The sequence below is a fragment of the Phragmites australis genome, chromosome 6 (assembly GCF_958298935.1).
Source record: "Phragmites australis chromosome 6, lpPhrAust1.1, whole genome shotgun sequence".
In the NCBI taxonomy this organism is placed as follows: Eukaryota; Viridiplantae; Streptophyta; class Magnoliopsida; order Poales; family Poaceae; genus Phragmites; species Phragmites australis.
Genome location: NC_084926.1, coordinates 2,347,889 through 2,418,769, shown reverse-complemented (window position 1 = coordinate 2,418,769; position 70,881 = coordinate 2,347,889). Strand labels below are relative to the sequence as shown.

The 70,881-nt window shown below is 45.0% G+C and overlaps 6 protein-coding genes across 9 annotated transcripts in view; 2 read left to right on the top strand and 4 right to left on the bottom strand.

The window, feature by feature from the left end:
* The first annotated feature begins 7,642 nt into the window (after window positions 1-7,642).
* On the top strand, window positions 7,643-13,083 carry LOC133921051 (glutamate receptor 2.9-like). Its single transcript, XM_062365762.1, has 4 exons — window positions 7,643-8,041; window positions 10,092-11,401; window positions 11,494-11,806; window positions 11,895-13,083. Exons 1-4 carry the CDS (start codon window positions 7,744-7,746, stop codon window positions 12,926-12,928), a joined length of 2,955 nt encoding a protein of 984 aa, XP_062221746.1. The 5' UTR covers window positions 7,643-7,743; the 3' UTR covers window positions 12,929-13,083.
* A 6,728-nt stretch (window positions 13,084-19,811) lies between these two features.
* LOC133921050 (diacylglycerol kinase 7-like) lies at window positions 19,812-34,320 on the bottom strand. The gene is made up of 13 exons (XM_062365761.1): window positions 33,800-34,320; window positions 25,018-25,140; window positions 24,669-24,806; window positions 24,504-24,589; window positions 23,986-24,082; window positions 23,605-23,674; window positions 23,197-23,279; window positions 22,623-22,693; window positions 21,986-22,063; window positions 21,104-21,191; window positions 20,717-20,833; window positions 20,210-20,391; window positions 19,812-20,066 (listed from the first exon to the last, which is right to left on the bottom strand). The coding sequence occupies exons 1-12, from the start codon at window positions 34,190-34,192 to the stop codon at window positions 20,230-20,232; spliced, it is 1,506 nt and encodes a 501-aa protein (XP_062221745.1). The 5' UTR covers window positions 34,193-34,320; the 3' UTR covers window positions 19,812-20,066; window positions 20,210-20,229.
* Window positions 34,321-44,011: 9,691 nt separating this feature from the next.
* On the bottom strand, window positions 44,012-47,438 carry LOC133921049 (protein SMAX1-like). The gene is given in 4 exon segments (XM_062365760.1): window positions 44,012-44,505; window positions 44,507-45,639; window positions 45,720-45,951; window positions 46,059-47,438. Coding segments are annotated over 4 exon segments (2,727 nt in total). The 5' UTR covers window positions 47,237-47,438; the 3' UTR covers window positions 44,012-44,321.
* A 9,427-nt stretch (window positions 47,439-56,865) lies between these two features.
* Window positions 56,866-62,225, bottom strand: LOC133921048 (cyclic nucleotide-gated ion channel 17-like). The gene is made up of 6 exons (XM_062365759.1): window positions 61,021-62,225; window positions 59,821-60,033; window positions 59,421-59,707; window positions 58,973-59,084; window positions 58,590-58,826; window positions 56,866-58,089 (listed from the first exon to the last, which is right to left on the bottom strand). Exons 1-6 carry the CDS (start codon window positions 61,588-61,590, stop codon window positions 57,418-57,420), a joined length of 2,091 nt encoding a protein of 696 aa, XP_062221743.1. The 5' UTR covers window positions 61,591-62,225; the 3' UTR covers window positions 56,866-57,417.
* A 3,212-nt stretch (window positions 62,226-65,437) lies between these two features.
* On the bottom strand, window positions 65,438-69,287 carry LOC133921047 (serine/arginine-rich splicing factor RSZ21). 4 transcript variants are annotated; one of them, XR_009910204.1, is made up of 8 exons: window positions 69,129-69,287; window positions 68,221-68,322; window positions 67,640-67,728; window positions 67,061-67,292; window positions 66,636-66,755; window positions 66,393-66,543; window positions 66,081-66,280; window positions 65,438-65,994 (listed from the first exon to the last, which is right to left on the bottom strand). XR_009910204.1 is itself a non-coding variant. In XM_062365758.1 (6 exons), exons 2-5 carry the CDS (start codon window positions 68,307-68,309, stop codon window positions 66,674-66,676), a joined length of 492 nt encoding a protein of 163 aa, XP_062221742.1. In that variant the 5' UTR covers window positions 68,310-68,322; window positions 69,129-69,287; the 3' UTR covers window positions 66,295-66,543; window positions 66,636-66,673. The 4 variants fall into 4 exon arrangements, 1 of the variants encoding a protein (XP_062221742.1); XR_009910202.1 differs by having other exon boundaries at window positions 65,438-66,280; XR_009910203.1 differs by having other exon boundaries at window positions 65,438-66,277.
* Window positions 69,288-70,297: 1,010 nt separating this feature from the next.
* The window catches only part of LOC133921046 (protein CYPRO4-like), a 3,855-nt gene continuing 3,271 nt past the window's right edge, over window positions 70,298-70,881 (top strand). Inside the window, exon 1 of the mRNA XM_062365757.1 lies at window positions 70,298-70,881. This exon is cut by the window's right edge and continues 1,120 nt beyond it. Coding sequence (XP_062221741.1) covers window positions 70,415-70,881 — 467 coding nt within the window. The 5' untranslated portion in view covers window positions 70,298-70,414.

Genomic DNA, 70,881 nt, shown 5'->3' with positions numbered 1-70,881 from the left:
TATGATACTCTAGATGTCCTCTCGATTATGTATATCACTTCACATTAGTTTGCATTTGGTGGAGTCCCTGGATCCCTAGCGCTTCTTCGCTGAGAGTGACAGGGCAGAAAAGACCTTGTAGGTTGAAATGGGTGTCTCAGTTGATTGATCATGAACGTCGGACTTGGGAGGAGGACCTAATTCACAGTTTCTTCCATGCTCATGACGTTGATGAAATCCTGAGTTTAAAGCTTTCAAGACAGATTTATGAAGATTTTATCGCTTGGTATTTTGAAAAGTCAGGTCTGTTCCACCAGCTCCTGGTCTCCTGGAAGACCGCGCAGATGGGGCCGCGCCGTTAAAAAAAAAAGTCAGGTCTGTTCTCGGTGAGGAGTGCCTACAAACTGGCGCTGAATTTACAAGACACAAAAAAGGGTCTCGCCTCTAGTAGTAGCATAACGGACGGCACAAAGACATCATTGCTCAATCTTTGGAAATCTCCAGTTCCTCAAAAAGTTAAGACTTTTGCATGGCGACTTTCACAGGAGGGATTAGCAACACGAAATAACAGGAAAAGACGCACAATGAATCAATTTGACACTAGTGAAATTTGTGGACCGGAAGTAGAAACAGGTTACTCCATTCGATTGCAAATATAGGTCGTTTTAAATTTATGCACAGAGATTAAAAAAGTAGATCAAATGACCTTATTACTCTTTATTTATTCTGTATTGGAAAAGATAACGTATTCATTTTTTAAGTAATAGTATTTATTAAATAAAGGTAAGAAGGGAATAAAAGAGAAAAAAAATGTATAGAAGTTCAATAATTTATATTTAGAGAATAGTTAATGAGGCTAAAACAACATACATTTACAATTAAAGGGACTAAGGAATGCTATGCGTGAGGCATGGTCACTACCGCAAAACAGAGAGCTACAAAATTCAGGACCGGATTGGCTTATTTTGACTTTGTTCAAGCTAAAGGAGGAGGAGGGAGCAAAACTCCTTTTGCTACTTTGGCGTACTTAGCATGTACGGAACAGACTCATACACAAAGCTAGAAGAACACCAATACAGGCATCAGTTAAGTTCTTGGAAAGCTACTGGGATGAATTGCTCAACATCAGACATGGTGACGATGTGCAAGATGCATAAGGTAAAAAACCAATGTATTCTGAAGTGTTTGTAGATCGAAGAATACATACACAGAAAGATGTGATAAAGACTTGGATAGCACCAGCACAGGGATGGCTGAAGATAAATATAGACGGGGCTTTTGATGTGCAATCACATGAAGCCAGAATTGGAATTATCATCAGGGACAATAAAGCCAGGTTGTTCTATCAGCCTGGTGAACAATTTTTTCGGCTACAGATGCAGAAGAAGTACATTAACATGGCTAACTACTAGCAACAGATTTTTTTAAAACAGTATTCATATCTTGTTCAGCAAAAAAAAAAAAAAAAAATCTCTGCTCTTCTTTTAGATAAAGGTAGATTTTTCACCCGAGGTGCATTAGACACCCATGCCGATGCCTGGGTTCGAACACAGGATCACCGGCTTGGGAGTTCAGGTGACTAGCCATCCGGAGTTCTGGACTAGCAACTCATCCCATATCTCTGCTCTTTTGACTTCATCCAATCTGCGAACAGACATGTCCTTCCTCTTGAGGGAAGTAATTAAGTCCAAGTGTTGTTCGTTAATCCATGTTTGGTGGTGCACCTGCTCCATACTTCAGAGAAACCCACAATAGATGGTTGCTCATATTAAGAGCAGTAGAGATTGTAGAGAGTTAGAGACAGAGATAAAATCGATATTGAATTCCTTATGTTTCATTTCATTGAATCATGTATTTATATATGATGAACAAACATGTTCATGTCCGAAGGTATCTCTTCCGAACGGACGTCTCCTCTGAAGGGACTATTAGCACTACTTCATCATTACCAGGAGCAGATGGTGACACGATGGATGCTGCTGAAGCTGGTGAGAAGGAATGGCAGAGTTTGCGCACACGATGACCCAATAATCATATCGCTGGGCTGGAATGGGTATAGGCCGGTTGTATCCATAGGCTTGGCCTATGTAAGAGATAGGCTAGTATAAGTAGTCAAGTTTTATTGGAGAAGGGGGCATGGATGAACAGATAGACAACTATTCTCTAAACCTTCTTCCTCTCGCTCGAAATACAATTCCTCCTCCGTTCCTACCCAATTCTGCTCCTCCTCTGATCCTCCTCATTCTCTACCCAATCTGGTTGCTAACAATTGGTATCAGAACATCGAGCATTCGTCGTCCGCTCCAGGCATGCTTGAGAATCCGATTGCGCCCCCACCTCACTGGTGAAATTCAGAGGCACGATTCAACAATTGGAAATTTCTATCCTTCTGGACTTTGGAAGCTCACACACATTCATCAATGAGTAGCTCTCTCACCAATTGGAAGGTATCACTCTACTTCTTAATTCTATTAAGGTCCAAATTGCCAATGGTAGGATCATAGAATGCTCTTCAGAACTGCATCAAGGAGAATGGAGTATTGGTGCCTGCACTTCCATTCTAATTTGAAAGTTTTACCATTAAAGTGTTATGACATGATAGTGGGCATGGACTGGTTGGAATTCTTCAGTCCTATGCGAGTTGATTGGGCAAACAAATGGGTGTTAATACATACAAGGGGGATGCAACTTTCCTTAAGGTACATTGCCATCTTTACCAGAGTGTACCATTATTCAAGTTTTTGCTGTGCAAGAGGTTAGTGCTACAATTACACCACCTCCACAAAACTTTATTCAGTTGATTTTGGATGAATTTGCCCATATTTTCTCTGAACCAACTGATCTGCCACCTAGTAGACAATGTGACCATGCCATACCTTTACTTCCTAGTGCCATACCTGCCAATGTAAGGCCATATAGGTATCCACCTTCCTTAAAAGACAAAATTGAGAAACAAGTTTTAGATATGTTATCCCAGAGTGTGATTTAACACAGCAATAACCATTTTTATTCTATTGTCCTTCTAGTCAAAAAGAAAGACCAAACCTGGCGTCTATGTGTTGATTATCGATATCCGAATGCCCTTACAGTCAAGTGCAAGTACCCACTGCCAATCTTTGACGAATTAATAGATGAATTGACTAATGAAAAATGGTTTAGCAAGTTAGACCTTAGGACTGGCTTCCATCAAATCTTGTTGCAGCCAGGTGAGGAATACGAAACTGCATTTCAAACCCATCAAGGCCATTTGAATTCAACGTTATGGGATTTGGTTTAACTAGTGCTCCAGCCACCTTCCAATGAGCAATGAATGCCACCTTAGCGCCCCTATTAAGGAAATGTGCATTGGTATTTTTTGATGACATTATAGTTTATAGTACTACACTTGCAGAACATCTATCTCACTTAAGTTAGGTACTCCAATTACTGAGCCAAGATCAATGGAAAATCAAATTGTCCAAATGTGTCTTTGCCCATAACCAGATTTCATATCTTGGAAATGTTATCACACCAGATGGTGTTTCTACAGACACTGCCAAGATTCAAGCTATCCAAACATGGCCAACTCTAGCTAATGTTAAAGAGTTGAGAGCCTTTTAGGCCTTGCTGATTATTATAGGCGCTTTGTTTAGCATTTTGGAATTATCAGTCATCTTTTAACTGATCATCAGTCGTCCTTTAACCCGAATGCTTATTTCAGCATTTTACGCAATAATAGATTGTTTGTTTGGACTTCTGATCGTGATCATGCCTTTAAAACTTTACAAGCTGCACTTGTTTCTGTCCATAAAACTTGGAGAGTTCATTATCTCTACTGACCATAGGTTTGTCCCAATTAACCAAGCATCGTCTTCACACTCCTTGGAAACAGAAGGTCTTCTCCAAGTTGATTGGATTGCAATATCTCATTGTCTACGGAAAAGGTTTTGAGAATCACGTTGGTGATGCCCTTTCTTGGAGAATACACATGGAACTTAATTCTGTGGCTCTTTCATCAACTAAAGCAAACTGGTTGGAAGATGTTGTCCTCAGTTACCAATCTAAAGAAAAGCTTTGTCCATGATTGCCCAGCTGGCTATATCCCCAACTTCCTTACCACATTTCAACTTAAAGGATGGCTTGCTCTGATATAATGGTACAATCTGGTTGGGTTCTAATGCATAATTACATCATCATGTCATTGCAGCTTTGCACAATAGTGCAGTGGGTGGGTACTCTAGTGTTCCAGTTATCTACAGACGATTGAAGAAATTATTCAGTTGTCCTGGGATGAAAAACTTTGTCCGACAATACGTCCAACAGTGTGCAATTTGTCAGCAAGGTAAGCCCGACCACGTTGCTTCTCCAGGTCTCCTCTAACCCCTTCCAATTCCTACACAATCTTGGCAAATTGTTTCTCTGGATTTTGTGGAAGGACTTCCTGCATCAGAATCTTATAACTGCATATTGGTTGTCGTCAACAAATTTAGTCGTTATGCCCATTTCCTTCCATTGCGGCATCCATTTTCTGAAGCACATGTGGCTATGATATTCTTGGACAACATCTACCGTCTCCACGATATGCCTCAGTCTGTTATATCCGACCGTGACAAAATCTTTACTAGCTGCATTCCAACGGGCAAACGAAATGTGTGAACCAGTGTCTCGAGACATTTCTTTGTTGTTTCATTCATGTCTGTCCTAAACAATGGAAACATTGGTTGTCTTATGTGGAATTCTGGTATAACACCAGTGACCATTCTGCACTTGGTCGTTCCCTATTTAAAGTTCTCTACGACCACCGGCCCAAGGTTCTCGGACTTATTCCCTCTTTCTCCAGCACTGCCAGTGATCTAGAATCATGGTTAAAGGAACATGAACTCATGAACAAACTAATCTACCAGAACCTCCTTAGAGCTTAACAACAGATGAGCTTCAAGCAGACAAAAAACACTCTGAACGCGTTTTTTACGTGAATGATTGGGTCTATTTGAAGCTTCAGCCGTATGTGCAATTGTCAGTTGCAACTCGTGCCAGCCACAAGTTGTCTTTCAAGTATTTTTTGGCTTTTTTGAGTGTTGGCTCGTATTGGCTTAGTGGCTTACTGAAAGTGCATCTAACTCCCCTATGTGAGTTTTGGATAATTGATGACAAGCGATTAAAGGACTAATAAAGTTTAATGAGTTTATGAACATGTATTAGTCCCATGGAGAACTTTATAACGCTAGGCACCCTCAAAAGGGGAAAAGAGAAGCGATGTGTGGCTACTCCTTGGATTTAAATTCCTTTACTTTTGAATTTGAGTATAAATATGCCGTACTATCAAGAAGGATGCGTATAGATAGTCTTGATGATGTCTCAGTGCTTAAAGTACTTATTTGACCTAAAAATGAGAGACATAAAACACCCTACGAACACTGGGAAGTTTCATGTTGTTTTTTGTATCCAGATATTCCGGGCTGACCCGAAAGTTCTGGGTAGACAGAACTTCCGGATGGGAGTCCGGGCAGGGGTGCTCAGTTATGGGTTGAAGCCTCAACCCGGAAGTTCTGGATGGGTTCAGAACTTTCAGATTATGTGATCTATTAGTCGGACCTTATGGATGAAGTTTGAGTTGGAGTCCTCGGTTATCTTGGTCTCTTGCCAAACCGAAAGTTCTAGGTTAAGCCAGAAAGTTGTATAATGGCTAGTTTTTGGGAGTTAGGTATAAATACTTCCTTTCTTCTGGGGTTGCTGACGTACCATGAGATAAAAGTTTTCAAAGCTTTTCAATAGCTCTCCCCACTCCCTTTGGCTTCATCTCTCACAAGGATTTGAGAGTTGAGTTGAGAGATTGAGATTGAGTGCTAGTGAGCTTCATTCTAATCTTTAAGCACTTGAGTTCGTCGTGAAGCCGATCGATTCCACATTCGTTACTCTTGAAGCTCGGAGTTCCTAGACGGCTAGGCATCGCTTGTGAGCACCTAAGGTTGTGGTGTGATGCAAGAACGTCTGTGAAGGTTCATCCTCGTCTTCTCAAGGAAAGAGGACGTTGAGTAAGTCCAAGCTCGATCTTTGTGGTCATTTGGTGAGAAAAAGGGTTGAAAGAGACTCGGCTCTTTGCGAGCACCTCAACGGAGACGTAAGATCTTTGGATTCGAATTTCGGAAAACAAATCACTTGTCTCCTTTGCTTATGTGTGTTCATTCTTATTCTAGTTGACTTTTGGGCAATTTGCCTCGATCTACGTAATTGTAAGTTTGTGGTTGAAGGTGAACGGTTAAAAGGTCTCTAGATATCATTTGAAACATGTGGTAACACTTAGAATTACTAGATTTGCTTAGGCATACTTGTATTTCGATTTCATGATCTGTATCCGGAAAGTCCGGGTTGAACTCGGATCTTCCGGTACCTGAAAGTTCCAGATTCGGTTAATCTGCTGCAAACTTTTAATTTTTAGGAACACTTATTCACCCCTTTCTATGTGATATCTCGAACATTCACTTACCGTTTGGCGCTACCGTCTTCTAGCTCCATCCATCCAATGTTCCACGTTTCACAGTTGAAGCATGTCGTTGGGTACAAGCATCAGATAATCACATCATTACCAACTGACGATTCTACTATCTAGATCCCTCTACAGGTTTTGCATCGTCGGCTCATCATTTGCGGTGTGCATCTGCTCCCCAAGTCAAGGTTCGTTGGTCGGGGCTGGACGACACAGTCGCAACCTGGGAAGACACAGAGTCACTCAAGCAGAGATTTCCCTTCGCTCCTGCTTAGGAACAAGCAGGTCCTCAAGGGAAGGGGGCTGTTAGCATTACTTTATCATCATCAGGAGCAGATGCTGCCACGACGAACGCTGCTGAAGCTGGCGGGAAGGAACGATAGAGTTTGCGCACACGATGACCCAATACTTGTATCGCTGGGCCAGAATGGGTATAGGCCGGTTGTATCCGTGGGCTTAGCCCGTGCAAGAGAGAGGCTAATATAAGTAGTCAAGTTGTATTGAAGAAGGGGGCATAGATAAACAGATAGACAACTGTCCTTTGAACCTTTTTTCTGTCGCTCGAAATACAATTCTTTCTCCGTTCTTGCCCAATTCTGCTCCTCCTCCGATCCTCCTCCTTCTCTATCCAATCCGATTGCTAACAGGGACATGAGCAATTACGAAAAGCAATTACCGGTGTTGATGATTGATTGGCAACAGATCAGAAGCCTTTGTCAAAGACTGGCATACTGCACACTTAATAGCTGATCATGGCGTTTTCAAAACATTATGGATACAGATTTTCAAACACAAAATAGTATTTATTAAGCTAGTAGCAGGTAAGCTGAGATAAGTTCGTCTTTGTAAAAGTCTGGTAAGGCCAAATTTACTAGTACATCACTTACAGTGTCAGTAAGTAACTTGATTACTTTTCTTCACCCCCTCTCGCGAACCAGTACATAAGCAGAGCCAACTGATGAATACGAAGTAACCGTGGCTTTGGTCGTCGAGTTTTCGCCGTCCCCGTTTGATCCTGCGACTCCACCGCTCCTGGACCGGTTCTTTCGGTGTCAATTCATGCACGCAGCGAAGTCAAGTCAAGAGAAAGTGAAAAATATAATTTTCCAAGAGCGAAGTCGCAATACGACACACCAAATCATATGGACTCTCCTCGGCGCAATATTCCGCAGTCTGTTCTTGCGACTCGCGGATATAAAGCGCGTTCGGTCGCGGCGCTAGAAGCTCACAAGGAAGAAAGCGCGAGAGAGGCAGTACCAGAGAGCGCCTGCTGCTTGTGATCGATGCAGTGATAGAAGATGGGGAGGCGCCCGGTGCACTCTTCCTCCTCTTCGTTCGTCTCCGGTCTCGTCTCTGTTGCGCTGGTTTGGAGCCAGGCGAGCCTGCAGGTGGTCACCGCGCAGCAGAATGCGCCGGCGCCTGCGCAGGTGCGCGTGGGCGTCATCCTGAAGATGGCGTCGCCGGTCGGACCGCGGCGGCGGGTCGGCATTGAGATGGCGGTGGAGGACTACTACGCGGCGCGCCCCGGCTCCGCGGCCAGGGTCTCGCTGCGCTTCCGGGACTCGGGCGGGGACGTTCTTGGCGCCGCTTCCGCCGGTAAGCTCGCAACACACTTCTCCATTCCAGAATTCAGTTGCACGCATGTTCAAGCTCGTAGATATAGCAAGTAATAACTTGTGCAATCTCTTCGGTTGCCTAGCTAGTTTTGCCTGATCGAGTGGTCCAATTACTAGCTTAATCACCATTGACCAATCTCTAGAATTAACGGAATCGATTGTTGATTTGCTTTGAAATGGTGCAAAGATCGTAGAAAATTAAGAGGCTGCACATCCTTGTGGCGGCGTTGGTTCGCGTCGTCTGTGATACGATGGAGCCATGAGCCACTAGTTGTTGTGGCTGTGCCTGCTCTATCTCACGGTTGCCTTTGTCTCGTTGCGCTGCGGCTCTTTTGATCGTTTCGTCTGCTGCTTTCAACATGTCCATGAAGTTCCTTCCAAGTTTATGCACCTGTAGTAACGTAAGGGTCGAGTCTGCCATCCTCGGTACCGACCCAACTGAAGCTGATGCAGGTTCGTTTCAGACTTTCAACAGCCCCGTACTTAGAAACACCATGTTGTCCGTCCGTCCAACACGATATGAAAGACACATGAGAGATTTTGGGATATGTCGCCTTCACCGAGGCACGTGCCTACGAGTTGCTCCAGCTCACGGTGTCGAAAACTTCAAATCAGGCTACGACTTCAGTCCAAGCACGAAAGTAGCTGAGCAAGATACGCGCGATCTTGGATCCGTCGTGCCCAGTTTTTGTCATAGAATTTTCAAATGTTGGGTAGTCAGTAATAAATTCAGCTCAACATAATTCTTTACTAGTACTAGCGTTGAAATAATCACCTTTTTACAACAGGATCATTCTCATCTTTTAGTTATAAAAAGTACAAAGTGTTGGTTGCTTAGTTGGTACTAAATTCTTGTAAGAAACAGTTTTAGGGTCTGTTTGTTTCCCCTGTGGACTGTGAGAATTCGGATTCTGAATTGTGAAGTGTAGAAGCTATTCTGAGGTGAATTATAGATTATACCATAATATAGATCTGGATTGCTGCAATCTGTTTACAGAATCCATCCATTTATTTACATAATCCGATTGTGAAGCATAATCTAGAATCTAAAATAAACAGGGGCTTACATCGGGTACATAATACAGTGCGTGTGAAGTGGAGGTCTCGATGTCCCAGGCACGCCCCCTTCTCTTTCGCTGCTCACCTAAGCCTGACCTGAATGGCCGCAAGCAGTTGCGATCCAAGTTTTCCATCGGCGACAACTGAAAGCGAATTGAAGTACTGCGTCGCGGTAGGGAAATTCTTGCTCCTTCCGCGTGGAAACCTAGGCGACGGATTTGGAGCTCATCTGCCTGCGCATTAATTCCGGGTGCGTGTGGGGGCACACCATTGGTGCATAGACTTTCGTCACCTGCAAGTCTGCAACCGTGGAACTTGCTTCTGAAAATGGTGAACTAGCAGGTCACTGTCGGTTATCAGTTGTCGATTTGTTACAGTCGATGTTCTCCATCCGGAGGAGTCGTCGGTCAATTCTGATCTCAATACAGAGGGAATACGCCCCCAGTAATCAAGTCAACCAGAGAAACCATGTTGCTTTGCAGCCAAGCTATAGCATCTCTCTAGTCTATGGTGTATTGGTGTGAGAGGATCAGAGAAGTTTATTTTGAGGTCTGGTCAATGAAATGGGAGTAGAAGAATCCAGCTTTCTAGAGTTCTCTCAGGAAGAGATTCAGCCACCCAGATGATCTTTTCTTGAGAATTTGATGCTGTGTGTCTGTATGGAACTGATATCACCTCGGTTTGTTCTTTGTTGTGCCATACAAGCAAACATCAAATGACTCTAGCAAGTGAAATTAAAATATTTCGCACTAATAACATCTGAAAGTGAGTTCTAACCTGGTAGATTAGGCAAATCAGAGTGTCAACATCTGTCGCTATTTTTTTTTTTCAAGTGTAATCTGTCACTATTTTCAGGTCAACCTTTGTTTGCATTGCCGTGTATGGCCCAAAGGCCAAAATCTCGTGTGGGCTGAGATGTTTACGGGCTTGTCTTCCATCATTTCTGAGAAGTGCCTTCGGCTTTGTTGCAGCGGTGGACCTGATCAAGAACGAGCAGGTGCAGGCCATCATCGGGCCGGAGACGTCGGTGGAGGCCGAGTTCGTAGCCTACCTCGGCAACCGCACGCACGTCCCCGTCCTCTCCTACTCCGCCACCTCCCCGGCGCTGTCCCCGTCGCAGACGCCCTACTTCGTGCGCACTGCGGTCAACGACTCCTTACAGGCCGCGCCCATCGCCGCGGTCCTCGCCGCGTTCAGGTGGCACGCGGCGGTGGTCGTGTACGAGGACACGCCCTACGGGTCCGGCATCCTCCCGGCGCTCGCCGACGCGCTCCAGGGCGTCGGCGCCAAGATCACGGACCGCGCGGCCGTTCCGAGCGACGCGACCGACGACCGCATCGACGCGGTGCTCTACCGCTTCATGGCGATGCCGACGCGCGTCTTTGTCGTGCACATGAACCCCTTTCTTGCCGCGCGGTTCTTCCGACGGGCAAGGAACGCCGGCATGATGTCGGTGGGCTACGTCTGGATCGCCACGGACGGAATCGGCAGCGTTGTGGACGCGATAAGCCCTGACGACGTCGACGCGATGCAGGGGGTTGTCAGCCTCCGGCCGTACGCGCGGGTGACGGACCAGGTCAAGAACTTCTCGGCGCGGTTCAGGGCGAGGCTCCGGCGGGAGAACCCAAGTGCCGACGACTACGTCCATGACCCGAACGTGGTGACGCTCTGGGCGTACGACACGGCATGGGCGATCGCGGCGGCGGCCGAGGCGGTCAGTGTCTCCAGCCCAGCGTTCCAGACACCGCAGCGGAGCACGGCACCGACAGATCTGGACCGGCTCGGTGTGTTGGCCACCGGAGCAAAACTTCTCAATGCTGTGCACGGCACGACCTTCCACGGCCTCGCCGGTAACTTCACGCTCGTCGACGGGCAGCTACAGCCGCCTGCCTACGAGGTCATCAACATCTTCGGGAAAGGCGCGAGGACAGTGGGGTTCTGGACGCCGGAGTCCGGAGTGACGCAAGCTCTCAACGCCAACGGCGCCAAAGGGCTGAAGCAAATTCTTTGGCCAGGTGATTCACCGTTGTCACCCAAAGGCTGGGTCATGTCGCCGAACGGGCAGCAGCTTCGCGTCGCCGTGCCGGTAAAGAGAGGGTTCACACAATTTGTGGACGTCACCAAGGATTCGACAACCGGAAGGCGAAACGTGACAGGCTACTGCATCGAGGTGTTCGACGCGGTCATGCGCAATATGCCATATCCGGTGACCTACCAGTACGTGCCTTACGATGGCAGCTCGGAGTCCTACGAGAATCTCGTGTCACAGGTGTCCGAACAGGTAAGTACACACCGGCCAATGACGCCATGCACGTTTCAGAATTATTGAGACGATCTGTGTGCTGATCGAGAAGCTTGTGCTGATGGTCGCAGAAAGCAGACGTCGTCGTCGGCGACGTGACGATCACGGCGAGTAGGATGGACGAGGTGGACTTCACTATGCCGTTCACCGAGTCGGGATGGTCGATGGTGGTGGCGGTGCGCACGGACACGAGCACGAGCATGTGGATCTTCATGCAGCCGCTCACCACCAGCCTCTGGGTCGCTAGCGTCGCCTTCTTCTGCTTCACCGGCTTCGTCGTCTGGGTGATCGAGCACCGGATCAACCCCGAGTTCCGCGGCACGCCGTGGCAGCAGTTCGGCCTCATCTTCTACTTCGCCTTCTCCACGCTCGTATTCTCGCACAGTATGCGCGCATCTTAATTTTCTAGTTTTTAAACGTCTTCAAATTGGCGCCATGTAAGACGATGGCTTAAAGAACTTGTGATTTGCAGGGGAGAAGCTGGAGAGCAACCTGTCGAGGTTCGTGGTGATCATATGGGTGTTCTTCGTGCTGATCCTGACGTCGAGCTACACGGCGAGCCTGACGTCGATGCTGACCGTCCAGAAGCTCCAGCCGACGGTGACAGACGTGCGAGAGCTCCAGCGGCGCGGCGACTACATCGGGTACCAGGAGGGCTCCTTCACCGAGGACTCGCTCCAAAAGGTCGGCTTCGACAAGGCCAAGATGCGGAGCTACAGCACGGCGGAGCAGTACGCCGACGCGCTGTCCAAAGGGTCAGCGAACGGCGGGGTCGCCGCCGTGTTCGATGAGATCCCGTACCTGAAGCTCTTGCTCTCGCAGTACTGCGACGGCTACACCATGGTCGGCCCGGTCTTCAAGACAGACGGATTTGGGTTCGTGTTCCCGAGGGGCAGCCCGATGACGCCGGACGTGTCGCGTGCGGTCCTCGCACTGGCGGAAGGGAAGGAGATGGCGCAGATAGAGAAGAAGTGGTTCGGCGAGCCCGGCGTGTGCCCGAGCCAGGGTGGCAGTGCCGCCGTCGGCTCGTCCAACCTCAGCTTCTCGAGCTTCGGCGGGCTGTTCCTCATCACCGGCGTGGTCTCTGTCCTCGTGCTCCTCGTCTACCTCGCCACTTTCGTCTACCGGGAGCGCGGTGAGCTCCGGCCGGCGGAGGAGGCCGGCTCCGGGAGCTCGTCGCTGGCTTTGCTGCGCGCGTGGCTGCGGCACTACGATCAGAAGGACTTGAGGTCCCCCACCTTCAAGACAAGGAACGACGAGTCCATCAGGAGCGGGAACCAGACGCCGAGGTGGATCGATGAGACCGTAAGGGGTGGCCGCGGCGCGAATGGCCCGGTGCAGGCTGCGAGCGAGGAGGAAGCCATCGGCATGAGCCCGTTCAGCATCTCCACAGGCTCGGAGATGATCGCCGGTTCGTCGCCAGCGTCAGAGCTCGGGACCTCGTTCGAGCAGAGGATGCAGGAGGCGGCAACCTCTGTGGAGATTCGAAGCTCGATGGCCTCGTAACTGTAGATTCCAACCTCTGGGTACAGGGCAAATGCTCCAGACACGTGTTTAGGAAGCTCGGGCAATTCCATAATCATTATATATTTTGAAAATCCGTCCTCTATAATACTATTCTAATATCTTATAATATTATTATAATATTTTTATTTTTTTCATCTTCAATAGCTATCATATTTGTTATGTCTTTTTATTATTTTTTATCTTTCCTCAGACTCACAATTATCCCTAATTATAATGATATGGTCTGCTTTTTCTGTCCACAAATTTGCTGCCGCTCCTCTCCATCCGCTGGAGTGCTTGTTGCAGCCTCTCAATCATCCAAGCTCGGCACAGTGTTTTTTGGACATCGTAGCACCGGAAAAAGCTTTATTAGAGTTGGCCAATATGCCTGTATATGGTCAATTATCTGTCCTGCTTGCATTCATCAGGAGAATGTTTCTGTCAGAATACAAAGCGACCAAATTTCTGCTCAGTTAGATCAAGGATAATTGCATGATCACAGCAACGTTTGTGGCATATTGCCCGGTGTACATCTACGTGACACTGACACGTGCACTCATCCTCACATTGGACATTATTTTCCAATTTGTACACGTTTGTAACTGACCATCTCTTCGCATACGGTAACCAACCAACACCATGGCAACAATAATAAACCTGAACGAAAAATAAACATCCCTATTTTAATTTGATGTAGTAGTGATGCGAGGAATATTTAGAGTGTTTTTAAATGAACCGTTAGAAGAGCTGTCAATTATATTAAAAAGAAGAAGAGTCTGATGGACTAACAAACCACACGATGGTTATTTTTTAAAGGAAAACCCAACTCAAAACTACAACAATGCGGTGAACTACCTAGCTAAATTAAACCAACAACACCGCATCCACTTCTGTCTAGCTACACTAGGCATATGATGATCAACATTGTTGTAGAGCAAGCAAAAGGTAGGACCTAAACCAACCACCACTTGAAAACACGGGGAAAGAACATCCATACAACGACACTGTTGCCCATCCGAAAGAACTGGAATTGGATTTTCACCCAAAGAACCTCATAGAGAGACAGGAAACACCACAACACCGCCTTCAAGGAGGAAACGGCATCCAAGGGTGTCATCGGCACTAGCATCGACAGGATGTCTAAATAGGGCTTTCGCTCGGTGTTCCTGCTCCCAACCGTGTAGAAGGGGGCCAGCGCTGACGCGAACAAACCACCAGCACATCGCAACCCCTGGAATCACACCGCCAGCAACGTAGTCGATGGCTCTGCAGCCACAAGCTATTGCCAAGCTGTAGAGCTCTCCGTGGGCTAGATCTGAGGGAAGAGGGCAGATCTCACAAGGAGAGGAGCATGCATGACACCGGCGAGGCTATGACAAGGGTGAGTATAGCAGGACCAGAGCGCCAAACCCAAAGAGAACCAACATCTCGCACACGTGCCGCCAACGAAGCCAACATCGGATCGGCAAGCTCCTCGTGGGCCATATTAGAGGGAATAGACCGATCTAGCAAGGGGAGGAGCCAAACAACCTAGATAGGCTGAAACGGCACCGGGCACTGTGGAGGATGTTGGGCATAGCCAGCCCATGGCGACCGACACCAACAAGGAGACCGCCAATCGGAGCTTCGACGCGACCTAATAGACTGGAGCATCATGGAGAGTTATGTGGAGTTGCTAAAGCTATTGTGTGGCGTGTCTCCGCCTTTGCGCATCGACACCGTACACAGGCAGTTGCCGAGGCGCGACCACATACAACGCGCACCGCCAAAGCGAGTGCCACCACCCCGCTAGGCCACTGTCTGTGTAGCACCTCCGCACGTAGACCAAAATGGATGCCACCACATCACAGCCCGACCCGCATGACGACGCCCTCATGGTGGCCTTCAACGATGCCATCTACAACAAGAAGCTCCTCACGGAGCACGCGCTGCTCCCGGGGGTGGCCTACCCACCTGCTGGGCGTGAACCCGACCACCCACCCACACCGAATCACGGATCCCGACAGCCCCACACTGATGAAGCCGTCAGCCCGTTGGACTTCGCACGCCGCCACGCTAATCCGGATGGCAAAGCACATATCCCACCCACCCATAGAACTCGACTGTAGGTGCTAAAGCAAGTAGATCCGACCACAAAATGCACGCCCACACATGGATCTCGCCAAAGGTGCAAGGATGTAGCAAGGTTGTAGTCACCCAAACAGCGAGCTAGCCACTGGAACCACCGAAGGGAAGAAAGATGGAGGGATGGAAAGGGATGAAGGGACCACGACGGAAGCCGCTTGGTTCCATCGCTAGCCGCCACCGCCGACCGGCAATGTAACACCCTACTTTACAACTATGCCTAATTATTTAAAAATTGGAAATTTTGGCAGCATTTCCTCTATAGGACGGTATAACTGACCAAAAAGATCACATGCAGACAGTATATAATATAACCAGCATATATATAGAAATTTTCACGACGCTACCAGCGTCGTACCACGACATAAACCAAGCAAACGACAGACCATCAGACACACAATCTCTAAGCACCGGGCGAGCTATCGACATTGTGAGGAGGTAGTGTGTGCAACTACCCAGATCCATCCCCAAAATGCATATCAGCATCTAAACATACCTGTAAAGATTTAACAGAGGGTGAGACGAGCTCAGCAAGTAACAGCTATGAATATAAACATATCTCACTTCGTTCAAAAGTATTTGGGAAATAAACATTCTTCTCACATCAACAAGAAAAACACATGGTTTTAAAGAGATCATCATTTCAAAATATTTGTCGAGAAAATAACGACAAACTTCAACCCAGTCTTCCACAAAATATGGCATTCAACTCCCAGAATTCTGTATTATCCAAATATCATAAAAAAATGTATGAATGCCATGATGCAACTCCATTTGAGAGCTGGACGATGCCAACATCTCATGCAACTCCATGTACCGGTACGAATCACGCGCGATGGCAGTGATCGGCCTTTATCACCATATGAAGTGCATAAATGCATATGTATGTATGTGAATTGACGTCAATTCTTTATTCCTTTTTGCAAAAAATTCGATCAAGAACGCCCAGAAGTAGTACCACCTGTACAGGTATGCTATTAGAACTAAAACACATTTAAAACACATAAAATATGAAGCGTCAACTCTACGTCTGAAAACGTTACGTATACGCCTATATTCCGGACAACTGAACAGAGAACTGTATCACATGAAATGATACACTATTTCCAATTCAGAGTCGAACTAAAACTCTCATTAATTAGACTTTGCTCCGATGAATGAAAAGAATACTTCGACTCGGATGTCGTATCTTCGAATCAATAATGATTATCGAAACGAATCAGACTATTGATTACATGAAATGACACGACAGGAATTGATTGATTTGATTTAATCAAACCACAATCGTCCAGGAATTACTGAGAAATCGCCTTCGAAAGATTGACGACAAATCCGACGAAATTCTGAAATTTCCAACTTTTTCCTTTTTCTTCCCTTTTTTTTCCTTTTCTCTTTCTTCCCTTTTCTTTTCTTTTTCTTTCCTTCTCTTCCTTCCTGGCTTTCTTCCGCGTGCTTGCTTCTTTCTTTCTTTGCTTGCTTCGGTTAGCTTCTTCTTTCTCACAGCAGCCAGCACAGAGCCGCACGGAGCACGCAGCAGCAGCGCGCAGGCGCACGACGGCGTGCAGGACGGCGATGGCGTGCGCTGCAACGCAGCGGCGCAGGCGTGCGGTGGCCGGAGCAAGAGCGGTGCAGCGACGGCCCGGCGCAGGAGCGGTGCAACGGCGGCCCGGCGCAGGGCGCTCGGTGCAGCGCGCTCGACATCGAGCAGGCGGCGGACGGCAGCGCACGGCGGCGCGACGCTCTGGCGGCGACGGCCGGCGCGGGGACAGCAGCGCACAACAGCGATGGAGAGAGAGAGAGAGAGCGAGCGCGGTAGAGACGTCTGGATGGATCGGGTTGAGGGCCGATCCATCCAGTACTTATCTCTTTTTTTTTTTAAACAATGAACGATTTAGGTTTATTAGACTTTTTACGGGTCACAAAGTATCCGGAACGGACATATGAATAGAAAAATGGGTTCGTCTCGACTAGATGAACGCAACCGCGGTTTCCGATCGTCCATACAAGCAACGGATCAAAAAGTCAACTTTTTGTCAAATATCTCTTTTTTTTTCTCAAAAATTTAGTATTACATTCCCCCCCTAAAGGAATTCGTCCCCGAATTCTGCCGTTTCCATGGCAACTATGGAACAGAGGTAAAATATTTCAAAACTTAGGACTCACCAATCTCAAAGAGCTCAGGATACTCCTTGCGTATTTGTTCTTCAAGTTCCCAAGTTGCTTCTCGTTCTGTTTGATTTGTCCAAAGGACTCTCACAAACTTGATAGTTCTCCTTCTCATGACTCGCTCTGAGGAATCCAGAATACGTACTGGGTGGCACTTTACGGTTAGATCTTTCTCTGTCGTGATTGATTCAACATCAATTTTATGCTCATGGTCTCTCAGATATTTTCTTAGCATAGAAACATGGAAGATATTATGTACTCCACTCATTGAGTCTGATAAATCAAGACGGTACGCCAAATTGTCTACTCGGGCTGTGATTAGAAATGGGCCAATGTACCTCGGGTTAAGCTTTCCAGAGATACCAAAATGTACAACACCTTTGGTTGGCGACACTCTGAGCAGAACATAGTCACCAACTGTAAATTCTAGATCTCGTCTTCGGATATCTGCATAGCTCTTCTGTCGACTTTGAGCAGCCAACAGGTTCTGACGTATTTGGGGCACCTTTTCTGATGTTTGCTGAACCAAATCCGGACCAAGTAGTGATCTCTCTCCAACAGAATCCCAACACAAAGGAGAAACACACCTTCGGCCATACAAAACCTCAAAAGGAGCCATCCGAATACTAGCTTGATAGCTATTATTATAAGAAAACTCTGCTAAAACTGGGATACAAATTTGGAATCCTGATCTGAAATGATCGATTTTGGCACACCATGCAACCTCACTATTTCCCTGATATACAAGGGAGCCAAATCATGTGCTGAACTGGTGGTCTTCATTGGGATAAAATGTGCGGATTTTGTAAGCCTATCCACGACAAACTTCAACCCAGTCTTCCACAAAATATGGCATTCAACTCCCAGAATTCTGTATTCTCCAAATATCATAAAAAGAAATGTATGAATGCTATGATGCAACTCCATTTGAGAGCTGGACGATGCCAACATCTCATGCAACTTCATGTACCGGTACGAATCACGCGCGATGGTAGTGATCGGCCTTTATCACCATATGAAGTGCATAAATGCATATGTATGCATGTGAATTGACGTCAATTCTTTATTCCTTTTTGAATGGCTCATGATAAAAACCACAACTGATTCATGAAGACAAAGGTACAATCCAAATCAATAAGAAAAGTATTGATTTAAATAATCGAATGCAACGTCATCCATGATTTAAATGGATTAGAAAAGAAAACCATACACTTCAATTTTATTTGCAAAAGAAGTAAGACATGAATATAAACATAGCACGGAACCACACCCCCACGTTACTTGCCTTTTACCAAAAGCGACGAAAAAAATTCGATCAAGAACGCCCAGAAGTAGTACCACTTATACGGGTATGCTATTAGAACTAAAACATATTTAAAACACATAAAATATGAAGCGTCAGCTCTACGTCTGAAAACGTCGCGTATACGCCTATATTCCGGACAACTGAACAGAGAACTGTATCACATGAAATGATACACTATTTTTTCAATTCAGAGTCGAACTAAAACTCTCATTAATTAGACTTTACTCCGATGAATAAAAAGAATACTTCGACTCGGATGTCGTATCTTCGAATAATAATGATTATCGAAACGAATCAGACTATTGATTACATGAAATAACACTATTGATTGATTTGATTTAATCAAACCACAATCGTCCAGAAATTACCGAGAAATCGCCTTCGAAAGATTGACGACGAATCCGACGAAATTCCGAAATTTCCAACTTTTCCCTTTTTCTTTTTTTTTCTTCCCTTTTTTTTCCTTTTCTCTTTCTTCCCTTTTTTTTTTCCTTTTCTCTTTCTTCCCTTTTCTTTTCTTTTTCTTTCCTTCCTGGCTTTCTTCCGCGTGCTTGCTTCTTTCTTTCTTTGCTTGCTTCCGTTAGCTTCTTCTTTCTCACAGCAGCCAGCACAGAGCCGCACGGAGCAAGCAGCAGCAGCGCGCAGGCGCACGACGGCATGCAGGACGGTGATGGCGTGCGCTGCAGCGCAGCGGCGCAGGCGCGCGGCGGCCGGAGCAGGAGCGGTGCGGCGGCGGCCCGGCGCAGGGCGCTCGGCGCAGCGCGCTCGACAGCGAGCAAGCGGCGGACGGCAGCGCACGGCGGCTCCACGCTCTGGCGGCAACGGCCGGCGCGGGGACAGCAGCGCGCAGCAGCGATGGAGAGAGAGAGAGAGCGAGCGCAGTAGAGCGCAACTTATCCTTTTTTTTTTAAAAAAAACAACGAACGGTGTAGATTTATTGGACTTGCTACGGGTCACAAAGTACCCAGAACGGACATATGAATAACAAAATAGGTTCGTCTCGACTAGATGAACGCAACCGCAGTCTCCGATCGTCCATACAAGCAAAAGATCAAAAAGTCAACTTTTTGTCAAATCTCGCTCTTTTTTCTCTCAAAAATTTAGTATTACAGGCAATGACAACGGTGGTCACACCACACGCGCAGACGAGGCGACGGTGGCAAAGCTCGAATCACCCCCGAGTCTCCCAAGAGGAGCGACGCTAGGGCCTAGAGTCCGGACGTGCTTCCTGAATATTTAGAGTGTGAATAAAGTTGTATGCAAATCAACATGCCCTAGGACAGTGCAAACGGCAAACCGTCAAATTTTACAGTTTGGATGGTGTGTTTCACAAGGTCATTCTTTTGCATTGACACACAAAGTTACACTGCAAATAACTTAAGCTTGTTTTTTTCCTTCAAAAGAACTTGGTGCCATATCATGCTCCGGCCATGACTTGACCAATACATGAACATGCATGCTCGCTGCAGTCGACCCAGGTCTAAGAATCTAATACTTGCTGCTCCTCAACTGTACACAATCTAACGGTCTAAGAATACAACCCTGGTACAAAATGGTTAGAGGATGATCAGAGGTGATATCAGAAAATGATAAGCTGTATGGAGCAGAAAGTGATGCCAGCAAACATTAAGGAAGTGGTGCCACCTAAAGAAAACATTAAGGAAATGGACTTTCCAGAATGTTACCTGGTTAACATAAGAGAATATTATTGCTCTCCATTTATCATTAGAGAATGATAAGGAACTTTGTTTATTTCCAGAATGGTTGACTGGTCCTGAACAAGTGATTGTTTCCATGGCTCTCCATCCATTTGAACATATGCTCGATTCCACTGGCCACCCCTCATTTCGAACTTGATAGCTGCAGCCTGATAACAGGAAATGGATTTGGATCATAGTCCATTAGGAGTATATATGGGAAAAGAGACATAAGAAAACACATAAGAACGTCGACCACGACCGGTCTACCACTGCTCAAATAGTTTAATTAAACTAAGTCTTACAAGCTACTAAAACCTTAGTATACCAAACAATTTTGTGGCTAGCAAAAGATCCCAACATCAAGAAAGTCCCGTAGAAAAAATATTGATCACGTCAAAGCTTGTTGCTTATCACCCAGATTATCCCAACAGATCAATCTTTTGCTGACACAGATAATGCAAAAATAAGAAGGGGGGGGGGGGGAGTAAGTACCTGGGCAATGTGCTTTGCTTTTATAAGCTCAGCCATAACAAATGAGGCATGCCAACCTTCTTTCAGACCAAATATTTCTAGCAAACCATCATCTGAATGAGCTTCAAGAAAACCTCTCTGCAAATCAGTATAGAATGCCAACATCATGTACTCATGTGCATAAACGAAACAAGACCCTTGTGCAAACCCACTATGTGCCGCTGAATTCTAGCTACCTCATATTCTCGAAAGCTACATACAGCTATGATCCTATAATATACATCTAAATAATGCTAAGTTGATCCATTTTATACCACTTTTGCAACATCAAATCTAACCCAATCCTCAAAAGGTCTCAAAAGTCCGTACTCAGGAACAGAAAAGTAGAGAGCAAGCTCAACTACTAACCTTTTCAAGATATCCAGGTTTAAGATCACCCCATGGATGTCTTCCACTGCCATAGTTGTACAGATTTAAAACAACTAGGGATCTAACACTGCAGTATCAGGGAAAAATATGTGAGCACAATTGTGGGACATACAGCCCAAGGATCGGTATGACAAGTTCTAAGGAAAAACAACAAAAGTAAATAATCTAGACAATAATTCTCGATGTGGCATGTTGATCTAGCATCTGTCATGTGCAGATATGCTTTTCAGGCTTCAAAATAGTATCCTAATACACATTAGGAACAGACCCATTGAAAATGGTATGCATCTAACAGTCACTAAACAATATGTACAGGATAAGTACCACATGTTTTTATGATTTTTTAGAAATGAAGTTCTTGTTTCTTACATATTTTGTGCCTGGTCCAACATGGACATTCAATACACCTTTTAATACTTTTACGGTTGACGGTTTTAAAAGGTGTGTTCAGATAACAGGATGAGCTGCTAAGACATTCAAATATATGTCTTAGTTCAAAAATGATATGCACTTTACGTTAAATCAATCATCTTTGAATGATATAGTGTGACAACTCAGATGAAAAACTGACATATAGAAACCCCAAGTACAACTCTCATACCTATTGAATCAATGCCAATTGGACATTTGCAGCTAAAAAATTGTGAGCCATATGGATGCAGGTGTTTGTCACACCAAGTATCGTATATCAGCACATCATAAGAGTCATTGCCGCGCATAAGCATATGTGCAAGTGTCAAAAACTAATTCCTAAACTAGACAGAAATTCGTGTATACAGTGTCAGCATCTCACAGGAATCTCAATGGTCCTTAAGGCTCTTAGCTGTAGCCTGTTTAAAGTAAAAGAAATCAACAACTTGCCTTGAAGGCATTTGAACTTGCTCCCACTCAGAACAATTGACCTTTTTAATGTAAAGCCGTAAAATGTTCTTAAGCCCCCTGCAGCAACAAAGCATTATGTCAGCTTTGGATAAATGGCAAGACAATTTTTTGCAGCTCAGAAAAGGAAGAAGAGCGTCATCACAACCTGATTCACAACTTAACTTACGAACCATCAAATATGGAGACAAAATGCAAATATAAGGTTCACTGTCATTGCATCATATTTGTTATGAATAGCACTTGTATTCATTATGGGGGGAAAGGGGACTACGGACTAGACCAATATATATGGCAATTATGTACTAAACCCCTTATACAATGGGGAAATGCATGAAGACTAATATACATCTAACAATATTTAGTATACCATGGACATCAACCTTGTACCAAATACTCAGAGGTCAACTAACAAGTACTCTATTCTAGGCCCATCACATATCTTAGAAATTAATTTTTAAAAGCACAATAAATCTTATAAGTTCAGTAGGTCAAATCTCAAAAATTAACTTCAAATCAAATCATGATAGCGTCTGGAATGGATTGAAGTAAAATAAATACATGATACTTCTAAACGTTTGAAGCCATAATATAGTCCATGTAAAAGCAGATCATTTACCTTAGCTGAGGACTTGATGTACAAGGTGTACAGAACCACCCCTGAGTACAGCTATATCCAGAATAAATAAACTGCATAGGGTAAGAAAACAAAGATCATCAGCATAATCACTTATAAGTCACATAACAACATGACATGTGATTCTGTGATACCAAATGACTATGCTACATAAAATGGAATAGAGAAAAACTGCCCATATATATAAATAAACCATTGGAGCCTATTTCCTTCTTTTTCAAATTTATAGTCTCGAAGAACTTGCAGTACCACATCCAGCTCATTCAACAGATTAGCAGGATAAGCAGAATGGTAGTATGCCCAGAACATACTATGAAGTGGGGATCAATAAGTTCTTTTTTGTGACATCACGTGATATATTAATCATCATAATTATCAGCTTCTGATGAAACAGGAAACCAATAAAGATATTACTAATCGGTACAGTCTGAATGGAAGGATATATGTTGCCCGGCGTTTATTAAAAGAATTAGCCAATAGAAACATCTCCAGTGTAATTTTGTAATGTTGACTAATGATGTATGAAGTGTGTACACTGGAGAATTTCTATTGGCACCTTATTTGCAACTGGTCCCTGCGCAAGATATGGCTTTTCATCACGAAGATGGTGGAAGCCATATGCAACCTGAGCATCCATCCCTGTTCAAAGTAAATCACAAACTTAACAATGACAGTAAACTATAATAGTTAAAAAAACACTAATCAAATTGTATAGAAATCTAAGCATATACATATGTTCTAATTCCACTTATAGCCACACAAGTTTCATGTTGTTAAACCACCTAAGTTTATCAACTGCACTAACTTCAAACCACTGAAGCTTCGCAAAAAAATTAAAAAAAAAACTGAAGGATGCATATTTGAGCATTATCATCTCTATTGAATTGCAATCATCATGTTTAAAGAATGATAAATAACAGCATTAACAAAATAAAGATTTTTGATTAAGTAATCAATGAAATACCGATGCTAAGGTAGTTGTAGAATACTCCTTTATAGCAAGAAGCCTTTTCAGGTAACTCAGTTCTGTTCTCCTGCACCATATTAGATTAGCCTTTTAATAAGTCCAAACGATCAAATATACTGTAGCATACTCTACAAAATACAATCTCCAGTGCCTTTGCAACAAGCAGCTAGATTGTTTTTCTGTTACCATCTTGTCCTAACATTACTTTTCAGCGTTTCTGTTATGTCATCTGCAATCTTAAATTCTTAGCAGTTAGCAGTGCTTTCTGTTATCATTTGCAAACTTAGCAGGCGTGTTAGATAAAATGAAATAGTAATGCATATAGACGGCTTATGTTTAAGTCGAACATATAAATCCAAGTGAATTCATAGTCAAAACCTGGCTGATCTCCAACCGATCTGCAGGTTCCACTTTCTTAAGTGCATATGGCAACTCTTGTATTTCTCCTTCTGGCATCTGAATTACAGTTTGCCAACTGCATGGACAATAGTAGAGGTTATCAGTGCAGAAACAGATAAATTTCCTACATAGAATTTTTAAAAGAACGGAAATATCTAGAGTAGATACCAGAATTTGATGCTACAAAATAGATGTTTAAAAATAGCCATTAATATCTTGATACAACATTCTGCCAATCTAGAGTATGTAGTCATCTCATGTATCAAGGGATAAAAAATGACAAGGATGTGCACGAGTTACATGGAGTGATAATTTGTTTCGCACTATTGGCAAATTGATAGCAGATATGTAGACGAGAAGTTTTATTAGGGAGGATAGAGACTAAAACCACTCCACGAAATTAATTTTTTTCCTCTAGGTAAGCAACTAATCAACAAAACAAACTTGAATGCATATAGATGAACAAAGATGCCAACAGCGATTAACAATGATCTCACCTGTCAAGGCGGCAGGTGGGAGCAGTGGCAGCCTTGCGGAGATAACGCTTTACAGCTGAGCGCCAACCAAAGGGAAAAGAGCCTCCCTGCGCATGTGCTAATTAGTTGTTTGGACTGAAAACAAAGAACTTACATGGAACAAATGGCACACATATAGGTCATTACCCATCCAAATGATCTCGCAAGGTCATTTCCTGTACCAAGTGGAATGATTCCTGTGGGTGGAACTGGTTCCCTTTTCATCTTATAAAGATCTGAGAGACATCCAAGCACCCAACCAACTGTGCCATCACCCCCAGCAACCTGTCAGGAAAAACTAGTGCACGGATGTTACACAAAGTAGTTGGAAGACCACGAGTAACCAACATCACAAAAATTTAGTTCATAATGAGGAAAACACAGGAACCCCCTAAGTAGTAGAGAAAGCCACGACCTTCCATAAGTTAACAGATAGGGAAAGAAAATCGGATGTACAGATAACTCTTAATACTAAAAAAAATGCAATATCGCATACCACAATCCTCATTTTTTCACGAGCGGCTTTCGCACAGTTATCACCTTGGTCAGCTAACCTCTCCAAACAACTTAAACCATAGTGAACAAAATCAGAAGGCTTCACACCAGAAAGATCGAAGACCTGAAAAAATGGTTGGGTCAGTCTGTACTAAACAGTATAAAGTCTAGAGTTCTCTCAAACAAGCAAAAGCAAGATAAATAGAAAGATCTAAAAAAGATGTTGCAAGTGCATAACATGATCACATAATTAATAGTTACAAAAAGGGAAAACACAGGGTGAAATTGTATCCCATTTTCTCAACCACAATAACATGTTACATAAGTTGTCCAACAGAGAAACGCACACCGGCACAAGACTTTCAAATTTAATAGAATTGTGTAGATTTTTTACCACCTTAATTTTCCTCGGTTCTAGCCCTCTTATGCTGCATAGTTACATCAGCAACCAAGCCTCACAAGTCAACATCAAGTTCCACAGAATTTGATACACAAGGAACTCAGATAAAATCCAGTAGTATCAACATCAATATCACGGGTCCAGGTTTTGTCACAAGGAAATGTCAAACTAAAAATTACAGGAAATTCAAACACTATGGCTTATGTTACCTCAGAAGGATGATGTTTTTTTCTTACTTGAAAGACCTCGGTGGTTCATGATCTCTATTTAGATCCTCCCTCCTTGACTCCCTCGCCTACCAGCTACCTACCAATTTGAATATTTTCATCTCTTCTGGGGCCATGTGAGAAAGTGAGACACAAATTGCTAGATCCTTCGCAACGGCCAGTGGTACAGGCATTTATTATGAAGTTAACATCCAACATAAAATGTTCCGTCTACACAAGCTTGTTTTCCACTGAAAACAAGCTTTTCCTCGAGACATCCAAAATCCAGTACTCATTGATCTTAGTGCATAATGACTCAGCTTCATGATTCTACCTTCGTAATATTAATGGGAAATCCGTGTTGTTTATAGTGCGATAATAAGAGCAGGACACAATTCCACATATAAATATAAAACAGCATAGCAGCACATATTCATTAAACATGATATTGCATGAATGTGACAGCAGTTCATTAGCAAAAACATCATACATCATGTCTAAACCATGGACTGAATAGCCAGAAATTATAACTAATGAAAGAGCTCTTAGATTGTCTACAACAATTGGCCCCAGGACAGATAAAGTCCTGCCTCCTAACTATTACCAGCTACACATCATAAATTGGGCTGGATCTAAGCCTTCACCTAGTTTCAGAACCTGTATAAAACTCTAGAAGAAAGGTTTATGTGGACAATGCTGCTGTTCTTTTTCAGAGTACAGAAATTCAGAGAACAAATTCAGATTATAGCTAGAATCAGAACACCAACTGAGCAGCAGCTCTCCAATACATTCATTGACCAAAACTGAACAATGAAATCCTGTTTTTCATCGATCACAACCAAACAATCTGAACTAACAGCAGCAACTAGTCAGTCCAGTGAATGAATCAAGTATAATCAGACAACTAGAGAACTGCACGGGTCTGAAACTAATGTACTCAGATAACAGCCCCAATTTCAGTGTATATAATCATCACAGAGCAATGAAATCAGGCCACTGTTCAGATCAGAGGAGAGTTTGAATACTCACAGAGAAACATGCTGAAATGCGCTGATGACCGAGGCTAGGCACGACTCAAAAGCCACAGACCCAGAAATCCTATCATCCGCCGTTGTCGCCGGCGAGAAGGAGTACGGAGATACAGAGCCTCAACCGCACTGCGACGGCACATGCGAGCGAGCCTCAGTGACCACAGCTCCGACCAAAACCAACACAGGGCTTCTCCATTCAATCACTCCTAGCACCGAAGCACCAAGGCCAAGAACCGAGCTTCCCTCAACTCCAGCTCAGAGATGTCAAACAAAAGCAAAGAGGTATGAGTGGGGATCCAAAGGGGAAGAGAGTTTTTCTCTCTTTTTTTCAGGGAGGAGTTGGCCTTCAAATAGATGCGACGACACCTTCCAGCACTCCACGACCCCCGAGGGAATCAAAGGTGCGGTTGCGCCACCGCCGCCGACAACTCTCTCTCTCTCTCTCTCTCTCTCTCTCTCTCTCTCTCTCTCTCTCTCATTTTTCCAGCTCTCTTTAGCCCTAGCAGGACCGACACCCCATTTTGTTCTTCACCGCATGAGCTTAGGCCACGCTGAGACAAATGGACTATCAAAACCAACCAAGGAAGAGCCCAGGAAAACATTAAAATTCATGTATTTCTCAACAATCCCCATCAAATTTTAATGTTGGAATTATTCGGTTTGATATCCAGGATTTGAGTAATTTGTACATTTCGGGTTTGAACAAGTTACCTAGTTGCATAGAATTTGGCTTACACAAGATGAGAAGGACTAAACCTTGATCCTCAGCTTTAGTGCGAGAGTCTCATCATATACAACGCCCTGTACTAGGCTATTTTTGCCTTAATTCTCGAGTTGAACGTTACGGTTATATCCATGTACCTTAATTTATAAGTGCCACCTAGAGAAATACTCAGCTTCTTTATGATCGTGACACCACAATAACACTCACATAGGTGAATTCTCCTAAATATCCTGTAGTACGACATCTATTGTCATATGGCACTAAATTCATTAAGAGCTAACAACTCATCCTCTCCTATAGAAGAGCAATACAACAAATGGGATTGAATTACTCTTGTGTCCACACAGCTTATTTTTCTAGAGCCTAGTTCACGGGATCTCCAATCTCCTAGGATAGGTTACTGCAGGTGTGAACCTTATGAGTGGTTAGTAATCACATTCCTCTTGATGCTGCCTAAATGACTTTTCTAACCATTCCTTTTTGTGAAAGTATCTGTCAGGTTCCTTCAGACTGAATATAATCCACAACGATTATACCCGTCTCTACTGCATTTCTTAGCGATTTGAGTCGTCGTTTTATATACTTCGAAGTCTTCATATTGTCATTCCTACTCTTCACCTTAATTAGAACGATTTGGTTATCGCAGTAAGTGAGAACAACTGGAATCGGCTTATCCAATATAGGCAGGTCAGAAAAAGAGCTCTCGGATCCATTATGCCTCTGCAGCTGCTGAGTCTAGCGCCACTAGCTTAGCCTCTATCGTGGAGCGAGTAAGGACGGTTTGTTTAGATGACCTCCAAGATACAGCTCCGCCCTCTAGAGTAAAAATATATTCACTCGTAGCCTTCATATCCTTCGAGTCACTGATCCAGTTGAAATCATTGAATCCTTCTATGACTACAGGATGAACAAAATAGTAAAATCTCTAGGTTCTTTGTCCCCTTCAGTTACTTAAGTACCCTTTCCAGTGCTATCCAATGATTATCTGCTGGGTTAGACATATAACGACTCAATCTACATACTACATACGAATGTCAGGTCTAGTTGCACTGGCTAAGTACATAAGGGAATTTATCACTTATGAATATTTTAACTGGTATTTCCCATAATCTACATGTTTCTTCAGCTTAGCATTTGGATCATAAGGCGTGTCTACAGTCTTACAGTCTATCATACCAAAACGTGTAAGCACCTTGTCCACATAATGGGATTAACTTAAAGCTATCTCATTCTCATCCTTTAGCAGCTTAATGTTTAAATTACATCAGCCTCTCCCAGATCCTTCATATCGAAGTTCTGATATAGGAAAGACTTGGTCTGGTTAATCATTTATAAATCTGTCCCAAACAGTAATATGTCATCCACATATAAATATAGAATGACACATCGCCCCCACCAGAATGATAATACACGCACTTATCGGCTTCATTAACACAGAAGCCAATCGATGTCAGTATAGTATCGAACTTTTCATGTCACTGTTTAGGAGCCTGTTTGAGACCATACAGGGATTTGATTAGCCTGCATACTTTACCCTCCTGTCCTATTACGATGAATACATCTGGTTGTTGCATATAAATCTCCTCATCCAACTCTCCATTAAGGAAAACGGTCTTTACATCTATCTGGTGCACAAGGAGATTATGCGAAGCTGCCAGTACTAAGAGCACGTGGATAGTAGGCAATTTGACAACAAGAGAATATGTGTCAAAAAAGTTCTCACATTTCTTTTGCGTAAAACCCTTAGTCACCAATCGGACCTTGTACTTTTCTATAGTACCATCAGGTTTGCATTTTCTCTTGAAGATCCATTAGTAGTCGACCGGTTTGTAGCCAACTGGAAGGTCTGCTAACTCCCAAGTTTCATTAGTGATGATCGAATCCATCTCACTACGGATTGTTTTCTTCCAATACTCTGTTTCTAGAGAAGCGTATGCCTCTGAAAGGTTTCGTGGTTCATCATCCACAACAAAAGTGACAGTCATCTCCCGTTATTTTTCAGTTCTTTGCCTCTTGCTCCTCCTGAGTTCCAGTTCAGGAACCGTGTCACTGACATAACAGAGTTATCAACTAAAAGATCATGGATATCAGCCTCATTCGCTCGCATGGGAAGATGTGTTCAAAGAATGTCGCATCCTGAGACTCCATTATTGAGTTGATAGCAATGTTTGAGACCTCAGAACGGACCACTAGGAATCTATAGGCCATACTCTGTTGTGCGTACCTCAGAAAGACACAATCGACAGTCTTTGGTCCTAATTTCCTTTTCTTCGGCTAGGGAACGTGAACTTTTAGCTAAGCAACCCCAGTTACGAAGAAAGTACAGATTCGGTTTCCTCCCCTTCCATCCTTCATAAGGGGTTGCCTCACTATTTCGAGGAGTGAACATGTTCAGAACAAAGTTAACTGTGAGAATAACCTCACCCCACCATGAGTTAGCCATACCAGAACTTTGTAATAAGGCGTTAACCAAGTAACAAATCGTTCGATTGTTTCACTCAGATACTCTGTTGTCTTGTGGTCAGTATAGTGGCGTAAACTCATGGATTATGCCACTTTCTTCACAGAACTCGGAGAAATACCGGAGAATATATTCCCCACCTCTATCAGACCTCAATCTCTTTATTATCTTCCCCAGTTGATTTTCTACCTCAGCCTTATAGATCTTAAAATATTCTAATGCTTCATCTTTTGTTCTAAGCAAATAGACATAGCAGAACCTAGTAGCATCTATAAGAGTAAAGAAGTATTTTTTTGTCACTCTTAGTTAATATTCCATTCATTTCACAAAGATCAGGATGGATCACCTCTAGCGGTGTCATGCTTCTCCCCTCAACCGAGTGAAACAGTTTGCGGGGCTGCTTTGCTTGCGCACACACCTCGCACTCATAGCTCTTGTCATAATTATATGAGGGAATAAGATCCATCTTGCTCAAACGTGCAATTGCTTCATTATTAACATGAAAAGACGAGAATGACATAGATCAATATTCTTATTAGAATATGAAGAATAGAAAATATTTACGGAACTATCAAGAATAGAAATACGGAGCATGGCTCTGCAATCATAGCCTTTTTTCTACAAACGACCCACACATGATCAACACTACTTTATTTGACTCGAAGATTAACTTTATTCCTTGCCGACACAGTATTAACCTGCTGAGTAGATTACGGATCATTGCAGGCACAAACAGCATATCCTTCAAGACAAGAATCCTGCCTGAAGTCAACATCAAGCTCACTTGTCCTACTCCACATACTGTTGTCATGTCCTCGTTCTCCATCAATACGGATCCACCATCTGCACCCTGTAGAGAAGTAAAACACGTCTGATCAGCACAAATATGTCTTGTAGCACCTATTTCAACCCACTAACTTACTGATGAATTTGCCATAAAGGTCTCAGATACATACCCACTAGTGGAGTCGCCTTTGCCAGTTTCACCGGTCGTTGCAACCACCACGTGCACTTGGGCCTTGGCTGACTTCTGCTGCTCAAGCGCCAGCCCCTTGTCCTTTGGCTTTGTGATCTAACCCGCCGTAGACGTAGTAAACAATCTCAGGCTGCTTCTTCTTTTTCATAGCATTAGTCTTCGATCCTGAAGAATCCAGGCTTGATCTTCTCTTTCTTCACATTCCTCACAAGATGGTTCTTATGCTTAACAAGGTTAGCTTGAGCGGGCGACTTCACCTCACCATAGCATGTCTTAGACTTTTTCTCTACATTTATAGCAGCGATGAGCTCATTAAGAGTCAACCACTACTTTAAGTGCCGACACGCAGTGACAAAGTCACACTAAGAAGTGGGCAACTTGGCTAGGATGGCATTAACCTGAAAACTGTCGGGGAGGACACAGCCATATTGGCTTAAGTTTCGCACAATCAGCTACAACTCGTGGATCTATTCTATGACTGATTTGTCATCTTCCATACGAAAATTCAGTTAACTAGTCACCATGAAGGACTCATTGCCATTGTCACTTTCAGCATACTTGTCATTCAACTCTGACCATATCTTTCGTGCTTCCTTGAACCCCGCGTAGACATTGAAGAGTCTGTTTGATAGAACAGCCAAGAGGCGTGCTAGGGCTGAAGCATTAGCCTTCTCCCAATGGGTCCTTAACACGTTGAGGCACGTTCTTTCGACCTCGTCTTGCATGTCTTCCCCCGGTGAAGCGAGCGGCTCTTCAGTGGGGACCTAGAATAATCCGAGCTCTATCAACCATAGCCTCGTCCGGGCCTACCAACGCTTAAAGTCGGTCTCATCGAAGTTCTCAGGCTTAATCGTGTCCGAGGACGACGGTGATAGGGCAGAGGAGCTAGAAATAACTATCGCAGAAGCGATAGGATTTCTAGATTGTTGTTTATAGTACGATAATAAGAGCATGGACACAATTCCACATATAAATATAAAATAGCATAGCAGCACATATTCATTACACATGATATTGCATGAATGTGACAGCTATTCATTAGCAAAACATCATACATCATGTCTAAACCATGGACTAAATAGCTAGAAATTATAAATAATGAAAGAGCTCTCAGATTGTCTGTAACAATTGGCCTCAAGACACATAAGGTCATGCCCCCTAACTATTGCTAGCTACATATCATAAATTGGACTGGATCTAAGCCTTCACCTAGTTTCAGAACCTGTATAAAACTCTAGAAACAAGGTTTATGTGGACAGTGATGATGTTCTTTTTCAAAGAACAAATTCAGATTATAACTAGATCAGAACACCAACTGAGCAGCAGTTCTCCAATACATTCATTGACCAAAACTGAACAATGAAATCCTGTTTTTCATCGATCACAACCAAACAATCTGAACTAACAGCAATAACTAGTCCAATGAATGAATCAAGTATAATTAGACAACTAGAGAACTGCACGGGTCTGAAACTAATGTACTCAGATAACAACCCCAATTTCAGTGTATAAAATCATCACAGAGCAATGAAATCAGGCCGCCATTCAGATCAGAGGAGAGTTTTAATACTCATAAGGAAACACGCTGAAATGCGCTGATGACCGAGGCTAGGCACGGCTCAAAAGCCGCAGACCTAGAAATCCTATCGCCCACCGTTACCGCCGACGAGGAGAACAGAGATACAGAGCCTCAACCGCACTATGACGGCATGTGAGGGCGAGCCTCGACGACCACAGCTTTGACCAAAACCAACATAGGGGCTTCTCCACTCAATCACTCTTAGCACCGAAGCACCAAAGCCAAGAACCGAGCTTCCCTCGACTCTTGCTCAGAGATGTCAACCAAAAGCGAAGAGGTATGAGTGGGGAATCAAAGGGGAAGAGTGTTTTTCTCTCTGTTTTTTAGCTAGAAGGAGCCGGCCTTCAAAGAGATGCAATGACGCCCTCCAGTTCCCCACAACCCCTGATGTGGCGTTTGGATATTTGGAAATGAAAGGAGGGAATGGGATATGATGGCTGGGATAGAATTGAACTCATGTTTGGTTTGAGGGAATAGGATATGAGAGGGGTTTGGGAATGGGATATGAGTGGCTCATTTCCCACACATTGAAACCCAATGGGGGAGGTGGGTTATGGCTGGGATATGGGAGCTTGCTCTCAACTACCCAGTGGGAAGAAAAGAACCAGCCGAACAATGTTTTCAACTTTAATTTTGTGAGGGGCATTTTGGTAAAATCAAAATCGTATCCTACTCCCTAACCCATTTCATACCAAACACTGGATATGGAATAGATTTTGATATCCCTACCCCTAACCCAGTCTCATAACCCATTTCATATCCGTATCCCAATCCAAGTGAGCATCCAAACGCCACCAGAGGGAATCAGAGGTGCGGTTGCGCCGCCGTTGCCCAACAGCTACCGCCAGCTCTCTCTCCCCTTCTTTCTCATTTTTCCAGCTCTCTTTTGCCCTAGCATGACCGATGCCCCATTTTGTTCTTCACCACACGGGCTTGGGCCACGCTGAGGCAAATGGGCCAGCAAAATCAGCCAAGGAGAGCAAAAAAACATTAAAATTCGTGTATTTCTCAACAATCCGCACATAGTTAGTGGCTTAGTACGATGTGATAACCTATTCTGTGCTATGTTAACATTTGAATTGATCTGCACAAGCTTTAGAGACAGACACTGGTAACTTCACACAGATCGCATGGCACGTAGACGCTCATGCTCTTCTCGAGAGTACATTTGTTCCCCGATTGTTCACCAACGAAGCAGATTCCGCTAAAATATGTCTACGGGAGTCCAAACTTCGGTACCAAATTCCACACGAATCTCATAAACAATCGCTTGCAAGGTGCAAAACCAAACCAGAGCGACCGACAAAACGACAACCAACACGAATGCAAACTGGGGTGGGGAGAAAAAGTAGTAAAATTTGGCAAGCAGAGTCGCACGAGTGGCGCGGGAATCGCGGCGTTGTCACCTGCTCCTCGCTGATGAGCTCGTGGAGCCGCACCTTGAACTCGGGCCCGTGCCGCCCGCCGCTCTTCGAGTTCACGAACACCACCACAGGCGCCACCACCGCCCCCTCCTCCTTCTCCCCATCCCCGTCAGCCTCCCCATCCGCCGCCGAAGCCGCCGCCACGCCGGCGGCCTCATCCTTCGCCTTCACGGCCGCCGCCACAGCGCGGCGCAGGTAGAGCGGCATGACGACCTGTCTCCGCAGCTCGGCCTTCTCCACCTCCTTCCCCCACAGCCCGCACGCGCGCACCGACTCCAAGATCGACACACGCGCCGACGGCGCAGTCGACGGCGCCGTCCGCACGCCGTTGCCATCGGCCGCCGCCGCCGCCGCCGCCTGATCCGCTCGCTCCATGGCTACGCCTCCGCTCCGAGGAGTATCACAGCTAAGCAGCGCCGGATTTTTTTTCTCTCGCTCGTTTTGCTTGGTCTGGCAAGCTGATAGAATTGGGGGAATTGCCGTGAACTTTATTGGTGGGCGCTATATATATTGCGAGGTTTTGCTAGCCGGGCGTTAATCAGGTGGACTTTTGACCGGTGCTGTTGCGCTTTTCTTTCTCCCTCCGTTTGCGCGTTGTCCTCTTCTGGCGTCGCATCTCGGTCCGTTTTCGGCTGACTTCAGCTTTTATAATTAAAATTAAAATAAACAGATAGTTTTTTCTATAATTTTTTACAATATATTTGTTGGATTATGAAAATACAAGATGTTGGTTTCTCTCAGCTTTTCACATATGGTGAAAATCCATTTTATTAAACTACTCATCAAAGTTTTTTAAATCCATGATTTGAAAGTTTTTATAATCAGTTTTTTACAATTCAACCTTTTATAATTCACAAGTTATTTTTCAGAATCTCTAGTTGAGTCAGACCCTAAGCCTCTAAAGATATGTTAGGTTAAACCTCTAAAGTTTGTCAGGTCATAAATTTTTAAGTAATTATTTAATGAACTGCTATAACTATGACAAGTCATATTTTATTAGTCTTCTAGCTCATACGTCGTATACATAGTTTTTTTACTAACTTTGTCATATTTATGATTAAAAATTTGAGTATGTTTGATTCCCGTGTAAATTTGACACGTCTAAAATTAATCACGCTATAGTTTTTTACTCAAGTGTTTGGTTGGCTGTCACATTGACTAAGCAGAAACGTAGAACTCCGAGCTCATGTGAGGATTGAGTGGTTGACGGTTACAATCGTAGGCGCCTTTTATAATGGTTGGTGCAAGAATCTTTTGATAGAAATATCAAATAGTATCCTATACCTTATCTAATCTCCAAGCATATAATGTTTACGACAATAGACATATAATCTTGTTGATATATCCATTATAGATCTCAATGTCTTATTTGGAGCTCATAAATTCTTTAGAAGACTCGATCATGTGGACTAAACCTGTGGTTGAACTTTCATGGAAAATGTATTCAGCTGTAGCGCAATCGTCATCCAACTATCATACTCCAAACACCGGTTGCTAAGAGGGCTTATATTATAATTAGAGGACCAATATATTTGTCTCTTAAAGATATATAATAACCTTTGACCTACATTATATTTGATCATGTCACTATCTACTTTCATACAGCAGAATAAATGCCTTCCCATTCCTGACCTTTGTGATGCCAACCTGAGTGGCTGTTGCCGTCAAATAGAAGAGGAAAAAAAAGAAAAAGAATAGAAAAGAAAGAAAAAGCTCCTGGTTGTTTGTCATGTGGAACCGGTGGCAGAATGTGGTTGGCGACTTGGTGCCCACGCAGCGCTTCCTCACTTTATTCCAGTGTCCGCCCAGCGGCGTCAAGTGCACGGTTGATGACAGCACGCTGCACGAGTACAACGCAGCAATCGTGTACAGCCCCCTGCCACGTTAGTAAATGTCATGTGAGCCAGCCGGCCCCGGGGCCCATCCGTCATGCAGGCGCGTCACATTCTGGGAGTTCGGAGACGCAGCGTGGCCGCGGGCGGGCGGGCAGTGCCGCCGCGGCCCGGCAGCATCATTGGATGACGAGGAGCAGGGTGGATGACCGTTATGGTTGTGGCTTGGCTTGGCTTAGTTAGACTTATGGCCTGACCGTTGGAGGTCGGACGAACGCGAAAAGGCCGCCCGGGTGCTGGTGTGACTCGAGCGGCATCCTCCAAGTACCCCGTTGGCTTAGTGGATGATATGATTTAATTTTCGGTTTTTTATTTAGTTGGTGGAATTAGAGTGGATATGATGAGATAATTTTTTATTTGGTTGAATGGATTGAATGAGTTAGGTTAGTTATGATTTTTTTAATTCTTTGATTGAGCAGTATTTGGATGAATTTATGTATATTTGATTTTATTTGAATTTAAAATGAATTAAAAAAATATCACATTAATTGATACAAATGCATGTAAATAGAATATTATAAATGAGAAGAATATTAGTGATTTTTTAGATTTTTGAGAATTTATTTGAGATATTAAAAATTGATAGAAATTATAAAAGGTAGGTTAAAAAATAATTAAATATTAGCTCATATTTTTTTATCAAACTAATTAAAATAGGCTAGAGCTCTAGTTTGCTAATAAAAATATTTAAAAAATTTGAACCACTTTTATATAAAAAATCAAAAGTAAAAAAAAGTATAAACACACATACACACAACATAATAGCCAGCTAACTAGCTTTCTCGTCGGGTAGACTGCATGCAGTTAGTGTGGATGGCTCGGTCCAACTCGTTTTTTTATCCTTTCATCCAACATATGAAGATATATTCTCTAATGGTAGTTACTCTATTCATCGTATGCATCTAATCAAGCACTTAGAAATCAAGATAGTCATCTTCCATCCATATTCCTCCCATAAACCAAGGTACCTAACTACACCTGATGTGATCACTCGTACGTGGTCAACGCCATCCCGTGTTCCGAGCAGCAGTCATCGGACGCAATGTGCCTTCTTCTAGAACTAAGCTCTATGGACCGACAAAATTCTTCTAGATAACCTTAGGCCTTTGATTTAAGCACCTCTAGAAGCACAAAATGCTCTCTATCTCAAAGGAAAAAAAAGGGAACGTAATGAAGCGAAGAATTAAGCTTTGGGTCAGACCAAGGTTCGAAAATGTACCAGATATCACAAATATCCACAAATATCGACGCTTATCGGTCAATTTGCTAGCACTCGTATTTTGAAAAATATCGTTTATCGATCGAATTTGAATTCAAATTAAAAAAATTACAAAATTCGGTTGATTTCTCATTAAATTCTTCGTATTTTAATCAATATTTGCGATATTAGAAGAATTTGTTGGGAACACATTTCGATGTTGCACCGTATTGTGAACCTTGAGTCAGGCACGTGAGAATGACCATGACCACCTCTCATTTGCTCAGCTAAAAATTGCAACGCGCATCGAAAAGTTTTGAAAAGAAAAGTAAAAATAGTCTTTTTTTTTCAAGCATCACCATTAGAATACAAGTCGTGGTATTTGAAAGCACGCCCAAACGCACATCACACCCTATATGTATATACTCACACATATTTTAAGACACACGTTAGATATATAACTTATACACATACGTTTACTGAAAAGATTTACAAAGTCCTAGAGTCAACCAGCAACGAGCATGTCACGCTTTTATTATAATTCACAGATGCTCAAAGCTGTCCAATAAAAATCTATATACGGGGCCAGCCTCAACGAGACACGGGCTGAACCCCTCGTAGGTAGACCGTTCCTACCACTAGGCTATGAGCCCTTGGCAAAGGGAAAATAATCCGGTACCACACCACGCGGCTCTCGCTGGAGACCCAAAAGCCCACCCAAGAACTGACGCAGGCCCATGAAGGGATGAAGGGCTGCCTTTATGACCCTTATATCCCTCGCCATGGAAACTATGCCTGCTCCAACCCATTTATGGAAACTATAGATAAAATAATATAAGATAGATAAAAAGAATTAACAAATAAATAAATATTACGTGGGATAAATAGGCGGCTGAGATAAACTATAGGTCCATAAGACCGTATAGAGTTACATTTCAGGTCAGTAGACCATGTAAAATGTCGTGTTGTGGGATTTTTTATTGCAGTACTAATCGTATTGTTAGTGATGGACTTATGGTGTGCATGAATTATATTTTGGACGCGTTAGTGCCATGGAACATGCATACATGCATTCATTCTCCTTATTCCGATTGCCTGTCAATGATCCAATTACTGTGTTTCTTCGGCATTTTTCTATGATTCTTCTTTCTCGCTGATCGTGTCAGTATTGTATAGCTAATATGCTGTGCTGTTTAGTATGTACTCCTTTCATAAATTATGGATAGATTTTTTTTGTATCATCTATATAAGACTATCACGATCTAATGGCTGAGATTTGCTGCAGTTGCCGCACCAACTGCTGGCGATCTCATTTCTTTGAAGAATTGCTTGTTATTACGTTACAACATAAATGTGCTTCTGAATACTAGCATACCACAAAAATCTGATGCGACTAATTTGTTTCCTACTAGTTCTTCTTTTTGGCTTGTTACTACTTTTGTTTTCAAACATTCAGAAATTACGATTTAGTTACTTTTCATCGATATCCGCCAAAGGACCTGTCAGTTCAGTAGTGGCGCAAAACTTCATGGGGACAAGCATCTTCACGTTTTGGTAGGAGCTTAGGATACATCACCAATCGTATCAGGAGAAAGATATCTCTCTCTCTATATATCACTGCTAACTACTTCTGCTTGGAGACTCGTAAAACATGTACTGATCATTTTGATTAAGATTAAATTAAAAATTTAAAACTTCAACGTCAATAATTTTTAAAATATTTAGTTTGAAAATATAAAAATCACATGTGCATATTTATCTTAAAAAATATTTGTATAATATTATATTTTTATTAGATACTATAATTATATTTTAATAGAAAATAATGATCAAGTACATCGGAGATTGTAAAAAATTAAAAACGTAAGTATTTGTTACCGTACATGTTAGTATATATCCTTGATCACGGCTCCTTGAACGGGAAGAATACAGCCCTCGTTCGTCTGTTTCAATCCCCTTCGTTTCCTTGGGCCTTTTCGCCGGCTCATAGTTGGGCCCAGAGATAAGTCTTCTTGAAGGAGTACCCAAAAAGCCCAGTACGGAAATCACAGAGCACAAGCCCACCTAGACCTCAACACTCGAGCAATCAACAGTAAGTAGGAGTATCACACGTTCGCACTGCTGCAACATGAATGCTTGAGTGGTCAGAAGAGGTGATTGTACTTTCTATTTATTAGGTTTCTATTTATTAGGGATCAAATTTTAAGTTTTTTTATGTCTTATAAATGCGAAATTTTTGTTAGTGGTTGCCTAAAGTAATTTTGTCAATCTCTAAATTCTGTATATTCAGTTTACAATACATGTTGTGTAAGTTTATATGTGGTAATGTAAGTATGTGCGTGTATCTTCGTGTTGTATTTGGTGTTTGTTGAAATAAACATGAATGAGAATTTTGTTTATACAAGAGTCTCGCGTTTGCACATATCGAGGAAGCTGGGTGAGAGTGACCAGTAAAGAAGAAGCTGCATGCCCCCAGCTTGCTAAACACTAAGCAGTTAACACTAGACGCTACCAGAGTGGTACGTAGCTGCTGTACACTCATCAGCTGCTTCTTGCCGCTGTTGCCGTAGGCACGTCTCTGCCGCCCGCTGGCGCTGCTACCGTTTACGGCCGGCATGGGGCTTGCAGGAGAGTTGTTGGTTTACCGATGGAATGGCAGGCAGGCACTGAAAGCGGGGAGGACCGTGGAGTGGTAAATTCAGAAAGCTGCTGCCGTCGCGTCAGTGGCGCGGACTTTCATGCTACGACCACCACTGAAAGTCTGAAGCGAAATTAGAGAATGGAGTGGATTCAGCAGACACACACGCACAGCAGCTTCTTTCTCCTCCGTCGATTCCAACGAGTTGTAGCTAAAGCTGGGGATAGTTTACCACTTTATCTGCAGCCCCCACTGCAGATGGCAAAGGCAAAGGTAGTTACGTGCTTAACGTGCAGCTAGTTTGTCCTCTGGCCCCTATCCCTAAACATGCAGCATTTTTGTCCTTGGCGTCTAGCTATCAATCCGCTTTGTTTGCTAGCATCTGTGTCCTTTCTGCCTCATCTCCCAGTCGCTCGCTGCACCTACTGCAAAGAGATAAGCTTGTGGGTTAGTCAAGGGATTATCGTGATTCAGTCAGACATTACCACCATGCAACCATCTCGATTAGAAAGTAACAGCAGTATTTAACAAAGATACTATGTACTCTGATACAGGGGCGAAGCTAGAACCAACACTATGGTGTGGTGGTGCACGCTGGGTTAGGCTGACAGCTTTTTGATACACATAGTTAGATTTTGGTGGTGTAAAAGAGGTGAAAATAAGATTCTAATAACTAAAAAATTGTTAGGACCCTAACATCAGTGCACTCGGTGGGCTCACCTAGCTTGGTCCCTGCTCTGATCTAAAACTTACTGGTGTACTAACTCCAGCTAATTCTCTAATCCCAAACAGGATTCTACTAACATGTAAAGCAGTAGACTGTAGGAGCGTATATACTGCATTTTTCATGTACAGATTTGCAGGGCTCGGTAGATTTGCAATGTGATGTATGCAATATGTGGGCACATGTGCCATCTGAGAACTTTTTGTTTATTAATACATGTCCTTTGAGAGGCCGTGACAGATAGTGGTTATAACGAAACTTACATTGTGCGTTTGTCCTTTGGCCCTTATCCCTAAACATGCAGCCATTTTGTCCCTGTCTTCTACCGCTGCTAACTACGGAGTACTCTGTTTACCAGAGGGGAATTTAGCGCAGCGACAAATCATCGTTCCCTCTATTCCCTTCCATTTCAACACACGATGACATACCGATGCAGGCACGATGTGATAGTGCAGTAGTATTTGTGCATTTCGAGGGGATAACGTTGGTGATTGTGTACAGGATTATCCAACTGCAGCAGCAGAAGTAGCTTGGAGCCTCCTCCTGTCTCTCTCTTGCCCTCTCAACATTATGCACTACGTACATCAATCTGTTGTGTGATTAGCCCATCAGTGTTTGGACTGATTGTTCATAATTATGTGATGATAATCACACGTTTTTGAGTCCTTACCGTGGTTGTCTGAGCAAACTGGGAGGATTAGCCGATTAGCTAACCCAATAAACAACATACAGTACAAACATGGTTCACGTCGGATGGGCTGATGCGGTACATATCCCTGCCTCTAAAGCTCCGATCAAATATGTAAAGATGTGAACACAACAGAAATCTTCCATGAAAAGACGTTAGATCGTGTGGTTAAATACTTGAACGCCATGGTTGGGTCCGTACAGCGATGCATGGGGCCGGCCGGAGAAGGTGGGGTGAATCTTTGGAGGCCAGGCCACTCACGCCCAACCAATCGGATCCATGTGCACGTACAGCTGAATAGGATTAGAAGAGAGGTTAGTTACGGCGTGCTATCGCGCGCCTGCGGTAACTTTTGCCTTTCATCAACTCTCGCGTCATGCCCATGCGTCCTTTCTCCTTTGGTTGGCGGATCGATGGATAAAGCGGCGGCTGGCCGCAGTGTGCGCGGCCCGGCAGGCGACCCGCGTGCGCTGGATCGCCATTGCAATTGCATGCCTTCTTTCCGGTCGTTGCCGGCGTCCCGAGGCGCGCGTCGCGTACGCGCAACCTACCCTTTTTGACCAACCTTTTCTCGAGTGCTACACCTACCAAAGAGTTCTACAAAAACTCTACTTACTTGCTGACATAGACAACAACAACCATACATACTCTACCAAAGAGTTCTACAAAAACTCTACTTACATGCTGACATAGACAACAACAACCATACATACTCTACCACGTGAAAGCTTTCAATAGGTAAGTGCTGATACGCTCCACTACGTGTAGGTGTAGCATGTTTGTAAGTGCAAATCGGCATGCTGTATGCATGGTGGTTGTTTTTTTTTTTTGGTGGTGAAGACTGGAGCTTTATTACTTATAGAATAGTATTACAATCCGCAGTCATTAAATCTACTAAAACATCATATAACCACAAGTCGGTCAGGTGCTCTAATATAGATAAGTTGGCTAAAGAATCTGTAACACTATTTTGATTTCGTTTTAGCTTCACGAGTACAAGCTCCCGTTGTCCATTGGTCAACTCCTTCACCTCTATGACAATTTGTCCAAGGCGTGATGTATCTTCTTTCGAACCCTTCAACCTCCAAGAGCATAGCACAATTAGTCTGAAAGATGATCGGCTGAGCGGTGTAGTGCAAGGCCACTGAATTCCTTGTAAAAGTTTAGTTTCAAAGGCATCTAAACATTGTGGTAAGTAGCGACAAGCAGATAGAATATACTGGCCAATGTTATCTTTGATTACCACCTCTGTTCCTGCATTCTAATGATCTCGATCATTAAAGGACCCATCAACTGACACCGATATCCATCCATCTGCCGGAGGAGGCCACTGAGGATCATTAACTAGGTCACTGAAACTTTTATTGACTTTCTGAACTTTTCCATTAGTAAGCACTCCTTTCCCTTTTACTGGATCTCAGCCGTCATTTTGTCGGATTTGAAGCAGTGAATCCAAATAGCTAGACAAATATTTCCTTGTTGCTTCAACATGCACTGTCGTCTTATCATGAACCGTGTCATTGCACAATTGCCAATTTCTCCATATAATCATTAACACTTCCATTCGTTCTACATCACCAATTTGCACCAGTACTTGGAAGAGCCACTCCGGCCCTGTATTTATCAAGTCATGATGGTCTGGCAACGACCACACTTCCCTCATAGCCTCCCAAACTGCATGTGCATTAGGGCAAGTAATTACCACATGAAAGGCATCCTTCACTCCCATGCCGCATCGGGTACATTGATTTGAGACTTCCAGGTGGCGTGACTGTTTGAGTTGCACCATTGGTAAGCATCCCACCAAAAGCTTCTATGCACAAAATTTAACCTTCTACGTTACTGCAATTTGCCATAACATCTTCCAAACCGACTTATCACCTGATGATCAATCACTAGATAAAATACCTCCATTCTCCTTTAAATGTTCTACAACCGCTAAATGGTATGCACTTATAACTAAAAAAACACCGTCTTTCTCAGGGTGTCAGGCGATGAAATCATCAGGCAATTTTTGTGACACTTTAATCTTTAGGATCTCCTCCATATCTTCCGGTATTAGAAATTCATTTAGCCTCTCCTCATTGCAAGAACCATCTTGCAATAAGAAGTTTGCCACTCTATTATGTCTGCATCTCCCCTGTACAGACATGAGACGTCTAGAAACACCCCTTAGTATCCATGGATCACGCCAGAATCTCGCTATCTTTCCGTCCCCAGTTCTCCAGATGACTCCTTTTTTTAACAGCTCAAGTCCATACTCAATACCATGCCAAACTGCTGAGGGACTGCCCGCAAACACGGTGTCAAGCAGATTCCCTCTGCTGTAGTATTTTGCCTTTAATAACCTAGAACACAAGCTCTCCAACCGATCGATCAATCTCCAGGTTCGTCTGGCAAGCAAAGCCTAGTTAAAGAGGCACATGTCTCGGAAGCCTAGACCACATTGATTCTTTGGGAGTATTAATTTGTCCTGTGCAATCTAGTATCAGGTATAGACCCATCACTGATGACTATACATCAGTGACGAGAGGGTTTAAAAAACAAAAAAGGAAAACTTTTTTGTACTTGACGAATGAACCCCGCGACTCCTGTAATCGCTCTCACTCAAACAGTGCAAATTACGTGCACGTGCATTTTCTAGGATTTGAACCGGCGACCTCCCCTCGCGTGCGTACCCTGGATGTACTGAGATACATGCACCAGTAGAAAAATACATTCTTCACTCCATCTTAAAATAGATGACATTTTAAAGTTAAGCACAAGTATTAAGGTGAAAAATAAAATGACCATCTTACAATCTTTCAATACAATTTATTACGTGAAAAATAAGATCTGTATTGAAAAGTAAGTTACTTAATGGAGGGGTAATATTGGAAAACTTAGACTAAAATTACCTCAAAATTATAGAATGTCATGTATTTTGAATATTGTAGAAAATACTAAAACATCATTTATTTTAAGACAGGGGAGTACTTGGTAATACATGGGAGGAGTACAGCAGTAGAGTATGGCTTTCATTTGCTAAAGAACAATATATGCATGCATGGGCGGTACTGGATGCAACATATACACAGGAAATATCCATGGAGCTGTTAGTTCCACGATGAACTGCATGCAGGCATGATCCTCTGCATGCTATCATCTCGTTTATTCAACAGACGTCAATCATAGACGGTTGCCAGGGAAATGAAAGCCAAAATGGAGTCCTCAAAAACAGCAAAGCTAGTTTCTAGTTCCGTCTCTAACTTCTGGTTGCTGAACATTTTTACACATTCATGTACTAATGTACACCGATCGCGATCATATATTAATGATCAACAACAAAAAAGAAACATGTCGTCAAGGTCGGCAGGATTGCACGTCAATTTCCGTCGACGGTGACTGTCACTGACATCGGGAACATCTCACCGTCCTTTCTCCGGCCGCTGCCTTCCACCGTCGCGCCGTCGACGACAGCGTTGGTGCTGAAGCTACGTTTCAGCTCCCGTATGCCAGGGCGCAGCACATCGTCAACGTGAACGGACCACCCGCCGGCCCGTGACGACGTCTCCAAACTTTGCTGACACCACGTCGGAGACGCTCCGCTTCAGAGGCTCGAAGCCGACTGGTTTGAACACTACCGTTGCGTCGACGGCTTGGATGAGGTCTGACACGTTTGACGGCGCGGAGCACTTGGCGGCGCTGGGCTGGCCGTAGTCCTGCTCGTGCTCCACCGTTAGGTCGCTGGACGAGTTCCGTGATCTCTCGCCGATGCTGTCGTCTTCATCATCGATATGATCATCAGACATGGACAAATTCAAGTCCAGGGGAATCAGCTCCCGTGCGGAGTCTTTACGTGCTTTCGTGCAGCGGTCTCCTTCGAGCGTCTGCTCCGGCCTGCGCTTCGCTGTCCTGTGTTCCAGGTTCCATGGCGAGTCAGGAAGGGGTACAGCTTCTTGAGAGCTCCTCAACTGATCTGGCACCGGCGACCATTGCGACATGACGACGAAGATGTTGCTGCCGAGAGCGACGTCTCGGCCGTGCGAGTCCGCGAGCCGACCGGACTCGATCGCGCGCATGACCGACTCGCGCACGACGTTGTCGGCGTGGTCGACGCCATCGAGGACAATGACGCGGAACTGGTTGGCCCGTATGGCCTCGGCCACGCGGTCCAGCGCCGTTCGGCCGCGGCATGACACGATGGACTCCCCGCCGTCGTGGCCGGCTGCCGGGCAGCAGAGACGCACGGTGACGGCGCCCGTCCCAAAGACGGACTTGGAGAGCGCCTCGGCCATGTTCCTCTTCCCGACCACGTCAGGCCCGGCGAAGAGGACCCACGCGTCGGCCTTGGTCCCCGTGCCGCGCCGCTTGCCTTCACCCGACTTGGCCTCCGTGATCGTACTAGCAACAGCAGCTGCAGCCTCGGGTTGCCATCTCACCGCCTCCGTGAGCCGTCGCAGGAGCAGCTTATCGTCGGCGTCACAGGGCGGCCTTGCCAGCGCCGGGCCAAGCGCGAGGTCGGTGTCCACCGTGCCGCTAGGAGGCGCCGACGGCCGTAACGGCGACGCCTGCATGTTGCCAAGAACACTAGCCCCGTTCCACTCGGAGCAGGTAACTATGGACGGCCGGCCATGCGAGTGCAGTTGGGCGCACCGATCGAGCCACCGACGCCGCAGCTCGTCAGCTTCCCGCGCCTTCTCCTGAAAAGTGACAGATTCCACACGTCAAGGCGTTGCCCACGACATAGAGTTGAGATTCGTACGTGGAACAACTAACCGACCTGCGCGCGGTCGACCGGGCGTGCGCTGCTCGGCGTCCCGATCTGCAGCCACTGCGACATCGGCGGGTCCGCAGATCGGGAAGCAAGCTCGGACGACGCCATTTCGGCGCGCTCACGCTCGTAGCCATCCACGCAGGCGTTGCAAAGGCTCGGCGCCCGTTTCATTGCGCTCGTCATCGCCGATGACAGCACCTCGACGGAGCTGCTTAGGATGCCTCTGTTAACTCCAACACTGTGATATTAAGAAAACAAACATAGGATTAATTCGATGATAAACTGTTTTCTCCAGATTAATGATAAGATGAGATAGATGAGGCAGCGTGTGCGGCAGAAGCAAACCTCGGCGAGAGCCCGAGCGGCGGCGGTGGCGGAGGCCTCGGCGTGATGGGCACGGCCTGGAGGTCCCACTCTCTCTCCAGCGCCGGGTGATACACCTGGCATTTCAGGTACGTGGCACACGTTGCCGTGCCGATCACCCAGACGCGGCGCTCGCCTTCGCCGGACTGGTTCAGAACACGCGCCATCTCAGCTACCGCGGCGCGCGCCGTGTCGAGCACCACATCCCTCCGCTTCTCTTGCTCGCCCTGATGACCCGCGCATGTTTCCTCAACGAGCCACTGCAGGTTGCCGAGGTTTACCACGACGCCAGCGCTATTCGATGCCGGCGCCATCAACTCCGATCTTACCACTTCGCCGAGCTCCTTGATCTTGGCGACGAGTTCTGCCCTATCCATATCAACCAAGTCGCCGAACTCTTTCGGGAAGAAGATGACTCGCGCGTTGCCTAGCCGTTGCCTCTGTATCAGCATGTCCACCTCTTGCACCACGGCGTCCACGTCCACCGTGTCGCCGACGAGCACCGGGTTATGCTTATTGCTCCTCTTCAATACTTCCACCACTTTCGCCACCTCCTCCTCCCGGTGGGAAGCTTGCCGGTGCAGCACTCTAGTGTTGACGTACACGCCAGAGTCGGAGGCCGCGGGATCGGAGAGGGACCGTAGCATGACCGCCTTGACGGCCATGCTCGAGAAGGACGCCTCGCGCATGACGCGCGCCACGGACGGATCGTCAAGGATGGCGAGCACGAGGTGAGGAACGCCGACGCGGTGGTCGTCGGCCTCGACGCCGCCGTTCCCGATGCGCCGGTGGTGCGAGTAGGCCCGCTTGAGCGCGGCGGCGAGCGCGTTGGAGAGCGGCGGCGCGGCGTGGAAGGCGCCGTCGTGGAGCTGGTTCTCTGTGGAGGTGGGGAGGCGGTCGAGGGCGACGGCGAAGCAGAGGTCGAGCGCGCGGCACCTGAGCGGGTGTGGAGACGCGAGGCCCGCCACGCAGGCGTCGCGGAGGAGCGGCGCCGGGCCGGAGAGCAGCGCGGCGGCCGCGTGGAGCGGCGTGGTGTGCCCGTGGCGCCGCCTGGACGCGTCGGCAGCGGCGCGGGACAGCACGGCCGCGGCCTCGGGGGTCAGCGGCGGCGCAGCCGACGGCAGCGTGGCGACGGCCGGCGGCGTCGCGTAGGCTCTCATGCCTGTGTCCGTGCACCCGCGGTTAGTCGCCGATGGCTGAGGTCGCGTCGCGGTTGAGGTGGTGTTATAGGTTTAGGTGCCGCGGGAGGTATGCGTGTTGTTGTGGTTAGTTTGGTTTGGAGATGTGATTGAACTCCAAGTGGTGGAAGTGGTGGTAAGTGGTAACAGGCGAAGCGTGCGTGCAGCTGAAAAAGAAGCGGGGACAGGGAGCAGATTATTTAACGTGCAAGCATTTGTCTGTGCTTCTGGTAGAGTGGGACCGATGCATCAAGCAAGCAAGAGGACTATATAGATTTGCACGCTCTTAAATTTCAATTGCTTGAAAACGGGATCCACGTCTCAGGTTAAATAGCGTGTTACGGCGGAGTTAAGGGACAGGGTTTGATTTTTGACGGGATTCTTAATCAATAGGTTTGGAGGGAGGTTGTGGGAGGTACGTCGGTCTGATAAAGGAGGCTGATAAAGGAGGCAGATGTGGTGATAGGGATGTCGTCGACCACGGATAACGAAGGATGGCTGATGGATAGTGCTAGGAGAAGGGCAAGCGGAGATGGTTCGATGGAGCCGGATTAGTGTGGTGACGGATTTAGTGGTAGGAGCACGGTCGAAGACCGATGGAGATGCGCGGGAGAAGACCGATGGAGATGCGCGGGAGGTTAGGAGTGAGCACAGGAGAGAGGATGGGAGGTTGAAGCCAACTGATGCCTATCCAATGGCTTATAAATAGTAATTTTTTTTTTTCGAAAAAAGGCTTAACCATGAGATTTGACCATTGTAACGTTGCAAATTAAGAGTTTGCGCTAAGGATGTTCAGTCGAAATTCACTGGGGTTTGAGACTAGTTAGTTAAGCATTATGAGTACGACGTATATATAGTGCTTGCTTATTTTGTGATTTTAAATTTGTTAATCGATATTCTTTTCATGAAAGCATTATATCTGTGTAGAGAACACCTTGTCAATCACTACTATGCACCCCCTGTTGTTATCTCGCTTGCCATAAGCCGCCTTCCGTGTCAGTGCCTCACTCAGGCTAGAAAATTGTTGCCACCATGAATAATCTTTCAATTGGGAAGCTGAACATTGAACTGAAAAAGGATAGTGACTCTTTAAATACAAGTGAATAATTTTTTTAAGAGAAGATTTTGTGACTTTAAAGTTGATATTTTGGACTTTTGATCAGACACCTAGAAAACTTCCGGATATAACTTTCAAATAAAAAACGCAACTTCTTATGTACTATTAGTTCCTTTCTTTCCTTTTGGGGGAGTTTCACCAAGCAACCATGGTATTTTGGCTTTCAGCGCGCGTAGCTGTCGACAATGGCAATTCATAGACCCTCAATAACATGTCCATTTGCAGTGGTTGTGACGTCGTGTCATGTGGTGGGTGAAGAGCAGAGGCATGTTGCTAATTGGTTACATCGAAGTGGCGACGACGGTGAAGGTAGAGGAGCGTGGTTAGGTTATCTTCAATAGAAACTTTAAAAATTCACCCCTTATAACACTATTATAGCATCCTCTAATACTATTACAACATTCTCTATTTTTTTTCATCTTCAACAGACACTCTATTTTCTATATTCTATTACTCTCCTCCTCTCCTCGGACCCACACACATACTCTAAAAACAGTAATACAGTTCCCGTATCCGATCGACAAATTTGCCACAAGAAGCCGGCTCCCTTTTCCCTGTAGCGAGTGGCAAATGGGATTTTTCCATTTCTGTTGGAGCGGCTGACGGGCGCATGGAGCAGCAAAAATCGCTGCTACAGTGTTTTACGGGAAGTATGCGGCTTTTGTTGGAGAAGTCCTTAGAGTTGGGACATCGATATGGTTCAGAGGCGATTGCCGAAGGATGAGAAGCGAAGCAGAGATATGTCGAAGTAACTCGTCATTTGGAACGCCAACTAATGTATATTAAATTTTAATCTATACTATATAAAACATAAGTTGGTTTCTATTAGATATAGAATAAGGGGTCCCTAACTGAGAAAGTCTGCGCAAAGGAGTGTCAGCTGACAGTAGTTTTTTTCAAAGACCATGACCCTATTGCGCGACCAGCCCTCTAATCACGGAGTTAAGCCCTGCGACCAGCCTTACTTATTGGTCATAGGTTAGATATTTCACATTAGTCTATCAAGTCGTATTAAATGCTATCTACTCAAGTGTTTTACTTCTCTAGACACTTTTTCCAGCAAACGTAATCTTGGCCGACGCAGATGAGCAATGTCACATCTCGTAGTATTTAATGCTGCATGATAGCATTATAAACAGGCGTGGCACTGCATGACAGATGGGACGGTGTTGTAGACGGGCATGCGGTGTGGGGCGATGAGGCAGGGCAGGCCAATTGACCAGTGTAGGGTCTGCATATCTACCTTAGTTATTGGTAGTTGTTTTCATCAGGATTAAACTGGTGATGTTGTTAGCACAATCTATTTGTATCTATATCACTCCTGCTATATAAATAGAGGAGGACCGGGCTTGTAAGAGGATAGGGACACATCTGTAAACCGTTTGACATAATCCATATAAGAATACACATGACGTAGGGTTGTTATTATGCGGGAGGCTTGAACCTGGATAACCCTAGTGTCCTTCAGTTCATAGACACACACGCACACCAAACACATTGAATACCCACCCATCGTTCGGTATACCCAGGAAGTATTATTAGGGATTAACTCTCGATAGTTGGCGCGCTAGGTAGGAGGCATATTTTTGCGTTTCGGTAAGTGCTAATAACTTGATTGGACTACCCGTAGCTGGATCCATGACAACCGATAAGTCACGCTTCGAGGACCCTAATCGTCATGAGGTGTTTGTCATGAGGTACGACCCAGATAAACCCGATGTGCTCAAAGCATGGGATAACGAATCGGAGTCCGAAGGCTTCGAGACTCAATATGAAGTTTGCATGGCTGACCACGCAGTAGAAGTCCTCGTGCTTCGGGTGCTTTCAATGAACCCTAGGCCTTGCGCATAGAGGAAAACTAGCCTGGCACCGAACACGGAGGAACTCCAATACAACCCCATCAACTACAACACTATTTAGAGGAACTCCCACATAGGGCACTGTCCGTGGCATCATCGTCACCTAGGCCGTTACGCCATGTGGGCGCTGGGGGCTCCCCTCCTCACGATATGTCATCACTCCGTGCTTAGCATCTTGACTACGAGACCATGACGCATGCACAGAATCTGCAGACCATGCAGATGCTTCTTAGCCACCCACCGGTAGCAATATTGGAGGGTTCGCCAGTAGCCCCTAGCTGCACAACCTCACCTCTTGGTTGAGACCGCTCGACGCCAAACCGTGACGGTAAACACCACGTCCGTCGCAAGAGCCGGTGAAGGTCGCAATCACCAAGACTCGCAGCAGGCTCCACGGTAGGAAATATCTCGCACTGCCTTTATGGTAGGAAATGCTAGGAGACCCCATCACGTTTGGACAACCAACCCACCGACCTACGCGACCTCTACGGCATGATTCAAGGTCAGAGGACTAATTGAGAGCTAAGAGATCGCGCTCGGCGTGAGCTAGAATAGGGCAAGTAGCCCTACCACTCACCTTCTCCTCGCAGGGAGGCATCAAATTCCTCCAACCCATCGCCTGGGTCACAAGACCACCATCTCTCTCCCCGAGCATGTACCGCCGCCCATCAGCGAGCGACCCTCCCCCCCCCCCCCCGTTATGGAATGGGGTGCAACGCCCTATCCTCCTCGCTCCGAGAGGTGTGCTAGCCGAACAAGTTACGGTCAGTCCTAGCTGAAAAATATGACGGCTCAACCAATCATGAGGAGTTCTTGCAGATCTATATCACTATGTACAGGAGGCCATGGAAAAGTTATAGCCAACTATTTCCCGATCGCTTTTGACTGGCTCAACCTAGTCCTAGCTTATGAACCTCCCCCGTGGGTCGGTTCACTCCTGGGAGGACTTGTGCGATAAGTTTGTCACCAACTTCCAGCAGACCTACGCCTGACCAAGTGTCGAGGATGACTTGTATCATATCAGGCAGCGACAGGGCGAGTCGTTGTGTGACTTCATCCAGCGTTTCACTTAGCGCTAGAATACCATTCTAAAGATCATGGGTGAGTCCATGGTCATAGCCTTCCGGAGGGGGGGGGGGGGGGTCAGAGACTAGAAGATGGTTAAGAAGCTGGCCACCAAAGAAGTCTGAAGCATTACCGAGCTCGTCGATAAGTGCATGCAGGCCGCTGAGGCCCGAGAGCGTCAGAGTGACACGGATCCATGGTTGTCATTCGACCAGCCCGCCTCTTCCAGGGGGGCTAACCAGAAAAAGAAAAAGAAGAATAAATGCAAGCTAGGACCGCCCGATATCATGTTAGTCGAGCAAACCGACCAACCACGCCAGCTCTTCGGCAAGAAGGACAGAAGGAAGTGCCGAGGCTACTGCCCGATACACTGTACCGATGCCCACAACTTGACCGAATTCAATGTCGTGGAGGACATCATCGACAAGGAACTTGAAGAGTGCATGCCCAGGAGCGACGACGATAGCAAGGACAGGGCCGCCTCCGACTATTTGGCGCTAGGTTTCTAGTAGGTCGATCACATGGTCCACCATATCTTCGGGGGCACCGCAACGTATTCCCTGAACAAGAGTACAAGTCGATGGTCCGTGAGGATTACTCCGATCACGTTGTTCACATTGTTTGTTTGTATGTACATCACTCCTGCTATATAAACAAGGGAGGACCGGACTTGTAAGAGGAGGGGGACATATCTGTAAACTGTTTGACATAATTCATAAAAGAATGCACATGACGTAGGGTTGTTATCCCGCGAGAGGCCCAAACTTGGATAACCCTAGTGTTCTTGAGTTCATACACACACGCACACCGAACACGTCGAACATGCACCTATCGTCCGGTATACCTTGGAAGTATTATCAAGGATTAACTCTCGACAGTTTCCGAGTCACCTTTTTCACTCTACTCTCTTCTCATCCTGTAAAAATCCCTAAAATTTGAATAACTTATCCACTTTGTCATCCACCATCGTCCTCCGGTCTCTCCGTCTCATTACCAGCTATGGATATATGACCCATTTTACTAATAAAAATAAATAAAGAAATTAGAAGAAAAAATAATAGATAATTTTCTCATCCTTTTTGGATTACATCTGAAATCAAACTAAGACATCGCTCTCGACATATTCGTTTGGTAGTGTTCCTATGGAATATCCACATCTCCATATAATAAGTTTATGCTTGATATTATCGTGTCTAATATTTATATTTTTATTATAACCTACATGCATTTAGCTAGTTCTTTTTTAATGGTAACTCGAGAACCTTGGTAGATCGAACTAACCATCTTTGGTGCAAGAAGTATGAGTTAAGCCAGCATGCTCGGCCTAGCAATGAACTTTTCCTAAAGACATACAATATATGTACTTCAATTCTTTTACCTCATCACACGCACGTACGTGTCTACTTCAAAATCTTTGAGATGCATGCTCCGAACGACGAATTGCTGCAGACGTGCGCTCGGTAGAGATCAGACTAGGACAGTCACCAACAAGCACGCATTATGCATGCATGCATGATGCATGAGCACACCGGGTATTTCCCTGTCATGCATGCATTCATCGATCGATCATATTCGTACCAGGTAGGTAGACGCATGCCACGCATAAGCAACCACGCGATTTTGTTTGCGAGGCACGGCGAGAACAGCGAAAGGCCACCCGCTACCCGCCCAAGCCGCAACGCAACAAGGCGCAAAAGCCACTCGCCGGCCGCCTCGCATCGTCGTCCCGTCGTGGTAAAAGGGGGGGCCGGGCGTGCATACGCAGGTAGCAGGTGCGCCCGCGCGGTTGTTGCTCACGACGTAACACCGCAAGGCCAGGTAGCTAGCTTTGCGATCCCCACTGCGCGCTGCGCGGCCCCGGGCACGGCCCGGCTGCCGGTTGAGATGGAGCCCCATCTCCTTGTCCCTCAGCTCTTCGCCGAATCATATTCACATCCGGCGACGGCATCATATTATAATGAGTGATCTTACCCCACACGTAACTGAAAAAGGCATGTGCTGATATATGCAGCAGTGCTAAGCTCATGGCACTAACCTTTTCTCCCATCGCCTTTCTTGGAAAGGATGGCGACTCGTCGATGTGTGTATTTGTTTGGAGTAGTTGAAAAGAAACTAAATCGGCTGTTTGGAAAATCAAAATCCAGGCCACAAGTATCACGAAGCTCAATTTTTGCATGGAGTCCCCAGGCTTAGCTAAAGGCTGGGCTGGGCGTGGAGTTGACTGAGATTGGACACGAGTTGAAGTAGTCAGGCCCGAGCCCAAGCCTGATAGAGCTTGTAGTAATTGCTATCTATGCTAACGTACTCGACAATGTTGCGTCTTTCAGGTGTGAGTGATGTGAACTATCTTGTCATATAATTCAAGTTTTTTTTTTGCTTGCCTTTTCCTTTTTGACAAACTACAGTATGTGCGTGCGTAATTATTGAGGAAAGGTGAAAAGTGAATCCATCGAGCATGCATGATTCCAGTAAGCACCAATAATTTAAAGGAGGCTAGTAGCGTGGTTTATACACGCATAATTCACTCGGCCTTTTTTCTTTCTTTCTTGTCTTTTTAAGGAGTATCCTTTTTCTCTTCTTTTCTTCCCCTCACTCTTTCAGCGGACAGCACTTTGGTTGTGAAATCATGCCGATGCGTTCATGCCATGAGATGCAAGCAAAGTAGTAGCCTTCTTTCCCGGCTCTTCTCCCTCTCCATCTCTAGCGGATGAGAGAGAGAGAGAGAGAGACCATGCAAGAAAGCTAGCTATCTTGTGCCCTTTTTCGCTTGCTTAAGTTACCGTGCATCTCCACAGCTCAAAGTAGATCATCATGAGGAATAATGATATGCCTGCCTGCCTGCCCGTGTGAGTGTATCAATCCTTAGCTTGAAGAAACAAAAAAAGTTGGTGCAAAGTAAAAGTGTAAATCGCATATGGCTGGCCATCATTGTACGCCCACCCAACACCTAAAGTTTGCACCTTTTAACCACCATGATTAGCTCTATCAAGCCTGCTTTAACCAGGCAGTGCTAACTTTTGTTCTATTGACGCGGCAGGGTTTTAACCATGGATGGCATGAGTGAAACAGTCCAGCTAGATCTGAATTGAAAAATGCATGCATGCATGGCCGCCAGTAAAGTTGGCAAGCTTTATAATCGATTGCCCATTGAGAGCCACATCTCTTTCTCTCTCTAAGGCCAGTGTGAAGGCACCTGGGGAGGTCTTGACAAAGAGCATCATGCTTGATGCTCCCCTAGGCCCACAGTATGGATGGGTGAGGGGTGTAGCAAGATAAAAGATGGCCATGGCATGCCCTTTTTGGGTGAAAAAGAGGAAAAGGCCAGGGAGTTTGAGACACCAATGAAAGGAAGAGAAAGGATTAGCCACTTTTGAAGGCAGAAAGATTGCACTACTAAAAGTCATGGGGAGTAGGAGGAAAAGAGCTCTTGTCTTTTAAGATAGGCTAAATATACATGCGTAGTGGGATGCACTCTGCAAAGATGCCTATCTGTGCATAAAGGGGACACTCTTCTTTCTGTTTGCTACGGAGAGGGTTCTTTTGGTCACTTAGGATACCTTGAAAACTAATGTGAGGTGCCAATGGAAAGTTGGAGCCCCATAAAGGGGCAAACTCCGGCTTTGTATGAAAAGTTCCGCAAAGCAACCTCCACTTTGTGTGTGTGTGTTTGTGGGTGTCAAGCCTAACAATTCCGTGCTTTCCACTGCCAACACATTCGCCCGTTCTTGCAGCACGAATATTGGGAATGTTTGAGGTTTGTACTACTACCTCGATCTTTACTTTTTCTATATGTATCTAAAAGCATGGGGTGCCTTTCTAATCATTCAAGTGCTTGCATGCAATGCAATGAATGATAACAAAGATTCTTCAAGAACATAAGGCGGCCAAGCATTAGCTGAAGTAATATATGCAAAATGCGTTTTAAGGTTTCGCACCCTATATCTGGCAAATGAGAGAGAACATTACAAGGGCCCAGTACCCACCATATGAGCCCATCCCTACTTCCAACTCCATGGGCCATGGTCTTCCCCTTACTCCAGCAAATAGCAGACGGCCCTCTCCCCTGAAGCTAAAAAGAGCTAGAAACATATGAAGTCCCAGCCCAACCCACCATCTAATCCCAACCAGCCTTACTTTCCGCTCTCCTGTCTATCATCTATGCATCTTAGGCACAAATGAAAGAACACACTAGCAAAATAATATATTTTTTGATAATTTGGTAGGAGACTGTTAACTGTAATCATCAAACAATACTTGATATATCAGCAAAATATTAGACCGTGGAATGATATTGCGTAGCGGAGGCGAATAGGTGACTGACGCTTCCAGACGAGCGGAGAAAGGGGAGCGTTTCTAATGGCCGTGATTGGATTGGAGGACGCCGAGGCGAGTCAGGGGCGGGATCATGGGAGGAGCGCGACAAAGAGGAGAAGAGTGACGGGGTCGCGGCGGTTTTGCCAGTTTGCTTTCCTTGATTGGTTCCATGCGTCTCGTCTCCTCCGTGTCGGCGTGTGTAGTTCATGGCGGTAAACTTGGCAAGTTCGGGAGGAGATGCGAACCCAGCATAGTTGCTATGGTCCCTGTAGTGGAATCGAACTATCCGGTTTCGAGTTAGACTAGCCATTGTTGCTCTTATTTTCTTGGTACTAAATTTCGAAATAAACAGTATATATACGTATAGGTGTCTTTAATGATCAAAAGATGTCTCTGTTATATAAAATTATATATCTAATTTTATTTAAACATATATTAAGATGTAACCATGTGAGTCTATGTACTTTTAAATATAGTAGGCGAATTATACTTTAAGAAAAAGTTGGCAGCTGGCATTCACGTCAGAGTCGCAGAAATCGTTTGAGCGCGCGGAACTCAACAAAGATGCGTGACGCCAAACGAAAGTCAGTACGGGTGCTCGTAGTCTGGTGGGCAGGGCACGGCGCGCAGCGCCCTTGCCGGCTGGCCTCCCCATGGCAAATTTGTATCTAAACCAAACAACCCCATGAGTACCACGGCACTGCGTGGAAGCAGGCGGTTCAACGCTGCGATTCTCTCGCCATCGGTTTCGTGCTAGCTCTGCCTGCCATCTCGGCGTTGCCGTACCATGGCAGCGGGGTGTAAAACGGATTAAAAAAAAAAGAAGAAGCCATATATGGTCGAATACGATCGGATGTGGTACTGGATACAACGGATAACCAAGGCAAAATGCCAAAATGCATCGAACATGCCCCACGCCGGCCTGATCCCGCGGGGTAGGCGCCCTCGGTCAGCGACTCGATCGTTTCAGCCCTTTGCGCACCCAAACAAATCGCCTCCGTCATCCGAGATACGAATCATATGATGGGTGGACGACCTAGCGGCCTACAAAACGAACAGAGATTGTGTTGGCCTGCCCTCTGATGAGGTTGTCAATCCTTCTATCAATTTCCTCCGAGACCGGGCGGAGAAAGCTTGCAGACTACTGCTTACTCAGATTGTGTGCTAGTTCACCAGTATTTACTCTAGCCGGCGGGCGGGCTTTCTCGATCATCATAAAAAAAAAGAGAAATTTGCAACCAAACGCACCATGAATGTAATAGCATAACACATAACTGTAATACCATTGATATTATAGTTAGCAAGAATTACATTACAGCATGCCCCAACTTCAAAATCAGAGATGAGACGTGCATGATCTTAGGGTGACCTTTTGACCACAAATACATGAGTACATGAGTACATGACACATCAATCTGTGCAACATTTTTTCCAGAAGACAGCCGCCCTCACAATTTACAGACTCTGAATTACAATGTAACCACAGCCTTCGATGTTAGATTTTTAAGCTATCCGTAGATGTACCGATGTACTTTTCTTTGGTTTTCAAGAACTCTATAGGCACAAAGACATCTGAATGAACAATATGACAATAACTAGCATCTAGTTACAACTATTCAACCTATCTCAGTCAGAAGTTTATTAACATTTTGAGCTTCTAGTTACCATCCTCACGTCAACAAATGGTACCGTCAACCCAAGTTCAATTCATGGTACCAAGTTTGCTTGTACCCTCCTTCAAGCAGCAAATAGGACTAACTGGCCACAGAGTCTGCAGCAGCCGCACCAATGGCCACTGTACGTAGTCATCAGTCATCAGGTTCAGCTGAGAAATCCGGCTCGTGTGGCTTCCTAAGCTTAGGCAATTCTTTCATGTTCTGAGGCCCTTTCCTAGTCCTAGCTATAAATTTTAGAGCGAGACTATTCCTGGGTGGAGAGTCATCTTCGTAACCCAACTCATCTAATCTAACAGAATTGAATGACTCCCTCATACTCAAGTCCTTTGCCATCTTCCTCCTCTTGTGCCGCCACCAAGCAGCTTGGATGAAGCATGAGGCCCAAGTTCTCCAGTGATGCGAGTAGTACCGGAAAGTGTGCTGCAACTTCTTGCTGTGCAGCCGCCTGAACTGATTGGCGACAAACTTGAGATCCTCAGCCTGGAGTGCAAAGGCCTCCACCTCTATGAGTGCCTTCACTGTCCGAGTGGATGATGGCAAGTTGGTAGTAGGTTTGGGGACAAGAGCCCATCCAAGAAGTTCCTCGCCGCAGAAATCACCAGGTTTCAGGGTAATTGAATTGAAGAAGCCAGTGCGACCACCATTTGTTGTGGAACTTTCCAGTTTCCCACGAATGATGAAGAGCATCTCAGTCACAGGATCACCCTCACGGACAATGTATGTGCCCTTCGTGCACAGTGCTGATACAAGACGCTCACAGATGGCATCAAGAAGTTGGTTGTCCATCTGGGAGAAAAATGGAACCTGAAACATTGTGATATGAAGAGAGATTACCACACAATTAAGTATAAGGCAACCTATAGTGCAAATCAACAAGGGGTTTCCTTTATCTGGGAAGAAAAGAAAGTATACACTTGCATTGCTAGAAAATATCAGCCTGGATTCTCAGCAATATTTGGATGGTACAGCAGTGTAAAAACCATATATGGGGAACATGGCATCCGATTTACCAAGGCATGTTGTCTCAGCTCATATAAGAATCCAGTGCCGCTAGCCCACCTAGGGTCAAATAGCTACAATTTTATCTTTGATAATAAGCAAATCACCTCAAATCTATCGTGACACTGGCAATATGATGCATACTTATAATATAAATGAGTGTCATGTAATTTCATGAATGTTATAGTGATAGACAAGTTTGATATATACAGAAATGTTGTGGCATTATAAACCGTACATAAGACAAACACAGCAGTTTCAAACATTTACTTGATATGTATATTAAAAAAAGTAAAATTATTTACCCGGCGAACAAGACCCAAGCAAAGGTGGCGCTTAATGTCACGCCGAAGATCTGCAGGTAGAGCCTGCAATATAGACTCTTCATTCACACCTCGAGTCGCTAGCCACTTGTACTGAATAAATCGTCTCACTCGTTCCCGCAGTTCATTAGGAAGTTGACGATGTCTCATCCACTCCTCAGTATCTCTTTGCTTTAATCTCCATTCCTCAACCCTCACGGTGATAGATTGCAGATAGGTCTTGAAAATATTTTGTAACATTGTAAGATAGCAAGTTCCGGAAAAAAGGGTTCACATTAATACATTATGGATTAAAAGTGTTAGTCATGTACATGTATAACAAACTTCTACGATATAAAGGGTGTAATCGGGTAGACAAAAAGTACCTGCACATTTCCAATCAAATGAGCAAACAAGATGAGACCAAGTACTGCCAAGAATATACAATAGAGCGTCTCACCAATATAGGTACTCACAGTAAGAGTCTGGCCATAGCAGCTGTTCAAAAATGAAAGAAATATATAGCTTGTTAGCAAAATCATGTACAATCAAAACCATGTACTAACCTTAGAACTGGTAAAGTAACAACCATGACAATATTAAAGAACTAGGTCGAAATTTCAAAGTAATTTAACAGTGAACTTGCAATTGCAAATACAAGAGTAAGGTCCTAACATTTTGTTTAACACATGATAATATGTGGTTCTTGTCAAACTCCTTAACCCATACAATAGTGTTAAACATCACTGGTTTATGCAAGGAAAATGTAAGATAAGTTTGCATTTGGCTTTCTCATTTGAGTCTTAGATATAAAAATTCCTACTAAGGAAATACCTTAGATTCTGCAATCCCCACCATAGGGAGTAGAAATACTTCATCGCGAAACTTTGAGCAGGGGCTTGATTTGACAATGCAGGCTGGAACATGCCAAAATCAAAACTGATGGTGTTATCACTAGCATTACAGTTACTGAAGACATCAGTTGTAGTTGCCCAATTAAGATTTGGTGTTACATCACAGTCTAGGAACTTAATATCACAGCCAGTTTCATTCCTGCAACTCTTCTTCCAGCAGGCTGTCTGGCGATCAACAGATAGCAAATACCATAGTGCACCTAGTACCTGTAAGAAGAGGAACAAGTGATGAAAACTTTGCATCACATCTAACATGAGATTTGCCAAACGAAGATACGAAATGATGAAAGACTCCACTTAAGTGCATACGAATACCGTACATGACTAGCTATCATATAGAGCAGCATGTTGTACGCAGCTCCTTCCCAAGCAGTCTTTGCAACAACTCCAGTAGCTTTGACAATTTCATAAGTTAAGGGGAATATGAGATATAATCTTGGGAAATACTGAGCAAGAACTATGAGCACCAGAATGTTATTGTTATGCTCAGAAGTGGAATACTTTATAGCTGGTATCACAAACCAGACAATGATCTGCACAAAAAGTGAAGATTTGTAAGTAAAAAGGTACAGTAAAAAGCGAGGTCTAGGAAATTACATTACTCACAGCTGTCAAGATAAAAATTTAGCATGAGAAGTTGAGACTTGGCGCCTTTAGGCCTAACAGTGTAATAAATTTGCCCAAAGAGAACATAGAGAAATGTTCCTTTTTTTTTCCTTCAGTATTTCTGGCTCTAAGGCATATATATAGCTGAATAAATAGGAACCAGGATAGACTAGATATGGCTGCACATCATAAAAGGAGTTCCATATTTAAAATCCAATTGTAGTAGCTAGTAATCTTGTCAACAGACAAACTAACATGAAATTAAAGCTTGACCTATGTACAGGAACATTCAAAGATATGAAGAAGCAATATATGTGTTTGGTGATGGTGATGCTACAATGATAGTGGTGAAACCCTATTGAAATGGATGTACTTGTTTCCAAAAGAAAGAATAGATGTACTTACAAATTTATAGAAAAAATCAAAGTGCATCATATGAGGCTTTAGTGATTAATGTATCTCTTGAGGTCCAAAATATCTCTAAGTGCCATTTAGAATCTTAAGTACCATTTCTTTTCTTTTTTGAAAAAAAGATCACCATAGTCGAACATGCCATCTATTTAGCAAGAACAAAATCTATTTATGGAATGCCTTCTTTTCATATAATCAGGGCTAGCTTGGAGTTAGAATAGTTGAACAAGCAAACAATTGTAATTATAATCTTCAGCAAGTCCTGTGCAGCACTAACGCATATCTATGCCTAGCATTTCTTCGCATTATAATTGAATTGCAACTTCACAGTGAACTTTCGGCGTTCAGTATCATATTTGTATCAGTATGCAATATGCAGTCAAGAATTAACCTAAAATAAGAACAAGCATAGCGAATAATTATGACAAACAGCCGAACACCAACGACCATTAGTACTAATAATACTCCAGTTAATAAGAACAAAACTAAGAGTGCCAAGTTACCTGCGGCAAAGGCAATGCAGCCGCCACATCAACTGCAAAGTCAGATCTCAAGTATTTCCATGCGATTTCCTTGGGATCTATGACAAGATCTCCTCTTCCAAACACCCTCAGAGTCGAGCTCGGATTGATATACGCTGTTCTGAACTTTATTATGACGTGCAAGACATATAATAAATCGGCAACTGATCGGAGGAATGTAACACCGATGGCGAAACGTATGTCTGTCCCAACACAGGAACTGGGGCTGGCATAGTTGATCTTGGGCACATAGAAGTAGAGAGGGTCTATAAATAGCGCGACGAAGCAGGAGCAGAGGAAGACGCGGTTCCATGTCAGGATGAAGTCGCTTGACGGATCAAAAATCTTGTTGAACCACTGTTCATCTCCCGCTACAAAAGCCCTGTACTTCTTCGAGCTCGCCACGCCATGCTTGCTAGCCGCGAGCCCCGCCTGCTTCTGGTGGAGTGGCATGGCTGGCATGAGGGGCGATGGCCCTGGGGGCTCAGTCGATCCCCGAAAAATTCTGGAGAATAATCTAGCGCTACTGCTCCACCACGCAGCAAACATCATCGAAGAATTTGATTTGATTGCTCGCGGCGTAGAAATGGAAAACCAGACCAAACCTAACTCGCAGAACAATCCATCCAAGCGAGATAGGGGAGCTTCCTTACCAATAAAAGGAGAAATGCATCCGAGTCCGGATGGATCTGCACTTCCAGTACAAGGAGCGAGGAGGAGGAGGTAGCGGCAGTGGAGAAGGAGGATGAGGAGGGGAACGACTGCGAGAGAAGACTTTGAGCCGGCGTGCTTCGGTGGAAGGAGTCAAGGGGACCTGGAGGTGCGCTCGGCGGCGCGGGCACGCTGGGCTTGTTTGGTGGTGGCGGGTGCCTGGAGGAGGGGGGCGACGACCCGGCCGCCGCCGGCACGGTGGAGACAGGCGAGGTGAATCTGGTAGGAGGACGGGGACGAGGATGCCGAGGAGGGCAACGAGTTGGCAGAACCCTTACAGCCGGCGGCGAGGAGTTCGAGGAGGGAGGGGGATGCTCGCCTCGGGCTTAATTACTTTATTAGTCGCCGCTAATTGACGTGCTTGGGGTTAGTCGCCTGGGGCGTAATTGGAGTTTCCTTCGGGGGTTCCGCGATGAGAAGAGGAAGTGAACAAGTGATCCTCTGGGCGAAGACGAGTGTTCACAAACCGGAGAGATGTTGATCCTCTAACGGGTTTGACTTAGTAGGAGGGCTTCAAAATGTTCCTCCATAAACTGGTTTCAATTTTTTTCTTCAAAAAATATCAGCACAATATAAAAACGTACGTACACAATTATACCATAACACGTAAACACCTTACATACTATTTACTGAAGATTAAAGATATGAATCTTAAAAATTAACAAAGTCATCGTATATGTTTTATTATCGATAGATACGTTATCTATTATTAAAAAAATTCATGTTAATAAATAGAAAATACAACCGCCTTCACTAATTATTTAAGCTAAAATTTGATTCTCAGATACACCGGTTTCACATGGACGAGGCAAACTCAATACATCAAACCGATCACAGCAGCGGGCGCCATAGTTTGACCGATAAAACTCCGGGCTAATGATATGAATATAATATCCTGAAGGAATGGAAAAAAAGGAGCACTGGTATACGTACGTAAAAGATTTTTTACCAATGCAGTACAAACGCCGCGTGGTGCTCTTTCGTTGGTCAGCTTGGTTGGATCAGTTTTGATTTTGATTAAGCAATCGAAGACACAGGCCCACGTCCGTTCGTAGCAAGTTTGTGAAGAATTTGTCTGTACGTATACCATTACCCCCCAAAAAATGGGTATTAAACAACGTTCGTAGCAGGACGTTTTCCAGACTTGGACTCCGTGACGGCATCTGTGGGACCATCAGTCTATTACTACTTGCATGAACCAGGGACGTGATATGACGTGTTGTCTATACCGAGCCGACCAACCCATCAAATCTAAGTTAATGAGAAAATATAAATAATTTACTTACATTTCAATAATCTGTATTAATCAAACGATTTGCTGGCATGGGCAAGACCAACTGTGCATCATCTGTAGTAGATCGCTGGCCAGGCAGGTAGTGGCTGCTGCGTCTTTGTAAATATAACATATACGAATCATACGGTAGCACATGTACATTCAGTAAGCTAATGGGTTGTTAAGTCGTAAGTAGATTCTCGCATGATGCCTTCCTCGGTCCTCCGAAACATATTGCCAATTGGACTTGATCTAAGATGACCTTAGTTTAAGCAGACACAAAAAGGTCAACGAGCAGAAGCTGATTCCTTCCGGTTTGCGCGACGTCGCCGCTCGATCTGCGATTTTCTGCCGTGGAGCCGAAAAGGGCGTCGCTTTCCGCTTCACCTTTCCAATCAGCTCTATTCTTTGTGCTGTGGCTACTGGCTAGTGCTGCTCGTCTTAGACTCTTAGTAATGATGATTTCGCGACCTGGCAGCAGATGATTATCCGTTGAACCGAAACAAAAGCACGCGAATGGCACAGCAAAAGTCGTGCTGCGGCACCGAGAGCCGTACAGCAATCCGGATATTTACAGGCAGCGCACTCAGATATTTGTCGGAATCGCGAAGCTTGCTCGACAAGTGTAGCTTGGAGCACGTCCCGTCCCGTCCCGTGGGTCGCGCCGGGCCGCCGGGCCTTGGGGGGAATAGTGTGCCCGCGCCGCAGCGGCAGATCGGCCCGGCGGCCGCACACGCGTTAACGGACACTGCTTACAGAGGGGGGCGGGATCGCGAGCAGATCATCAAATTTCCGCGTCCGCGGCGCGCCAACGGTTACGCGGAACTCCTCCCTACGTGCCAGGTAGCCGCTGACCACGCGCCGACGGCCGACGAGGCGGGCGTCGTGCAGGCTGCATTGGGACCGTGCGCGCGACAGCTGGTCCCGGGGAGCGGACCGGCCCTCGACTCAAGTCAGGATGGGACGTACTGCATGGCCGCCGACACGTGAGATCTAAATCTATGTCAAGTCATATTCAGATCAGCATCCCTCGAGTGCTGAGCTTACTAACTGCTCGGCTGTGGCGGTGGCCAATCACTTTGTTTATTCACTCGTGCCCTTTCTAATAACCAGCCCTGTGTAAGCAACTCTAAAGAACTCGTCTCTTGTGTACACTGAACGAGAAGATTTTGAGAAACCGAAAGATCAACTAATCCTCGTGCGGGTTATTATACTCGCTCGTTTGTGTAGGATCTCATTTCTCCCTGCACTAGTTCATTTGGCAGCGTGTAGACGGTTCGAGTAGGTGCAGCGCTGACGTGGTACCGTATATGTTTATATCAATAAGACAAAAAAATGAAATAACTTCAAGATGGATTATTAAGGTGACATTTTGGCATGTATTAGTATCGCTCTTACGAACGAACGAGGTAATGACTGCCGGGCGACTAAAATTATAGTAATAATATTTTGTGCACCTTACCTTCACCATTTTTATAAGGCTCAAAGGATCAAAGGAAGACAAAGGGTTATGTGAAGTTGTAAACTGCCCAAGCCAGTGATGTTTTCTTTTTCTTTTCTTTTTTGTCTGATACGGAATACATGTGTTCCATTAGCTAGCCGACCCAGCAAGATCGCTAGTCATCAGATCACAAACAAAGTCGAGGGCACTGTGGCCCTCAAACACTCGGTAACCGAGTTCGCTTCATGGGCTACCTGAGTACAACCACGAGAGCAAGCTCTCACAGCACAAACACAGAATGAGGAAACAAGCATGCCATCTGCATCTCTAAATATGACTCCCACGACTGCTTGATCGTACTCCAGGCTCGTCAAAGCCTTCACAAGATTTGTAGCATCAACTTCAAAAATCACGCGCTGCGCTCCCAGCTGGCTCGCTGCTTTCATTGCTCCGATACAGGCAATTTTCAGCTGCCCAAGCCAGTGATGTTTTGCCACCACGGATCAGTTGTCAGCACGTGTGCCCCATGTGGGGAGGTTGAGCAAGGTAGCCGATCAAACATGCACATGCATACCGTATACAGTATACCAGCATAAAGCGTGACACTGGGCCGATTACTGACTCAAATCCAAGGACCGATATCTCAAATATGGTAGCAACCAACCTTCACCCAGCATTCATCAAATAATGTACTTCTTAACATAACGAAATGAAGTTCCATGGTAAAAAACGAGAGGCAAAATGAATGGTGCTACTCGCAGCCTGGAAGCATACATAAAGGATCCAGGTTAGGTTAGCAAGAACTGGCGAGCGCTATTCTCTGTGGCACCAGAATGCAAATATTCATTAGGAAAAAAAATATGATTCCTCCAAACAAAATCCACCTACGACGCAAGTTGTTCACCAATTCATCCCAAAGATATGGCTTAAGCGGGCTTAAGGTAAAAAAGGAATGCACGAAGGTACATCTGATATAGTGATGATATAATCATACAACATCAAGCGACACTAGCATAAATCAAAACATACACTAATCAGAAAAGTATAGTTTGGCTAAACCATTTGATTTAACTACATTGTGTGTTGCGAGTCAATTAATATGTACGTATAAATTTACACTTATATCGCGCCTAGTTCCACAAATATGTTAAACTAGACCCCAAACTTACGATTTATCAAATATACATCACTATAGTGACACACTGTAACCATAATGCGGTGGCAAGTAGCAAAATTGTTCCGTATGTTGCAGGTACGAAGAATAACTTAGCATAAACAGGGGCAGATTCCTATTTTGCCTCATCGCTGCACATGCGAGGGCCATCGATCACGCCAATGCAATGAAGGCAGAACACAGGGAACACACCTTCATTTAATTGAAGGTAAAGACTGAAGTAGTGAAGAACGGAAAACCACACCAACAGACACAGCCCAAGGCGTAGCCTTCTGCTGAAGGCAGTCTTATCAATTTCCTCTGGTGTCCACCTAGGCTGCAGCTGAAGGCCACATTTCATTCATCCCAATGTCCAAACTGCTCGGTTGCAGATTTATTTTCACATGAGTGAAGAATTCAAGGGTCTATTGCTCTCGCAAGCTGCAGTTGTCAGTACTCAATACCTTATCAGCTTTATGGGGAAAGGATGTTACTAATTTGCTTCGGTGAAGAATGCCAGCAACGATGAGGCATCGTAGGCAGGTAGTAATCGAGGATTCACATTTGATTGCAGGTAAGGGCGTGCCAAGAATGGAGGAACAAAACCATGAAGAATACAACTGGGCGCCGTAGTTGGCCGTGTCGTTTAAGCAGAACATGCCTTCTTAACACACATAAGAAAGGTAATACGTCTTAGTTGCATACTACATCCAAATCATAAGTTCTTTTGATGACATAATCAAGACAACCATAATAAGCTGGATAAAGTTGTAAACCTGAACTGAAGTCATGCAGTTGACGACAGTTCCTACAGTTGTTCCTGGCAGAAAAACCAAGGATCAAGTTCTCATACAAAACACAAATCAGGCACAGGCAGACAAGCTTCTGGTCTAGCTCCTGCTACGCCAGTAGCCAACATCATCTTCTCTGGAAAACATAGACATGTGAATATGTGATATAGTAAGTTTTCTAAAGCTGTATAACAACTTAGAAATGTAAACTTCACTGATTTCCATTACCCATTAGCACAGGGAGATCCATCTTGGCCACAGATGCACTATGGTGACCTGCTATAGCTGCGTCCACGAGCTGGCGAAACACTACGGCGCCTTGGAGAGCGATTACGAGGGCTATAACTTCTGCTAGCAGAGTAGTTAAGTCAGAACCATTCTTTCATTTCATGTTTGTTCTGTATTAATTGGTAGTTTTAGAAGATCCAATGAAATTGAGAAGCCTGACAAATGACAAAATAAAATGGGCGAAGTACAAGTCAAAAGCAGGCCAGCCAAGTCCATCATGAATTTACAATAGGAGGGCACTAAAGCAGAATGCTATCTCTTTAGAAATTAAGATATAAACAACACTTAGGGTTGAACAATGAAGTTAAGAGTCAGTTAAGACAACTAAATTTTTTTACAGAACTAAACCAAAAGAAAAGGATTACCTTCTACTATAGCTCGGACTCCTGCGGTATCTGGGGCTGCGGCTGCGGCTTCTGCTCCTACTGCGACGTCTCCCACTGCCTAAACCTCCAGAACCAATCCGCATACGACATTCACGCGCAAAGTGCCCAGCCTCACCACACTCGTAGCACTTCGACTCAGACCCACCATACCGATCACGACCACTGCGACCACTGGTACTGCGAGATAGCTCAACTCTCCATCCATTTTTGCCTATTTTAGAAAGAATGCATCAAAGCATGGTTAATGCAAACCATAAATGGCACCTAAATGATGAGTAACAAAATGCAAACCCAGAATTCCCCATCTACAAGTTACAGCTCAGTGGCTATGATGAAATCTGCAAATTTAGTTCAAAAGAAAATGATCCAAACAAACTTTCTGGTAACATATTAGTAGTATCTTTCCAAACATCAAAAGGCAGCTTCATTCACCCACAAAAGGTCAAAATAGATAGCAAGCTATACATGTACTGTTGATTGAAATAATTTTGTATACAATTTCAGGAAACTTCTGCATACATCAATGAATGTGTGACCCAGAAAGACACTGTTACATACCATCTAGATCACGAATTGCATCCTCCGCATCCCTCTTGTCATCAAAATCAATAAATGCAAAACCAGGTGGTTTCCGCGCGACCCAGACACTGCATTAATAACAACAGTTAGCAAATTGCATCAGGAGAAACAACTCCAAACCTCATCTCATAAAACACCAAGTCATAAAATTTATGTAACAGGTACAGCTCATCAGCACATTAGAACCCATATGAAGATAAGTATCACTGCAAATCTCCATCCTAAACATCAGAAGCACTTGTTCATAAAAGGAAACAAAGCTGGTAGACAATGAATAATGAACATAACCATTATAAAGCACCTCTAGGAATATGAAATGCTTCTCTGGGAGCATGATATAGTTGGACGGTCATAAGGTTCAACAGCCCTTGAAAATTCAAATATCACAGGTGTATAAAATGAGTTTAATGAGATGGAAAAAGGATCTGGTCCCATCAAGCACTCCCGGTACATGATAAGTGAGCACATCAATCACTGAAGCACCATAAAACAAATGCAGCGAAATGTAAATATAAAAACATAATTATAGAAAATAGAGTATAAGTTTGACCACAAGTGACCTTCGCAGAACTCCAAACACGCGGAATTCGTCTTCAAGTTCCCCAGAAGTCACTCGGGCATCCAAGTTGCCGACATACACGCGGGCCATTGTGAACAAATTTCTGAATTTAGTCAAGAGAGGAACAAATTACAATTAGATTTCCTTTTCCCTGACGGTATCTGCATACAAAGGCAAGGGGGCTAAAAAGGCTAGGCACTTTTAGATAATCGATAATGACTTGTTACATGACAAACTCTAGCAACCTTTACGGACAATTAACCAAAAGCGCACATCCTGAGTTTATTTCACGTCCAGATGATACTAAAGCACTTGGTACCAGAAATCAAGAGATGTCCCATACAACATCACACAGCCCCGCAGGCCACAATATCAAGTATGAAACGTCACCCTGATTCTTAAAACTAGGCCTTATCATGCTCAACAAGTGTGTGCACGAACTTATGCTTTGCTGCTACAGCTTAATCTGAAACATCACAAATTGTCCACAGCACAATAGTCAGCACTCAGCACCATAGTAGGAAGACAAGCCTATTTCTATCCTTGAGCGCAAAGCTAGAGCCCTAGACCATGGGGGTAATTCCAGTTATACTCCGAAATAGAGAAGCGAACAAGCAGTTAGCCAATTACTCGTCAACAACAGTAAGGGGCACATGAGAATGCGATACAACTCACATTCACCACGAGATGGGTTTGGTTCCACCACTCAAAACGGAACGTGCAAGCGAATCGAACCACCGCGACCAAACAGGGCACAAAATTCGGACCAACGAGCAGCCCGTCCAGTTCACAAACAGAGAGGAGACGGCGACAACTACCCAATCGACGTGTTTCTAGGGTTACGAGGCTGGGGGCGGATGATAGATGCGGAGGCTAAGACGAGACGGAATCCTAGAGGCTTGAGGTTACCTGCGCTGATATGATACGAGAGGCTGGCGTGTGGAATCGCCACGGGCAAGTTACAACCGCGGCGGCGAGCAGTGGCGGCGGCGGCGGCGGCGGGCAGAGGGAAGCTTCTCGAGTTCTGGGTGGTGGCGATAGGAAGGAAGGAAACAAGGGTGGGAGGACCGCATATATCGGGCTGCTGGTTTGAGGCCAGCCGTGTATTCGAGTGGGCCTTGTGATTGCCTGGTACCCCTACCCACGCAGGCCTTGTACAATGCAATGGCCCGGCAAGCTCCCCAGCTTTCATCCTGGGCCTACGCGCCTGTGCGCAGAAAAAAATATTTATATATTTCGAAAATAAAAAAATTATAAAGATATGCATCCGTTTGAAAAATTGCAGAACCTCAAAATATATAGCATAGAGGATGCTATAATCTAGTTCTCCAAAAAATTTAACTTAAAACAATTACTTATATAATGAGAAATAAAAAAGATAAATTTTATTGTACAGAGTATGTTAGATCATATTTTTGTCTGAAAATTTTATTATACAAATCATATTTTTGCATAAATATTTGGGGAGCTGGATCATAGTAGCCTCTACGCTATCAAATTTTTTTAGTTTTTAATAATTATTTTGATAGTATTTTGAATTTTAAGAGCAATAGAATGAAATATTTTTATTTTGAATTTTGATAGGGTTTTGAATTTTTTGATACCGTTGGAATGACGATATATCTGCCTCTACAATTTTTTCAAACATACGCATATTTTGTAATTATTTTATTTTCGAAATATATATTTAAAAAATCGTACGGAGCCTGCGCAGCTCAGCTTTTGCTAGGCCCGGCCCAACCGCTCGCCTTTCCTCCACTTCACCCTTCGCAAAGCAAACCGTTCTTTTTAATTCATTCATAAGCTTGTATTTTTAAGCTATCGCTCATGTAATGAGGCAACTCACGTTTTTACTAAATTCGCAGAACATGACATTAGGTCCTTTTGATTTAATGAGTCTTCTGATAAAATTAGTACCATTATCTGTAAAAAATAAGCTTATGAATAAATGAAAGTGTGCTGCCCATTACCTTTTAAAAAAAAAAAGCAAACCGTTCGCGTCACGCGGGGAGCGCGTCGCGTCCGGCGCACGCACCGACCATCCCCACCCCCACACGACCGCACAGTTACTCATACCCGCTCCCCCGCGGCTCCGACCTCACTTTCCCCGCCTCCATCACATTCTCCTTTCCCGCACCGCACCCCGCGTCGCCGTTCCCAACTCCCAAGCCGAATTCCCCTCCACCGCAACTGCCATGGGCGGCTCCCACAGCCGCGAGGACCTCGACCTCACCTCCTCCGACGAAGAGGAGGACTACGAGGAGGACTACGACGCCCGATCCCCCATCTCCGAGCCTGCTGCGAGCGCGGGCCAGCGCGACGACGACCTCCTCCGCGGCGCCACCCCTTCTTCGCTCGAGGCCCTCGACACCAAGCTGAGGTCGCTCGATCTCAAGTACCAGCGCCCGACCGCCGCCAAGCTCTACCTCCACGTCGGCGGCGCCTCGCCCTCCGCGCGCTGGGTGCCCGCCGAGCGCCGCGCGACTTACGACTTCGTCGACAAGGCGGGTGCTAGCGACGACGCCTCCTCCCCGAGGTGGGTCCTGGAGGTTGGCCCGGGACAGCGGGTCTCCGCCCCCGTGGGGCCGGCGCTCCAGCTGATGACGAACCCCGCGCAGCGCCGGGCGGATTTCACCGCGGGCGGCTCCGTCTGGGCGTTGCG

Bases quoted from the DNA above. Each gene is read 5' to 3' on its own strand.
- LOC133921050 (XM_062365761.1), bottom strand. From the start codon at position 34,192: ATGGAGCGAGCGGATCAGGCGGCGGCGGCGGCGGCGGCCGATGGCAAC. The intron at 21,192-21,985 runs GCAAGTTGTTGA...CTGATACTGCAG, and splicing joins CAAGTTCAAATGCCTTCAAG to TGTTAGATCCCTAGTTGTTT. The intron at 20,392-20,716 runs GTACTTACTCCC...TCCTGTTATCAG, and splicing joins AAGCAAAGCACATTGCCCAG to GCTGCAGCTATCAAGTTCGA.
- LOC133921047 (XM_062365758.1), bottom strand. From the start codon at position 68,309: ATGGCCCGCGTGTATGTCGGCAACTTGGATGCCCGAGTGACTTCTGGG. The intron at 67,729-68,220 runs GTCACTTGTGGT...TTATTAATGCAG, and splicing joins GTGTTTGGAGTTCTGCGAAG to TGTCTGGGTCGCGCGGAAAC. The intron at 66,756-67,060 runs GTAATCCTTTTC...CTCTGCTAGCAG, and splicing joins AGTCCGAGCTATAGTAGAAG to AAGTTATAGCCCTCGTAATC.
- LOC133921048 (XM_062365759.1), bottom strand. From the start codon at position 61,590: ATGATGTTTGCTGCGTGGTGGAGCAGTAGCGCTAGATTATTCTCCAGA. The intron at 59,708-59,820 runs GTACGGTATTCG...CTCTTCTTACAG, and splicing joins TCTATATGATAGCTAGTCAT to GTACTAGGTGCACTATGGTA. The intron at 59,085-59,420 runs GTATTTCCTTAG...ATTTTTGAACAG, and splicing joins TGGGGATTGCAGAATCTAAG to CTGCTATGGCCAGACTCTTA.
- LOC133921051 (XM_062365762.1), top strand. From the start codon at position 7,744: ATGGGGAGGCGCCCGGTGCACTCTTCCTCCTCTTCGTTCGTCTCCGGT. The intron at 11,402-11,493 runs GTAAGTACACAC...TGATGGTCGCAG, and splicing joins TGTCACAGGTGTCCGAACAG to AAAGCAGACGTCGTCGTCGG. The intron at 11,807-11,894 runs GTATGCGCGCAT...TGTGATTTGCAG, and splicing joins CACGCTCGTATTCTCGCACA to GGGAGAAGCTGGAGAGCAAC.